Below are 72,089 nucleotides of genomic sequence, written 5' to 3' on the forward strand. Positions count from 1 at the left end.
TCCATGTTAACAGACTAGACAGGTCACACAGGGTGCCTGAGACATGCTTCTCATTAGTCTAGCCTTTTCCTACCATAACACACACGGTTCTCAGCAAAAACATACCTGAAAACGACCGATAGACAGTCATATGGACCTGATACCAACACTTTACTCCAGTTATAATGACTGTGCGTGTAAGAGAACACACACAACAGGTCTGGGGCAGCTTCTTTCCTGTACACTCTCTTTCTTTCGTTTTCACTTCCGCAGCGGGGTAACGCAGCCGCCACGTAATACGCAGGCATCTAGCGTGTCCAGAAGAGTCCTGCACGGTTCTTATTTTGCCAACACACACCCGCCTGTACCCGCCATACTTAAAACCACTTCCCACCCATTTTCTGATAGTAGCAAAAATTACATTCTGCACCTGAGCCGCCCCGCTATAACTTGATACCACTGCCCGACCCACACCCGAAGGAAAATTAGACAAGAGATAACTCCAAGTTTCTCCTAAACATCGGGCTTGAGTTTTGTTGGGGTATTGTCAACTACTTTAAAATCTCCACTCGCTAGCCTTTTTTTCCAACTCTTCAGGGTCCATTTTCTGACTGTCGGCAGATCGGATGCAGTTTTTAAAAATGAAAGTAAGCTGGCGTGAGGAGTTGGAGTTCTGGGAGGGCGCAAGCACGCATGAATAAGCTCATATGAAATATAAATGCTTATCATCTTGAAATGCAGGCATTTTTTTGGTAGATTTAGCAGCTTATTACAACCTATATTTAATTATTGTAGGGGGGCAACCTCTAGTGGCCATAGTAATTATGACAGGAACAAAGGAGTAAGTCAGGTGATGTAGTATAAGGGGCAACAAAGTCAAGGTAGGAGGGAGCTCGGGGTGGACGGATGGTTCAATCATGTTGACTTTTTTTAACTTAAAGTGGAAACAGACAATTATTCGCTTTAAACCAGGGCGCAGAAGGCCTTTTGCTTTGATATAATAGTGAGTGCATTAACATGGAAAACTGGCTTTAACTATCTTTGGCTGTGGTGACTGGATGCTGTTAGGAAAATTAGCTCGATTAGCTCAGTTAGCCCTTATTTATTACTTATAATAAATACGGGGTAACTTATAATACTTATTATACATACTATAGAAACATTACAGAAGCCCAGGTAGATTCAGAGTCATGCACACATGTTTTTTGTCAAACCACTGCATCCCATAATTCACTGACACTGTGCATTTCACTCAGACATGTTGCCCCAGACCTGTTGTGATGTGTTCTCTCCGGGCTTGTACAGCAATTCTCAACCTTTACCAACAAAGACATTTACTATGCAGTGCTTGTAAACATCTGATTAACATTGCCTGGCCCCCCACACAAACAATATTACAGACATATTTGCATACACAAACACATCACGTGAATAAGAAATAATCCCTTACAGCAGAGGCTGAGTGCAAAGAGCAACGATTGCATTAGGTTATAGAGTGTGGAAGCTGACAGCTGAAAGAGCACCTTAATACACACATGACCAGATATCCAGCAGAGAGGGGTGTACATCTGCAGCTGCGAGTGACACACACATTAATACACATGCATTCTCTGTTTTTTCACATTGTCACGTGTCGCGCAGTGCAGTCCATATATCCGCTGTCAGTGAAGCACACACTTTTACCAGCACATAATAACATAGATAATGACAGCAGAGTAAGGGGGCCTTTTTGTTCCTTGTTGAGGGAATCGGAAGTTGTTATTATTAAATTCTAATTTCAGACCAGTCGGTTTCCGTCAGCAACGTTACCCTTCGTCTCGAAAGGGGTTATTGATTCGGGTCCTAATCTACAAATAAATATATTGTCTGAGTTTATTTTTTTCCATGCTGTCAGCAATGTTAAAAGGACACAGCTCATCTGGCTGATGGATGGGAGCAAATGTAGCCCAGGGCCTAAGGGTGGACTGCAAGAGAAATGTACCTTATAACACACATAAACACACACACATATAAACATCCCCTCCAGATGGGTCCCCCCTTTGTGAGTGGTGTGTGTGTGTGTGTGTGTGTGTGTGTGCGTGCGTGCATGCGTGCGTGCGTGCGTGCGTGTGTGTGGGTTGGGGTTATCACAATATGAATCTTAACAGTTTAGGGTGACGCTGTATTTAAGCTTTCCATATTGCTTCAGCCTTATTTTGCGTTATAATTGTCAGTGCATTCATGCAAAAGTCAAGTAAAGGATAAGTTTACTCAAAAATGAAAAATTCAATAATTATCAACTTATCGCCATGGTGATTGAAAGTCAGGTGAAGTTTCCTAGTCCGCGGAAAAAATATGTGGAGCTCCACAGCAAAACAGGCTTTGTCGCCTTTTCCTAAACAACTTCCTAAACAACAGATGAGGACTTCTTTTAAAACATAAAAAACAACTGAATAAATAGGTCCATACAGCTAATCCAAACTAATTCAAGTCTTTGAAAGTCCCAGGATTTATTTACACCCTTTTTAAGGCAAAATCTGCACTTCAGCCACTAAGATAAATTGTTAGCACACAGCCCACCTGATATGAGCTTGACCACACGTTGAGGATTTAAATAATGTCTATTCAAATCCATCTGGGATCTCTCGGCTTCTGGAGAATCGGATGAGGCTGGATGCATGAAGTCATTTTATCGAATTTTTTTCCGGCTGTTTTTTGCATTTAAAAAGAAGTCCCCATCAAGTTCAGTTGTTTAGGAGAATGCTTCAAGGTTGTGTTGCTGCAAAGCATTGTGGACTGCAAAACAACCTGATGGTGAGTAGGAAGTATGGTAGCATATAAGGTCATGGCTTTGGATTATTACTGCCATGAAATAGCCCAATGTATAATACAGACATAGAATACAACACAATAGTTACTTTATAATGTAAATGCAGCCTTTTACGATATCAAACAATTAATTCATCTTGCAGTTCGAGGTTGAGGGATGCTGTTGCCGCATTGCAGTCCAGATACATTTTAATCCTTCTTCGACCCTGTGAAGCCCTTTGAAACTTTTTGTTTTAAAAAGTGCCTTGTAAATAGAGTTTGCTGTCCCTATTATTATCATATTACATGTAAATACAAGCTTTAAAGTGAGGCGGATGAAGAGGAGCTAGTGGAGGTGGACAGTGCTATAAATGAATGCCATAAAGCACAATCACTGAATTTGTCACCCCCTTTATCTGCAAAGCTTTTAGTGTTGCTATTGCAACCACGGAGGACACTGGTGCAGCTCTGTTGCCTTGCCAGAGAAAGTTTCGAGTTTGCAGGGTTTTTGATGTCAGCCATTTTATCCGCTGTAGTGAGAGCTCATAGTTCTAAGGACCGCAGTGTAAGTAACTAGTTCGTTTGGGTGTGCAGAGCTGCATGACCACAGAATTAGGCCAGTGGACTTGTTTGGTTTAAGAATGCATAGATGATTTAGACTAAACTGAATCTGAATTCAATTATTATGAAAGAAAAATATGGTGGACATATGTAAGAGTTATTGCTCAAAATGAAAGAAAAAAAACAACAACTCATATTTGTCTGAAAGCGTGTATGTATTAGATGACAAAGACGGTTTCCTGTGACCATGTTGAGCCCTCTCACAGCCCCCTCCTCCACCCACCAGACAGCCACGCACGACAGAGAGGTCAAAGCTGAGCAGAAGTCCCTGTGGGAGCTCTCTTGCCCTTCAACCTTTAGGTGCTCATCCCTGATGCTCATTCCCCAGAGGTGTCACATGAAGACAAACCAAGTGGTGCTGTATGCAAAGGCGAGAAAGGGAAGTGTGGGAAGGGAGGGACGAAGGAACTTGAGAAGGTGAAAGAGGACGGGAAGTGCTTTGAATGAGTGTGGCAAAGTGGAGGCTCAAGGGAGAAGAAAGGGGAGAGTGACGAAGGAGGAGAGTGTGGCTAGAATCAGGATATAAGGGGTTAACAGGCAGGACAGACGGGAGGGAGAACTGCTTGAAGAAGGAATACAATGAAGATGAGGCTGCATTAGCAGCACCTCTCAGGGCAATTACTCTGCTGCTACCCCTCTCTTCTATCTCCCCTCTCCTTCCCCTCTCTCTGTGTCCTCTCCTCTCACTTGCCTCTTCTCTCCCTCTCTCTCACTTTCTGTATCTCAGCTCTAACTATCCATGTGCTGTCAGCAGCAACAGATCCCTAAATGATACCAGTCTGCACTGGCAGGTTTTATCTTCCCGTGCTACAATAGGAAAGAAGGATCTGAGGAAAGATAAGATAGGGCCAACCAACAGTGACAATAGCAAACACGAAATGGCGAGGCACCCGTCTGACACAGTGCTTCACTGCCATCTAGTGGCGGGTGACTCGGCAGGAGCTCCATCAGAGGATGCTGATCATTAGTTACAGGCAGTTGCTCTACAGCGATGTGATCAAAAGGCACGTCCTGAAGTATGTTGCGCACTTGCAGGCTGCTGGAGTTGTAGTACATTTGCGTGTGTTTCCAGGCTTTGTGTCTTTTTTGGTTTGTGGTTTTTTGTTTTTTTTTGCCATACCTGTTCTGGCTAACTGACTGCTGAGCAAATCATTGTTTCTTACACTGCTCAGTGCCATCCTGAAACCTGCACCAAAGAGATAAAGCAAGTGCATTGGAGCAAGCATTGGTGATATATTTTTTATGATTAAAAACAAAATAGAGTTTAAACACACCTCCACAAAGTTTTATCCATATTATGGCATAGGGCTGAACGGCACAGTAGTCTACATTTATTGAACTGACATTATGAATCTCCTACTGAACAAAAACTAATTTAACACATTTAAAAGGGCACTATTTGTTTTTTTAGGAGAAACAAATCGAACTCAGAATTTTGATATTTACCATATTTATGAGGCAATAATACAAACTTTTTCAATAACTGCACAAACAAGCCTCCTTTGATCACAAATGTCTTCCCCCAAACTACATAGTGTACCTTTATATGAATAGTTTGAACTCAGTAAAATTCACTATAAAGTAGCAACGACATGGAATCTGAGCAGAACCACTGAGCCACAGTGACATCCACCAGTTCAGAAATGTAACTGGTCTTTGTGAAATTAACCATATCAGACATGACCAGGCAATATAAACCAGTTACAGTATACTTCACTGATGTGCTAATGTATGTATGTATTATGTATAAGGAGTTATTATTACATTGCTTGCCATAAAGCTAAATATAACAATTTCTTGGGACATAGATTTCAGGGCGCATAGTCCAGCCCCACATTTTCTACAGTCGCAAGCACGTTGCGACATGAAGATATTTTTACAGGTACTGTTGACAGGAGGCGGTGCAAATTACTCACCCTTTGTGATACTGACGCAGGATTCAAGACGTTGAGTCCTGTGGCTGGAAAATTCCCCCCCCCCCCACAGACTGAACACCTACGCGCTGGGCATTTTCAGCCAACGCGACACGTCTACAGCGGTATACTTCCCATCTTGACCGTCCTTTTCCGAGCTCTCTTGGAAGTGTTTTGTATGTTGAAAACTACACAGTTAAACCTCACACAGATGGCAATGGACAACTACACTGACACTCAATGAACCAAACTGGAGATACATGCAGATCCAACCACACATATTAAGCAATGGGCAAAATAATGAAATACGGCATCATCTAAAATGTCAGACAGAATGTTTTGGTGTCGCTGCTGTAGAGTAACCAGTAGCATCTTATGTGAAAAGAAAAAAAAAAAATTCCTGTATTGATTGCATACAAACTGCATAGAAACAACAAAACCAGGCCATGGATACCATGTTGAGTTGAAGTTTGTTAAAAGAACATGTGTGGAATTAAGATGGTAAATACTGCTTACACAGATTCTGCTTGTTAAATATTAATTAGGCGGTGTTTTGATAAATCCCAAACACGGGGCTAATCCCAAAGGGTTGTTTTGCATGCATACGTACGCGTGTGTCCAGCAGTCCAACATGGTATGTGTGTGTGTGTGTGTGTGTGTGTGTGTGTGCGTAGGGGCCAGGGTTAGTAAAGGTGCAAAGAGCTGGAAACCGATACAAATAAAATCACAGGACCACTGCTGAAATAATGGGACATCTGGTCCAGACATCTGGAGCCAGAGGACTTTTAGGAGCTTCCCAGCATCGTCTCACCTTGCGGGTAAATTAGCAAAGTGAGAAAATATGGCAGGGGTAAACGATGCTGACAATCACGAAGAGGGAGGACGGTCGAGACAGGTTACCGGGGGATTCATCATTTGGAGGTCTTTCTTTTTTTGTTTTGTTTGAACAAAGGGTAATGAAGGATGGACAATGTGGGATTGTGTGTGTGAACATGTGTGTGTGTGTGTATGAGAGAGAGGCATTTGATGGAGGTGGTAACCATGTCATTAGTTTCATCGGCAGGAATTGATCAATTGTCTACATTGACCTTAAAAAGGAACATATGCTTCTAAATGAGGATTGTCATGCATGGATGATTTTCAGTAACACACAAGTCCTCGTGGTAAGTAGGTGGTAATTACTAAGTAACACATTTCTTCAAGTAACCTCCCATGTCACCAAAATATTTCCTCAAAATTCATCGAATGTCATGCAGACACGATTTAATGATGAAGTTAAAGGGGCCTTATGTAGTTTTGGAGGAGAAATTCATACTCATGATTTAGACATTCACAACATTAATGAGGTAATAATACATTTTCTTTCAAGCTGTTTTCAGAGGAAAATAAGGTCCAAGAGCAATGTTTGAAGCAGGAAAGGTGGCAGGGTCCGCCACATATAAACAAAGTAAAACAGTATGAAGGTGTGTTGCCCTTTTATGGTCATTTTGTCTATTCGGTTTATTCAGCCACAAAAACAAAGCAAATTTGTTTATTTGATATGTTTAGGCCTTAAAAAACAACTCAAGTCAATGAAGATCTTTCTCCTCTAATTGAAAATTCTTCCCCAAATTACACACACACACAGGCAGGTAATTTCTTAGGACTTCGGCACGGCCACTAAATTGAAATTAGTCGTTGCATCTTAATTTCCAACTAGTTTCTGCCCAACGTCTGCAGATCAGTGAATTCTTGCCAACTTCTATCACTTCAGCGGATTGGTCCAACTTTGAAACACTTCCTTAATGTCACCACAAATTGCTAATTAGCGACACATACGACTTCATAATCAAGAATCGAGTTACTAACTTCCCATTTCAAAGGTTTCAGTCCTTAATTGCTTATTGAGGCATAATAATTATGTCCTCACACTACTCAAGTTAAATGTCACTCGTTTCTATTTCAAGAAAGCAATACATGAGCAAACAATAGGAATATACCTGCGCATATTGACTGTGTGAGCGTACGCCATTGGAACAGTCTGATTGTTGCAAAATGGGAGAATGCAAATGGTTAAAAAACGTTCACTGACCCGCAGAAGTTGGACAGAAACTAGCAGAGACGCACCAGATTTCCTAATGGGCATTTGCTTGAGACAGGCCGTTCAGACATCAGTATGAATCTTTGCTTCACCCATCCACACGGCGTCACTGGCCTGTACCAATATATTTTAACGTGGCTGCTTTTCCTGAAATGTCAAATTTGTCATAGAACAGCTAATGAAACAAGGTTAAATTTGATAAATAGGCCGTGCAGTTGCTGGACTTTGGTCCGTTTCTGTTTTTCTTTGCTTTAAGACGTAGTTGTTCAAGAGGTTGTGGAGTTTAGAGAGTCACGTCAGAGGGAGAGAGAGAGAGAGTGAGAGCGAGATTGTGTCAGATGTGATATTGATGACAAGCCGGTGTGCTTGTCTCTTGTTTCCCCTTGGCTTAATGTAAGGTCACAGTGGAAAGGTGGCACAACAAATGCCACCGAGTCGCTCTGACAGCTTGACCCCTGGGACAGAAAATACCCTTTTAATCAGAAGCCCCTCCCCTCAAGTACCCCATTCCTTCCAAACCTCCTCTACACTTCCCTTCTGCCTCCTCTCTTCTCGTCACGTCCAATTCATCTTCTCTTAACCTTTGCTTTTCTCTATATCATCTCTGGTACCACCAACTGTTTTGCCCTCTTTCTTGTCTTTCCCCTCTTCATCTCACACACACACACACACACATAAACGTACAGAAGCAGACGCTAAGCCTTCTTCCTCCCTGGCAGTTTCCTTGGGCTCTCGATCTAATGTCACAAATAGGTAATAAAGATGCCATCAAAAGGACACCAGAGGATCCACATTCTGCCTCCACTTCGTCCCACTCATAACTCTCCAGAGGACAGAAGGACATACATCACCCAGTGAGCCTGCTGGCACAGAATTATGATGTTTAGCGCGGGTTGTACCTATGCTGATCTAAATGTATCCCAAACACCCGTGTACACGGAGAAAGAAACGGGGGGAAACCACACTGTGCAAAATAAGAGCTGCCTGCATACCATGGAACAAATGCTAGCCGGTAAGTGCAGACCATTAAGTCATCTAAAATTCAAAGAAAAATGTATCTCGGCGTGGGCTCTGCTCAGCATGCTAACCGCCGAGGAGACGAGAGAAAAGATGCAGGAGGAGGACGGGAGGCACATACTGTATTTATTCCCCTCTGTGCCTCCTCCTCCGACCCCTCCTCAGAGAGTCAGATCGGCTCTGCCCATAATGTCTAGTCAGATATGACCTTGAGCGAGTCCATTGTCTCCCAGGATCTTCACTCACACTGTCACATCAGACCACTTCAGCGTTCTCAATAAAAACAACACAACAACAGCATCCCAATGATGTATCACCGCACATCAGCTGCATTAGTAAACAGCTGGGGCAGGTTTGTCATTTTCAATTATTGGAGCCGTACAGTATCGTGGCTTCAAATGTCCTCCCGGTGAGGCCTTTGTGATTCATGCCTATATTGTTCTTGTGTCTCGTCTCGTTTTACTGGAAATGACATAATACAACAACTGTCCCCCCGAAACCTTTAATAATTAAGGGGAATGTCCTCGAGACAGTCCTATGCTAAGTAGATAACAATGCCTGCACACGCATATCTAAATGGCAGCTTACAGGCATTCTGTATCAATTTGTTTTAACAAGAAAGGATACGCATGCCCTGATCTGCCGAACATTGGCACGTAATCCTATTGTGATACACATTAAAAGAAATGTAGGACTTGTGCGTGTGTTCTGACTCGGTATTCAGAAGGTGTAAGGAATGTGTGAGGGATTACTGTGGTGACCTTTTTGCACAGGGATGTGCCGGGTTCAGTATGTTTGTTTTTAACCGTCAAATTTAGTGCCGCGCCTCCAGGAATTATCTCACCTCCGCGACTGTCACAGCACATGGCAGGGTGTGGCTCGGCTCCAGCCAAGAGGCACACACACACTCAGTTTTCATCCGTGCCCTTTATGTTATTTTGGTGACTCACTCGTCGGGAGTCACTAGACTGCACCTTTGTGTTTGGTGAAGCTCAATCAGAGTGTGAAACACTTCACATAGAGGTAATGGTAAGCAGTGGCTGTTTTAATAGCTGTCATTTCCTATGTAGTGGATATTTGTGGCAAGATGTCCTCCTGAGCTTTATGATATTGCATGAGCTTTAATCCTGACTTAGGCCTTGAAATCTTCATGAAGCACAGCACTGTTACCAAGATCTTGTTTTGGATCCCTAGCTTCTTCTGGTTTATGTAATGGCCTGGCTGAATACTCAATCGTGATTGGCTCAAGGTAGGGAATAGATTCCTGATAAATGGACACCTATGGAATTTTGAAGTAGATTCAGAGAAAACCGTTCTGAATGAATGCTTCATAACCTGTATCTAGAGTGAGTAGTGATCAACGTTTCCATTGGGAAAGAGAGCTATGGCTTATGAAAATCTTAAAATTTTGATCACTTGCCAAAGTGACCATGGTTTCATGATCAAAAGTTTAAGATTTTGCTTCGAGGTGTTCATCATCAGGCGTTACTTGACTCGAAGCAAGCAACTGTCCTGCGTTGAGTTTCAACGTCGTCCAAAATTCCCGATGATGGACACCTTGTCAGGCATTATCCCTTACATAGTCACAAGAGACTTTGAGACCATGTGGAAACCATGCGTGAGTTCTAGGGGTAAGGGTAACATGTTGAATCCCTGGCTTGAATATCTGACAGTAAATCTTGCGGCCACCAATTTGGACTTTTCCAGTCACCAAGTGACAGTGGAAAAGAGTAACCACATATCAAAGCCTAAAACACCTGTTCAGAAACCCATGCAGGGAGGGAGTGGACGGTGCAGTAAATGCACCTAAATGCTTTTTACATATCTCTGTAACTCTGACATATCCTTTATACAAATCTCCCAAGGGAATTGATGCATAGTTCACGCAGGTTAGTACACTCTTTCACACGGTATCACGTGGGATCTCTCATTTTGTCCTTCTTTGGATATTTTTACATGAGCACAGAGCAGCCTTTAACCTGCCATCCACTCATGCTGGGTCGAGATCAAAAGCAATAAACCCGTTTCTGCACTGAAGCCAGCAGAAATAGACGAGACGTCCTGTGTGGCAGACGGGACTCGATTTAAGTTCATGCAAAAGTGAACCTCAGAGCTCCTGGATATGAACACTCTGCAAGCTTTCAGTCATTCACCTTCTTCAGATAGTCAAGGCAAAGTAAATTAAAAAGAACATTTAGTGCATTCATCTGTGTGCTGTCCAATACTTTATCTCAATGCTTCTGCTCAGTGTTCTTGTGAAGTGCACTTCACCGCCAGACTATGTTCAGCACTGATGAACTCAAAGGACTGCAGATAGAAGAAATATCATTCTGATGGGAGAATCTGCAGGAATCTTCATTTTAATTAATCAGTAGAGACAAAACTTTTACCAAAGAGTTACAAAAGTCCAAACCATGCATATCATACAGCACTTTAATATTTTGCAGTCGGACACATGTTCAAACTGGAAAAAAGACAACATCAAGTGGAAAAAAGGCAGCATGAAATGCAGTAGATGACGTAGAGTCACATTTTAACTCAATATTCATAAATCTGGCTTTCTCAGCTGAGCACCATGTCGAATAACTTTTTGTGTGAGAGCTGATACAGCTGAGAAATCCCTCATAGTTCAGCTGCTTAAAAATCATCCTCCGTGCATCCCCTCATTTCCACATATAAAATCAGATTTGCTTTTTGTGCTGGAGAATATGTGCACATTTCCATCTACTCCTCACTGTCTGTGCTCATAGTTTCTGGTTTTCAGGGACATATCTCAAACAAGTGCCATCGTTTTGTCTATATATGAAATATGAAAGACACACAAGTGTTTTTTATGTACAGTGACTCTTTTCAGTGCTGCAGTTGTTCGATTCTGAAGGTCTAACGTTTTCCTTAACCTCTGACATGGTCTCTGTTTGTGGCAAGCCGATTGTGCTAAAAACATCAAGGATCCAATGCATTTTAAATCGTTTTTTTGCTATTCGTGGTGTTTTATGGATAGATATAGATGTTAAATCAGTGGGATTTCTATTGTGTGTGGGGCAAGTAACCCATACAGTACATGTGGCTCAAGGCTTTTACAGCTGAACTGGCGATTCGATTCCATCTGTAATTTTTAAAGTCAAAAACAGACAACATCCACCCCCCCACCCCCCAACATTTCCAAGTGTCATTATTGTTGGCACCAGCCATGTGCAGGCAACGGGATCATTTCAGTTTTTTCTCAGAGTGGCAACTACCACAGCAAAAGGGATGTTTTTTTTTATTCATTCAGGCTTTAATGGAGACGTCAAAGCAGATAGAAATGGTGCCAGGCTGCCAGCCTGACTCGCCACTCAACCTTCATTTTCTCAGGAAATTTCATGCCCTTTGGCAGAATAAGTCTGACGTCTGAAGAAGAGCATTTGTGGATGTGCTAATACATTTCACTTAGGGGAGCTACAGTGTGCAGAATTTTTGCGAGGTTTTCATAGTGAAAGTGGGGTTTATAGCGAAACAATCTAAATGCTGATATTGTCATTTTTCATCAGCTTTTGAAGCGTGCAATTAACTTTTACTTTATAATGATATAATGATAAAAAATTGTCTATGTCCATTTAAAATACATAATTTGCCTTTCGTCCAAAATATATGCCTCCATGATATTGGGTTGGATCTCCCTCTACCTTAAGAACTGTCTAAGGTGTTGGAAACATTCCTCAGAGATTCTGGTCTATGTTGGCATCATCAAGGTACAATGTACAGGGTGAGGTACAAGGTATATTTATTTTGCTTTTTCTTTTTTTTTTGTAAAAGGTAGTGTTTCTTAAACAAAAGTCCTTGTAGGCTACATTCACAGGAAAATAAAAACCCAAACAGTCTATTTTATAAAATGTAGTGCTGATGATGTCACAGCCTGGAGAATGAAGCTGCTCTGTAGTCTGGTAATATTGCAGAGGATACTTCTGTGGAGTCCACAGCGCCGATTTGTCGGCTGCATATTCATGCTGGAAAACTCTCGTTCCATCACATCCTAGAGGTGCTGTACTGGATTTGTATCTTGTGACACTGGAGTTCATTGAAGTCATTGTCACGTTGGTGGAAGCAACTTGAGAAGTCCTTTTTGACATGCTAATACTCGCTAAGCATTAGCATTAGCATCAAAATAGCTATTTTTAAAACATTAAGAAGGCTCGATACAACATGAAACTTTGCTCGTAGTATCACCATGGTCTCTACACATGAACATGAGCATTGAAAACACTTTTTGTGTACATAGAATTTACTAAAACGAGAGTTTTTGGACAACTTTTGTCAGCAGATGTTTCCTCGGCGCTGTCCTGCCAGCCAGAAGTATCGATCTACGAATGCGAGGTAACATGGAGGTGAGTTAAGGCGCTAAAGCTCCTAAAGCTAAGTTCCATATAAATGCACGGATAATTCGTTGTTTTGTCGTTAGCGAAAAACAATATTGACCTTGAAGTTGAAAAAGGAGCCTCATATAAGAAACAATACTTAAATCAAAAGCCGGAAAAGTCACATGAGATATCGCTTGGATAGTTGTTGCCGGAAGACAGTGCCAGTCCACCTTAACTGTCCTCCATGTTACGTTGCATTCAGAGATCGATACTTCTCCGCTGCCATGACGGTGGCTAGCAGAACAAGCTACTGCTTAGGTGAGTTGTTCAAAAACTTTCTTTTTAGCAAACTCTTTGTACAAAAACAATGTTCTCAATGCTTGTGTACCTGAGTATAGACCCTGGTGATACTACAGCAAAGTTTCATGTTGTGCCGAGCCTTCTTAGTGTTTTAAAAACAGCCATTTTGATGTTAGCGCTAATTTGCTCCAAGCACTTCCATTGAAAATAAGTTTGACCCGAAAACGAAAATACAGTAAATCTTAAAAGTGCCTCTTTCGTCGTAATTATGCTTTTACACGAAGGTTTGACTCATGTACATTCACAAAAAAAGCTTAAGTTGCATTTTGGCGAGAGTTTCACTTTAAGGGGCAAAAAAATGTCTCCTACGCTGTTACACCAGCTGCCTGTATCATTGACTCAAGGCAGAATGGATCCTTGGATTCATGTTGGTATCCAACCATCCACACTGCCATGTGGCAAGCCGGCTACATTTCTCCAATCTGTCACACTGTCCAGTTTTTGGTGAATCTGTGCCAAGTCTAGCTGGCAGCAATGGAACCTGATGTTTTTCTTTTGCTGCTGCAGCCTGCTTCAAGGTTTGAAGTGTTTTTCTTTTGCATAGCATTGTTTGCATACATGGGTGTTTGAATTACTGTTGCTTTCTTGTCAGCCTGAACCAGTCGGGCCATTCTCCTCTGACCTCACTCATTAACACGGCATAATGCTCACTTGATGTTGTTTTTCACACCATTCTCAACTCTGGAGACTGTTGTGCATGAAAATCCCAGGAGATTATCAATTGCTGAGATGCTCGAGACGCCGTCTGGCACCAACAATTATTCTATAGTTTAATATCACATTGCAGCCCGATTCTCATGTTCACTCTGAACAAAAAAACAAAACCATGTTGTCCCATGAAATACCCCAAAAAGCAAGAAAGTTCATGACATGTTATTTACTGCAACACGATCATCAATCAGCACGGATCTTGTAACATCTCTCTATAAAAGCAGGAATCTCTGTCTGTCTGTTCCTCAAATATCTCTGCGGATCAGGATCAGACTGACCTGAAACTTACAACATGGCTGCTGCGTGGTTTAAGGGTGGGATTTGTTTGGACTGCAATGATACTGTTAATAACTTATTTCATAAATGCTTTACCAATTCCGCTAGCATTGTCAAACGTAGCCACCGTAGCCACGTGCGCACCAGAGCCAGTCACTGCAGAGCTCAAGCCCACGACACACCTTAAGAAACAAGCAGATTTATACCTGCAGCGGCTCAAGCTGGACCGGGATTTTGCCGGCGGTAAAAACGGGCTTTTGTCATGAAAGTGATACAGACAGCAACAGAGATGGCGAGTTTTGAGAGTTGAGAGATTTGTGACATATAGCGTGTTTGGAGTGTATAGTTAGTATGTTATATAGTGTTAAGTGTAGTGTGTTTAGTGTCTAGTGTAGTCATTTTTTTGTGTTGTGAGTCAAAACAATGAGGAGACTGCTGAATGTGGAGCAGGCAGTGCAGCACTTCATTGAGCTGGAGGAGCCTGAGGCATTGCCTGCATTTAAATGTAAATAGTTAATATAACTTTGTAAATTTCAAAAACTTATGCACAAATTTAGCAAACAACAATTTATATTTGCATTATAACTAATGCAGTTGGTTCATTAAACATATTTGTGGTTTTCACAGTAAAAAAATCTAACTATTTCCTACTCTGATTTTATGTTATTTTGTGATTTTAGGTCCATAGTGTTAATATAATATGTCAAAATGAAAAAATAACTGTACAGTCACACATGTGAGGTTGTGCTGAAAATAATGACACCAAACAAGGCAAGGTAAATAGTTTTGGTTTTTTTTGGTGGCTTTATTGATAGGTCAGCTGAAGATATGACAGGAAACAAGGAGAGAGAGAGGGGGAGTGACACGCAGCAAAGGGACCCAGGCCGGGAGTCGAACCCAGGTCCGCTGCAGAGCGTCGGCACACTCTACCAACCGAGCTAAACGGCGCCCCAAGGTAAATAGTTTTTAAGGTGAAATATAATGGTATAATCAAAAGTAGTCAAAAACAGCCAATTATATCCCTGACGTCCCACCTTCAAACACAACCTCATTTGGCCATCCATGAAAAAGCTACTTAACCTCCCACTTTTCTATAGGAATACATGCTTCCTACGGGCAATGCACTAGTTCCTTTAAAACATGAATCATTTAAATCAATCATTAATGCTTTTGTTTACAGGTGTCCATCACCGTCCTGTAGATGCCTCCTTCTCCCCCTTGTCTAAGAGATAGTTCCCCCTGACACAGATGGCCAACTATGACCTTGGCCTGCCCTCTTCTTCACTTGATTTGAAGGCTCTCCAAATGCACAACACACATGGGATTTGAAAGCTTTTTGTTTTGTCTTACCCTTTAATAGAAACCTGGCATGAACTGAGGGTTTACAATGGATGGATCGCAAACGAATGTATCCAGACATTGTCTTCTTAACTGTTAAATCCTTCCTTTCCTCTTGTCACAACAGCCACTGGAGCGGCAAACAGTGAACTGAGATAATTATTTTAACACAACAGATTTCTAGACTTCGTCCTATTTCCTTTCGCTGTTCTCCCATTTCCCTCCTATTTTCTGTAGACCTCCTCAGTAATCCTGCTGCAGGATCATGGGGGAAATTAATATAATTACTGCAGCACAAATTAAAATTTGATATGGAAATGCTCACAGAGGCTTATTCACTCAAATCTTCTGAGTGTGTGTGTGTTTTCATTAGTATGCAACTGTTTTTTTTTTTGGTTTTATCTGAGAGGCCATTATTAGGCAATTTTTCTTGTCTCCTGTGGTAAACTACTGTGCAGGTGATTTTTTGGGGGGGTAAAAAAGGTAATATACCTGAACGTTGCAATATATTATGATTTTTACTTCTCAAACTACTTGTGGTTCTTCACGGTGGGTGTTCTCACATCCCTCCCCAGTATAGAAACGGCGGGGGGGGGGAGTTATCCCTGAGCAAAGCTGGATTTACTCTGACGTTGATGAGCTAAAACTAGACTTAAGTTTTGAGTTACCGTAGCATAAGAACTGGCTATATGATTATTTTTCCATTTTTCAGTACTTTAGACCCTCCTGGAAACTCCATTTTATACATTAATTGATGTACTCAAAAACCTCAAATCGGGGGCCCTGAAATAGTCACACTGTTAGCAGGCAGAGACAAGAACCTGCGGTGGGCAAATCGATAGAAACTTCATTACTGGGAAGCCTGGCCAGTAATCTCCTTGGCTGCAGCTGTGAGGGGCACACATTCTACCACAGCACCTGTTCTCAATGACATATCCAGCCTGCACCTGCAGAGGCATAAAAGGCACACTCACACCACAAACGTTCAGCACCTTTCGTCCTATCTCTCCGTCTCTTTCTCTGTCCGTCTGCCTATCAAACGCGGGCTCACAAGGTTTTCATATTATTTTACACTCTCTCCCCGCTTCTGTCTTGCCCTTCCAGATGAGCTTCCTCACATGTGTGCCAGGACGCAGCTTTGGCGGCTGACGAGTGCAAAAAAGGGAGAAAACTGATGGGAGAAAGCAGCAGAGGAGAGGAGCAGCGGGCGAGGTGTGAGAATGGGGGGGTTGGAGAACAGCTGAGTATTTTTTCAGTTAATAGAAGTAGCCTTTTGGAGTTCAGGGATTGTGTAGTATAATATTATGTTAGGACGGCTCCATTTTACACAGAAATTGGTTTCATGATGGCGGGCCACAGAGACATTTTTAAGCACTTTTCCCTTTGTACCTTTCACTCGTTGAGAAAATTGGCTCTCCGGAGAAAAAAATGACAAACTGTGTACTTATCAGGTATAAGTACTGCTACAAGTTTTTCAGCCCTGGACTCAACGCTCACATTTGTACTTGTCCACTCCTGCTGCAGAACAGAGGCCAAAGAAAACAAAACTGTAGATTTTCTTGCAACATGGTAGTTTGGTCCCAACTAGAAACAGTAAAGAAAAGCTTTATGTCCTCAGGACCAGTAATAGAGAACTGATACTGCACTATACTGTACTTTATATGTGTGGCTGACGCGTTACTTATGTGTTCTCTTTTATGTCAGTGTAACCAGCAGGTGGCAGCGACAGAGCAAGAACACTCACTGTGGTCACACTTCACTGATAAAAGCACACCAGTGGACAACACAAAGAAAACATGATTATACCTCTACAGAGATGTAAAAAAAAGAGTTGTCATGGTTTTGCAAAAGGCAGAACAAATCAAAATTACACCTTTCTCTACCGTGCTTAGTGATGACCACTCTGTCTCCTTAAGACTGAGGGATGCAGCTGCAGTGTGACTGATGCACACTGAAGTGCACTGGGCTGGAAAATGTTGTTCCGAGACAGCAACAAAGACAAAGGATGAACTATTTACTGTCTTTTACCCTCTCATATGGGCCCATCTTGGTGCTAAAAGTCAATACTGGGACTTTGTCAGGAGAGAATATCTATATGCAAATAGTGGCCATTATGCATCCCGGTATTGCACAGTAAGGCAGAACCATGATGACTGTCTCCCAAGGCCCACTCTCAACCCTGACTGACATAATGCATGAGGACTGAATGAGATTTCCACCCAACTCACTGAGGGGTGCGCGGTGTGGTCCTCCATGAAGCTAAAAGCTGTGTTAAATTTGCAGCAATAATAGTTTTGTGATAAAAACAGCAAATGCAGGTTTGATTCATTTGAGGCGATGACACAAGTATTTCTGACTGCAGTGTACTGATATGCCAAAAGCCAGTTCTGCAGACATAATACACAGCTGTGACTCATATTTCTGGAACTGTTATACTACAGAACCAACGATTCCAGCTGGCGCCATAACTAAGATAAATGTATTAGCTTCTGGTTTAAGCATTCCCAGAATTAAAGTCTAATGAGAGTGCAATGCTTTTTTGATCATTTGGCTTATTCATACTAAGTGAATGTCATATTCAATATATTGAACACCAGACTTATTAATTTTGAATAATATGTCAGCTTCCTGTTATTCTAAAGCATTTACACAGTTTAACTGATAGGCCGATGTGGAGACTGACCAGGGCAGGTTTAAACAATGTGAACAATTTGTTCTGATGGGTTTTTTTTTTTTTATTATCTTGTGTGGCCTGTCGTCCTCCAGGTCACCACGATGGAGTTGAGGCTGTGTGGCTTGGGCACCACTTTTTGAAATGATGTTTTTCTGTTCTGTATCTGCAACATCTTTTGCATTATCGTCCTGGGAGAGGGATCTTTCCTCTGTGGCTCTATCTGAGGCTTCCTCCATCTTTTTTGCAAAGGCTGCAATGTATTCTGTTGCAGAGATATCTACCAAAGTTAGCTTCCCCCCAGTCACTCCCCCCAGTAGTCCAGCTAACTGCATGGCCAACTGAGCTAACAAGCTACAGTCAAGGATATAAGCGACCCTTATTTGTTGGGAGTATGAATTCTTACACACTGCACATTTAAATGAAAATGGAATGAGAAACTACTTTTAAACCAATTGACATAATCCCAGTGAAAGGCACTGTGATTGACTCTAAAGTACACAGATTACAAACTAAAGTTTTGAAGCCACTGTATCGCACATGATAGTTTTGTGTGGTCGTACCCATCGTACTTAACAGCCATCGAGATGTCACAGCTATCAAGATAGCTTAGCAGCACTTTCATTAAAAGAAAGGACCAAGGTTAACAGGACAGCTGTTGGAAAATCTGGTCAGAGATTACCCAGCCTCATCTCACACAGACCCAGAGCAGCAAATGATGTAATTAAGACCAAAGTAATGCTGCCTCTTGGCCTTATTCAACCTTTGTAGTACTTTTTAGTCTTTACGCACACTGCTTAGTTGATTTTACAAGTTGTAGAGCTCTGCATTGCAAGAGAAGTTGCGGAGGATATATTTACAAAAGTTATTTCAAAACCAATTAGATTTTTTAGAGTTGTTTCTAAGGTTTTTCTTTGTAAGTTAAATGGAGAATGACAGGAAATGAAAATAAAGAACTCGGTATGCCATGCAGCAAAGGTCACTGGCTGGACCAGAATACCGAATTGTAACATGGTATGAACCTATTTCTGTTCCGGCAACATGATTCATGTATCTGTAATACAATGGCATTTATGATTGAACTATTTTGAATTTTACACTAATTTTGGAACAAATAGCATTACCTTTACCAAAATGTTTCTTGTCCCAGATCCTCATCCTATTTCTTATGACATTGAGAAGAGCTGAGAGATGACGGGGGACGGGGGGCGGGAGGGGGGACAAACGGACACAGAGGTCACAGTATCAGGTTAACAGATACGTAGCATCACTGGCCTTTGTGTTACAGCTCCTTGTAATGCAACCACTCCACAGTAAGTAATGTAAAGCTGACATAGACTGCAACATACAACATGTTTGTTGTCTCCAACATGCTTTCTTTTGTGATACCGGAGTCTGTGTTTGACACATTCAATGAGTCTAAATAAATGTCACAATTGCAACCTACGGGGAAGTGTTTGAAGTCGTGTGGATTTACAGGATTGACAGATCTGCCAGTAGTTGGTTGATTGGTCTGTTGGTTGTCAGCACGATAACACAGCAACTACCGAAGAGATTTCCATCTAAATTGGATGGAGGACGGGTCTCAGGCCAGAAAAGGCATTATTAACTTGTGGTGTGAGCTGGATAAAGGGACGGATTCCAGGATTTTCTTCTCTCTGTTTCTGTGTGGGAGAACAATTGGATACGATTTGGTGTCCCCCACTGTGCAACACCACTGTCGTAAATACAAATCCCAGGTCTATAAAGATTTGGCAACCATGATGTCTAACCCTAACCCTAACCCATAAATGAAATCCCCCCTTTTTCATTCATGTTCTCCATGAAAAGGGGATTTTCATGAAGAACATGATAGACTTAGTCTGTAAAAAAAAATAGAACAAAAACTCCATCACCATCTCAAATTATGCGGTTTTCAATATGCAGTATCTTAACAGAGGTCTTCAATCAGCTGCTTTTTGCTTTTTAAACACATTTTTCTCGTGAAACTATATATTCAGTAAAGTTTCTGTTGTGTCATCTGAGGTGACTGACTCTGGACTGACTCCTCAATCATGATCAACAGCTGAACACCTCCGACTCTCCGCACCTCAAGGCAGCTCTCAAATGACTCTCATTTCCCTGATCTGCTGCTTTCCCACGCTCCAGAGCCTCTCCGTCCACTGTGCCTACAGTCTGTGTTTACAGAAATATTTCTGAGCTCCTAGCACGGACCGAAAAAACTCTCGATGCTGGATACAAGATGGATTTGTAGCCGATCCATGTAAATATAGTGTCAGTCAAATATTCTGCATATTGTGCAAAGCGCCTCATAGAGCTTGCAGAGATTTGGTTTCTTTCTATAATCTCATCAAGTAATAAGAGGAAATAAAAAGGAGTTTGGGCCACAGTATTGTCCATCTACCAGACCATAATGATGAGGAATGACAGCAAAGACCTATCGCAGTATGAGGCAAAATGTGTGTGTGTGTGTGGCTGTCTCAATCTGCCCATTTCCAGAGAACTTCAATCACTCTATTTCTCTGAGCAGTATGCTTCCAATCCCAGCAAACAGCTGGCCTGGCATTTAGAACACATGAGGATTAGGGGGTTGATTTAGTTAAAGGCTCAATCCAGAGTCAGACCATAGCACCACTTATGATGCCAAGATCACCTCTCTGCTGGCTTTGTTTATGATATTAATAAGCTTTTTCATTGATTTCAGACATATGTAGAAAAATAAACATAAAATTAATGTCACAGTTTGTTGTAAAGTTTGCATTGATTCTAGATTTAGGAATAATGTCTTTGTTAATCTATCTATCTATCTATCTATCTATCTATCTATCTATCTATTAATATTCAAAGGTTAGGGGTTGGAAGAAACATTATGCGTCATTATTCTATCATTATACGCTTTCTTTAATTCAATCTGTACAGTTTTTTTTTTTATCACAGTGTTTTTTAACTAATGCTGGATTAATGTAATCTCTCGGCTGTGGTTATTTTACATCTTGCTTAGTCTCCCATGTCATCATAAGCTCAGTTGGTAATCATTATGCTTTCATTCACTTGCCACGGGAATACAAGGAATGCAGCTTGCTCTGACAACATGGGTGTGTTTGTGTGTGTGTGTGTGTGTGTGTGTGTGTGTGTGTGTGTGTGTGTGTGTGTACACACGTGTTTTGAAAGTAAAGGTGTGTGTTAATGTGCCGTGACAGAATGCACTGAAGAAGAATCTGCTGAAGTCGTTTTCCCGGTGGCCACCAGACCTCATTGGTTAGCACTAGGGGCTGATTTGCATACGGTGGGAGTGTCTTAAGCCAGCACTGGGATGAATGACTTGTTCAAGTCAGATAGCAATAAGGCATAGCACTCAGCAGAGATCTGCACTGCTCAACGCTCAAAATGCCTAGGTTACTTAAGCTGCCACTCTTCCTGCTGTAAGTGGACAGTGCTGGACTAGGACATAAACATGTTCAACAGCAGACACATCAGCCTTAGCAAAAGAGGAGGAATATGGGTAAGTTTGATCATAGTTCTTTTTTTACAGACTGAATTCACTTTAACACAACTGCAAGTAACCTGTTATGATACTGTGTATACTATTTTTCACTATTAAGACAGAGACATGACTAGGCCCCTTTTCCTCTTCACCACTGTTTGTGTTTTTTTTTTGTTTTTTTTTAAAAACCCTTAAACTCTTACCCAATCTAATATCAAGGATAAATAGTTATCACAAAGGGAGTAAAGTGTAATTTAATACAGTACACATCAAATCAGTGTTGCACGTTTCCCTAGAGCTAATAAAACCAAATATTAATGTTCACACTGAATAATAATACATTTTGCAAATCTCATCCATAATGCAAGTCTATTTAACTTTATTATCTTCAATTATCTTGTGTTGCAGGGATTGTGCATCCTCCTGCTTTACTCCAGCCCTCTTTCCTGTTTTGCAAACTTCAGCCAAGCAAAGGAGCTCATCTATAAGATAAAGGAGGGATTACCCAGGGGAACCTTCATAGGGGCCATTGGAGTGGACTTAAATTTGGATTTCACTGTTGAGCCCCCCTTTTTATTCAATCTCCTGCAAAAGAAGGTCAGTGAACAGTATGTGAACCTAAATAATACCACGGGGGAGCTTTACACATCTGCTACAGAGATTGACAGGGAGACTCTCTGTCCTGATAACTCGAACGGGCAGGGATGTGTCCTCTCACTGGATGTGTTTGTTCTGCCTCAGCAATACTTTCAGCTCGTCAAAGTAAAGATCTATATTGAGGACGTGAATGACAACAGGCCCAAGTTCCCCGTGGATGAGATCACTATGTCTGTCCCAGAACACACTCCCATCAATGCTCGGTATGCGGTGGAGCAGTCTGCAGTTGATCCCGACCTGGGTCTTCACGGAGTCCAGACCTATTGGCTTGTTAATGACTTTGGCGTGTTCACATTGGATGTGGAGGAGAATGAGGGGGGTGAGCGGACACCCTTTCTCATTGTGACAGATGCTTTAGACAGGGAAACCCAGGCTGAATACATTACAGATATCATTGCAGAGGATGGAGGGACCCCTCCTCTACTCGGTGCAGCTACTTTAAAAATTGTCATCACAGATGTCAATGATAACTGCCCCAAATTCACAGAGTCACAAATTAATGTCACTCTGCATGGGAATACCACCAAAGGGGCCCATTTGGCACGTCTACATGCTTTTGACCCTGACCTTGGTGCTAATGCTCAGATCAGCTATGCTTACAGTGAACGTGTGCCAAGGGACACCAGGAGCTTGTTCCATTTGGACAAAATCACAGGGGTGATCAAGCTAGCAGGGAAAATAGACACTGGCACGGCCACGTTTTACAAACTCACTATTCTGGCCAATGGGCCTGGTTGTATTCCTGCTGTTGCCACGGTTACTGTCCATATTATCAAAGTTGTTACAGGACCCCCTGCTATCATACCCCGCTACATTGCACCAGAAAAGGATGGTGTGGTGACAGTAAAGGAGTCTGAGCCAACATTTTCTCCAATAGCTTTTTTTACTGTCAAAAATATTGATATGAACCAAAGGGTTGACTGCCATTTGGAAGGGACTGGTCCCTTCAGGCTTGGCCCCTATCAACTGTTAAAGAACGAATACCTGCTGGAGACTACAGAGCCCTTGGACTATGAGAAGACACAGGAGTATGAGCTAATTGTGGTCGCTAAGAATTCACAAGATCTCATCATCAAGACCTTCCTGAAGGTGCAGGTTTTGGATGAGAATGATAACGCACCCGTGTTTGAACAATCTTTGGTGAAAATATCTGTGGAAGAGAACAATCCACCAAACACCTTTTTGACCCAGCTCCAAGCCACAGACCAGGACAGCGAAAGCCGAGGAGAGGTCATCTACCTCCTTGGAGGTGATGCCCCAGGGATCTTTTTGGTAGATCGTGTCACAGGTGTCCTGACTGTGGCCACAACGCTGGACCGTGAGGAGAAAGAGACGTACCGGTTCATCGTCAGAGCTGTGGACCAGGGGACACCCAGGAGAGAATCGATAGCCACTGTGGTGGTGACTGTGCAAGACCGCAATGACAATAGTCCACGCTTCATCAATAAGGACTTCACGTTCTTTGTGCCAGAGAACTTCCCTGGATACGGGGAGATTGGGGTCCTCTCTGTGACAGATGCTGATGCAGGGGAAAATGGTTGGGTGGCGCTTTCCATCCTAAACGGCAGTGACATCTTCATGATAGACACAGGACGAGGGACACTGAGGGCCAAGACATCACTCGACCGTGAGCAGCAAGGGACATACCAACTGTGGATCGAGGCCATCGATGGTGGTGAGCCTGCGCTTTCCTGCATTACTATGGTGACCGTGCTATTGTTGGATGTAAATGACAACCCGCCTATTGTCCTCTTTCCTCAATCCAATCAGTCTTACATGCTAGTACTGCCCAATACTCTACCAGGAACATCAATCACGGAAGTCTATGCTGTGGATAAAGACACAGGAATGAATGCTGTGATCGCATATAGTATCGTTAAGAGGAAAGGTGGCGAACCAGGGTCATTTGCCATTGACCCAGAAACAGGAAATATCACGTTAAAGAGGGAGCTCAGCAACCGCGGCCTCTACAGCCTTCTGGTGAAGGTCAGTGATCACGGTCAGCCTGAACCGCTGTACTCAACAGTCATGGTCAACTTTTTTGTCAATGAAACAGTAAGCAATGAGAGCTACATACAGAGTCTGCTGACCAGAGAGGCTGACATTGAAGTAGAGGAGAGGCCCTGGTACATTGGCCAGATGAGAGAGGGGCCTGAGAGGTATGAGCTGTTCCCCTGTCAGCCCGTCCTCATTGTGCTTTCAGTTACATGTCTTGGGCTGTTCTTCATGGTTGTTTCACTGACATCTTACATATGCTGTAAGAGATTTAAAAAGCACCGAAAAAAAAGCTCAGAAGTGGAGATGCCATTAAAAAGGAAGAATGACTCAACACAGGTTGTGAACAGAAAACTCAGGCAGATCTCAAACATCTGATATTCAGTTGTCCACACATCCAAAACCAGCACTGTTTACATGAATGTTTACAAAACCCACTGTAAGAATTGAAGTTCTTACATGAAGTTGCTCTGTGTGCAATGTAATGATTGTTATTACCGCAATACATTGTGAATCAAAACGGGCACACGGTACCATTCTCTACTCGGCTCTGAACCTCTTTGAACTATGACACTAATTCAGATGTGAAGCGTCACAAAACCAAAGCATGGGATAAATTAGTATGGGCCTCAAGGTAATTACAGCCTCATTACAAAGTCATAAGAGCAAGATCCTGTGTATATATTGTACAAAATGTTTTACAACTTTATAGAAAACTTTTTCATTGCATGAAGAGGACAAAAGACAGTTCAAGGCACAACAAATGTTTCTTTTTTCATTACAGTTTGAGAAAGTTTGCATCTCAATACACAACCCTGCACAATCAAATGTATTTATTTATCAAAAAAATATTTAGCTATATTCATAAAGTGACCATGAATGTTAAAAAAAAATCATTGATACAGAAAAGGATAATCAAAATGTACTATTTTATTTAAGGTATTGTAATCCTGCTATGTTTTGGAGAGCTCGCATCAGATTCTATAGTTGTGTTGTATACTGTATATGCTTACACACTATGCACAAATACCCTTTCAAAGCATTCAGAATGATGAATATGATAATCCAGTGCGGAAAGTGAAAGCACTTGATTAACCAAAAGAATATCTAAACTCTTAAATCTTAGGCCCCGAAAAAGCCAGCACTGTAACGGGACCTTGAATGGAATATTTTTCTTAACAGAATCCTGTATGATGTCTTAGAGCCACGGTTAGAAACCAGATGTCCTACTTCCAGGCTCACAGTAGTAACAGTTTGTGTCCAAACCTCTTTGTCATGAAACTTCTTCAGTCTTTACACAATCGTGCAATTCTCAACGTGTCTGTGAAAACATGCTAAGTGTTTGTGAAAGAAAATCAAATGAACTATTAAAGATGCTTTATTTTTATAATACATTGGAGTTTCTTCTGTATTGATGTCACATAGAAACTGTATATAGTACATATTTTCAAATGTGTGCCTTTAAGAACTTCTTGAGGAAGGTTTAGAGGCACAACTTTCACTGTTGATTGGCAGTTTGTTAAATGTGTTTTACAATTAAACAACAGCTAAGTAGAATTTTTTTTTTCAAGTTTTCATATCAATTCCATTTAAAAGCGCTTTAAGAAAACAGGCCTATATTTTGGATTGCAACAAACTGAGAAACAAACAAAATAAACCATAATTAACGTCATGGTCAAATCCTTGCTGATTAGGTAACATCAAGGAAATCAATGAGAACCTGTTCAGCAGATTATGAATAATCAAGTACAATATTTGTCACACCGAGCCCAGTTTAGATCACGTCCTCTCCAGACGAGATTGAATCTGCTGTACAAGTTACCTAGTGCACTGTACTTCAGGTCACCCTGAAACAGTTGCGGATCAAAAGCCTGGGCGCCTGTGTTGTTGTTGTCATCACCTGCATAGGTCAGAGCTGGTGTGGTAACACCCGCAGTCACACTTGTACTTGTTGCTACAGCTGCTCCCTTGAGGATCAAATCCATTTACTCCAAGCAATGTTTCTTGAAGGGTATTTGGAATCAATCTAATGTGGGTACAAGCACCAATTTATCATGCAAGAAATCCAACCAGGTGATTTTGCTGCTTTCTGTTCGTCCTGATGAACCCGTAGTGTCTTTTGCTTTGCATAGCTGATATTCCTTTGCCTTATGCCTTTGTGTGTTTGGTGTTATGCTTGTGTATAGAAAGGTTTTAGGACTCTTTGTGTTCCTGCTAACTAGGCATACTCCCAAGTGAGGAACTCTATTGTGTGATGTCATTTTAAAACCTGTTTCGGGTTTGGCTCTCACACAACAGGAAAAAATTAACAAACCTGTGCCGGGGAATGTTTTCACAGATGTACACACTTCGCGAGTTATAATCAGCATTTCAGGACGGAAGCACGTCATGTAAGCGCCGCACATCAGGCTGGAAACAGCTCAGTGTAATCCTCAGTAATCACCTCTGGCCCGACTGTACACCCAACAAATAGGCTGAAAGATGATAATCATACACACACTGTGTATTCAGACAGTGATTTCATCACAATATAGGTGCTGTAATAACACCAAGAACAGAAATTGCATGAAGTGACAGTCAGGCATGCAACATGGTTATCATCTTGAACAGGTAGCATCGTAAGTTTTATCCAAGATCAACCCATATTTGTGGGTATTCTTTATATCCCTTCACTATGCAGGAAAGTATCCAGAAAACTTTAGATAAAATATTTCTTTGCTGTCGGAACACGCTCAAATGCTGCACCCTTAGCAAGCCAGGTGCTATGTCATGATCAAACCTCCCATTTACCGAGTAGAATCAATACTGAATCGATACCTTGGTGATTCATTCCATACCTGGCTATAATAAATAAGTCTGCTGCTCAGAGAATGGTTGTTTGCAGCCAAGTGATACAAAATTTGGTTTCTGCACAACTTTACATTTATGTTTGTTTTAACGCTGAGCAAACAATTACAGCATATGATTAATTGCAGTAATAACAATCGCAGGTCTTATTTCACTGTATCACCTTTCTCTCTCACCCACTCCGACTGTTTCAATTAGTCATTCTCCCTCAGCGCTTTGAGACAGGAAACACAACAGTCATACAAGCCCTTCAGGCCTATTGTGACTTAAGCCAAGCTGTTATGATGATAGAGTATGCTCCTGTTTGAGATAACAAACAATAGCATTGGTTAATAAAGGGGAAAGTTTGATCAAGACATCACATTTCTTTTACTCTAGCATTACAGTCATAATCCTAATTCAGTAATGGAATTATATGTTTTGGATATGTTTTTTTAGTTTAGTTTTTCATATGTTTTGATTGTCATGGGGTGGGCAAAATAACAGAGATACCCTCTCTTCCTATGCATCTTCTATTTTTACGCATTATTTTGTTGTATGGTGGCCCATAGCATCATCAGTATCTTCATGCTGAAAAACTACCCATGAATCAACACTTTTTAACATGACTAAGAGTCTGCAGCCAGATAGCAACTCCCTGACACTACAGCTAGCTGAAATAAATATTAGCGCCAGCATGTTAACCTGCTAACATGACAATGTAATGCAATGTGCTAATTCTGAGCAGGGATGTTGACCATGTTTAGCATTTTGGTTTAGCATTGTGGCATCATAACATTTGCTGACTATAACTGAAGCTGATGGGAATGGAAATTATTTGTCTTAAGTGTAGGGTTATAATTGCGCTTATGCACACTATTCCAACTCATACTGTGCAACTTGTAGATTTATCACTTTATAAAGTGTGTACAGGCCTACAGAACAGTAGTGGTGACAAAGTCATATGTCCGTGATGTATCTTGTTTAGAGTTTACAGTAGCATTAGCTTTCTACTTCTGGCAATTGCATTCACGCTTCAGATTTCATAAAAGATGTGTTCACTTGTGAATATTAATCTTGTTGAACAAAACATGTATCAAGGCTTTGGTTTGCCACAGAGCTTTTCTGCAAAAATCCAAAATCCTATGGAGAAGTCCCACTAGCAAGGGGACTAGGGCAATGCTAACTTAAGCATTAAACACATTATCCCTGCAGCACTATACTCAAGAATGTACACTCAAAATCTCAAATGTTAACCTCATGGTGACATTAAATAACAATTCAGGAGATCGTCAGAGTCATGTATTTATAACGTCTGAGAACCATGAATGTCTTTTCCAAAGTTTGTGCCAATCCCTTAACGTTTAAATGTTTCACTTTCAAATTGAACTTCACATTATTACCAAAGTCTTTTCATCTTCATCTTGAATGCTGTGTAGCACATTTTATGGCAAGCCATCCCTTAGTTGTCATATTTCAGTCTGGTCCAAAGTAGTCAACTGACCGACATAAGTTTTGTTTGCAGCTAGCATTTAAATGACCACAACTCAACAAACTCTATCCACAGCTTGGGGTGGTATATGCAGTCAAATCCAGATTTGTCTGTTGAAATACAAATCTGCTGCTTGTGTCAGCAGCCCTGGCAATTTTGTTCTGCAGTCAGTAAGTCCAGATCCTCCAGTACAGTATCAAATAGCAATTTTATCTATACATTCCCCCCGGCTAACATGATCCTTTGAATGACCCTTAAATCCAAGGTTAATAGTTTTTAACCTTCAGTAGTGTCATTTAGATATCTCTGTCTCATTACAGCAATCCTGCTCTGAGTTTTACATGGCTGGAAACAGCTGGAAAGAGGGTCACCCTAGACATACCAGACAGCTTTTCCACATGACTGATCACCTCCCGATGCAGTATTCCTCCTGATATCTTCAGACCGGGGCAGATTGGACAGTGTACGGGTGACTTGGATTAATTCAGGTTCTTGAACTCATTGTGACCCCAGGGATTAGTGGTCTATACTTCATATTATATGCAGGTTATTAAAAAGACATCATTCTAAAGCAGACACACAAGATAAACATAAGGAGCCAATGCAAACTCTCTCTCTTTCTCTCTCTCTCTCTCTCTCTCTCTCTTTCTCTCTCTCTCTTTCTCCCTCCAGGAAGGTCTATCTGAAATTACATTAAATTCTTAATGGTGTAGACAGCAAGTAATTACCATCAGTCACAGCCCGATCCCATTTCCAGATTGGCTTTATTGTAATGCCCCTGCCTTGAAATCAAACAAATAAAGACACAATGAGAGGCCCAGGTTGGGTTACACTGGTGTGCTGAATAGGAGAGGCTACATTTCCCAAGTTATGACATCAAATACACCCCCTACACACACACACACACACACTTTGTTCGCCATACTCAATAATGCATCTCCATATTCTCCTGCTGAAAATCACTGCCTTTGATCTGAAACATCTTTCATTTCCTTTGATGCAACAAAATATAATCCAGTCGCACTCTTTTGATCCTGCCGTGGATTACGTTACTAATTTGCTTTATTCCTCTGTCCCTATTTTTCTCTCCATTTCATCCAGTTTCATCTCAGCAAAACACATGGGGGCTTCTGGGGAATTAACTGCGGCAATGTATTTCCCAACAACAATTTATTACCGCCTGGTCCTACCACGGAATATATCCACCCATCCCAACCCTGAGGCAGTTCATTTGGATGATGTTGTTTCAACAGTTTATCGGCTCCCGTTAAAAGAATCAGCATTCCTGATATTGATGATGTATCTGTTGAAAGGGTTCACAATGAACTATGTCAGCTGTGGAGATCAGATATTTTTCAGACAGAATTCCCAGTGTCGCAAAAAGAAACTTTCACTATGTAACACACTGAAACAAAAATGTTTTGCTGATCATGTGCGTGCAGCGCACATTTACTAAAATAACAGCTTAAGAAAACACTTCTAGGTGTTGGACTCAGGTTTGCTAACTGCTTATTTGTTTGTTATGTAGTGAAATGCTGCCTGGAATGTAGTGTCACCAGTCTTTGTGAAGGCAGACTTCATCATAAGCTGATTCCTAGTAAATGGCCAATTCATTCAAAGGCCATCATTACACATCTTCAGAGAGCCTTTTCTGACAGAAACAGTAACCATGACCCAGTCATTTACAGCACAATATAACACTGTTCAAAGGATTTCTTTCAGTCTCTTGTGGGCCAGTGACATGCTATTGCTGAGTGTTGGTAATGGGCATTTTTTCTTGTTTTTGAATGCTAGCTTTTCAATGAACCAAGTTGATCATGTAGTATATAGATCAGTCATATCAAAAGCATTGACATATATCCAAACCCACAGGTACCATTTTAGATTTATACATGATTCACCAATGAATGATTCGAGGAAAGGTTTTAGCAGAAGAACTGTGAGAACATTTACTTGGGTAGTTCCTAACCAGTTATAACGAGTGGAACTAGGCACTCCTCAGATTAAGAGGAATGTCTGTAGTTGTATGACTGATTCGTCCATGTTCAATATTTGACCAGTGCAAGAAGAAAAGAAAGAAAGAAAGACAAGAGATTCCGACAAAGTGTTTATTTATGGGCCAAATTTTCCTGATGTTCGTTTACCCTTGTCACTGCTGGAAAATATTTTCTAACTGATATACCAGTATAACACAAAACAACATTAATGTGGACATGTGCAAGACTTAAATACATACCTGTTGAACACTTGTTTTGAACATTGTTGGAAACCTACTTGTCGCCACCTTATGTGCGCATTATCTTTGGCCTACAATTAGTCACAGTTGAAATGCCAATTAATTGACCTTGGTGTAGTGTTTAACGTGATAATATGTATTTAAAGCTTTGCTCTGTAAGATTTTTCCTTTGTCAAAATTCCAAGCAAGATTTCATGACTAAATACAAAACAACATAATCTGATAAGCAAGTCTAACTGTGTGAAGTGATGTTGCGCGTACGTTGTTGGTGTTGTAGGAGTTCAGCAATAGGTGAGTTGTTTTTTTTTTAAATTAACTGTGACACAATGTTATACATTAACATAAGTTGATATGGCGGAAGCTTTGAGCAGATAAGTAGGATATCGTTTAACAGTTTAGGGCACACTTAGACAATCAAATAAAGACCTTTCCTTTTTATCTGTGGAGTTGTGTTGAATCAGCTTGGCATATTTGATACATGCTGCAGCCTAATTCCTCAAGTGTATCGAGACAAAGTTAACATCAAGCACAAGCACGTAACATTTTTGGGTTGGCAGTGCTGCTCTCTTAGTAATTGCTGCTCAAATTGAACAAGCTTATTTCAGTCGAACATTATGGCTCATCGGTGGCTTACCTATTTATGTAAGCGACTTGATTGGGCATAATTGTGCCTCTCATATTAGCTTCAACTAAACTTTAGCATGCCTTTTTTTCACAAAATTGGAAGTTAGCTCCTTTGGGGAGAGCAGTATACAGGGACCTCAAAGGCAGTGGCGGTTCTTGACCAGTTTTAATAGGGGGGCCAGGTTGGGGCCGGCTTTTTTGTTAGGGAGCACATAAAACCCGGAAAAAAGGATAAATCCCTCATTCAGACAAAGCAGTGTTTACAATTTCAGCAATTTTGATTGGGTAGTAAACTGCTGAGACACTTTATTTCTGCCTTTCCCTTCAGAACAAAATCATTGCAAGAAATCGGTCATTGTATTATTAATGCAGACTCCCTGTCAGGGGGGCCACAGGGGGGTCCAGACTCAGAGTTACGGGGGCACTGGCCCCTGTTGCCCCCCCAAGAACCGCCCCTGCTCAAAGGGGCTAACTTCCAGTTTTGTGTTTGAAGGAATTCATCTCTTCTTTTGGAATTGTATCATTCCATGAAAAGTCCATATTTAAATCCTGCATTTAAAGTGTACTTTTTTTTTTCATTCACAGTTGGACAGGTTTTTTTTTACATTGTTGGTAACACAATTGCATCTTCTGCATAAAGTGATTATTTATTTTTTTCTAATGAGCTTATTTTATTTAGCTTTTTCCTTACGTGTTTAGCTACAGTGCTTGCAGCTAGTAATAAGAGATGATCTCTCTTTTTCTTTGTATATAAATCAATCCCCTTTAGTACTTTAAATGTGTTGTTTAAACATTGTTCTTCTAATAGACAATAAGGATTTTAAAACAATGTGTGAATTCCTCAGATAAAATGAATGCATGCACAGTGTTACTAAATTAGCAGTAAGGCTACTTAACTTAAGGGCATGTCCTTCCACACTCTCACCACCAGTAAATCCTAAACATCAGCATGTGCAAACACTCACAAAAGCTGATGTGGCTTAAAAGAATGCCTTTGACACTTATAAATGTCAGAATCTTTTCTAAAAATTGTCAATAAAAATCAGCTTCCTCACTCTTCAAAGTCAGAAGGCCGACCCATCTGTACAGCTAACGTCACCCTCTATGGTTTGACCTCAGACTGAAAAAGAGGAATTCCCAGTGCAACCCCTCAATTTGTTTGACAACATTCTATGTGAATTACATTACAAAGTTTACACGTTCCTAGCTCTTTAAGTTGACTGAAATGTAGCCCTTGGAGCAACGATGTTCGCTCACATCAACTGTTGAGCTGGCTTGCTTCCAAAATGGTGTTCTTTATGCAGGCCTGTGGATGCTTGTGTTTAATTGGAGCGGAAAATATATTTCTAAAAGTGAACTAACTAACTAATGAGTAGAGAATTTTAATGAAATAATATGCTCTGGCTGGTTGACTACAAGGAACATCAGTATTTCTGTTTTTCAAAGAGAGCCTGGCTTTACAGACCACTGACTCGCCCTCCAATGACTCTTTACTCAGCCGACTCTGTTTCCCCACTGGCTCTCTCTGGACTGATACAGAACAGAGCTACATGGACCCTCAAAGAATCGACAGCAGAACTGGTAAAGGGGAAACTAATGATGATTTTCATTTAAAAGTTCAAAGCCATGTTATATTGATATGCCAACGGTTAACAAACTGTACTTTTTGTCTGTTTTCTTTCTCTTTTGGTTTGCTCAGCTTAATTTGCTCCCAAAGGTCTGACATCCTGATGCTCTCTGTTTTGTTTTGTTTTTTCAATTTATTTTTTAATTCACCAGTTCTTCCTGGGTCATTTCAGATATATAAGACTAGCTGGTGCTGATCTGCAATATTTGTAAATGTGAGGCCACAGATCCTCAGATGCCCTATCTCAGAAGGCAGAGAGGCACAACTGACCTACATCTCATGCGTCATATTTTAATGTAATTTGGCTAACTTTGTGTGCTATACACCCCAGGTGTTCAGAACGACCAGATAACAGAATACACGTGGCTGCATTGGGGTCAGGAACTTCTGTGGAATTACATGTGGGCTATCATTGTGACTCTATTCCCTGTCTACTTTTTATCTAGTATGTTCTCGTATTTACCCAGTGATTCCTTATGTAGGTTTGTGTGTTCATGGAATTTGTTAGTATGCGCAGGTTGTCTGGTGTCTTGGCTTTCGAAATCTTAAGGTCACTCATCAGCATCAGGGTCCTGAGACATTGGTAGCAGGCTGGACCTTCCATCCCCAAGTGTCAGTATTGGATGATTTTGGAATGAGACTCAACAATCAACTATCTTTAAAAATAGACCAGTGGAAACACACACCAACATGATTTTTACAAGTTTTTTTTTGTTTCTTTCCAATTTGAAAAAGTGTGTTTTATGGTGAGTTAACAGGACAATAAAGATTGGTTTCAGATAAAAAAAACTTGAATTCCAAAGGTGTGCGATTGTGTTGTAAGATTGTGTAAGATTATTTTCTTTATTACTCTGAAAAGGCTAAGAGAGCTTGTGAAGCGTAGGGAACTCGCTGCTTACAAACACGTCATAGGTGTAACTACAGGGCAATACATCTGACTATCACCTCTTGAGTACTAACAGAGTACCTACAGAGCACTTATTCAGTGGTTATAAGTAGTTATATCTCTACAACACAATCAATCTTGGACATAACATCAAAACTGTACTTTCTTCAGATTCGGTCGATGATTTTAGTTCATTTCTTCTAATTTCGTTTTAAACTTAAATCATTATGTAGGCTAAATATGACTTATTGCACCTTCAAGAGACTTAATATAATACAAATGATCCTGCAGAAAATGTACTTGCTATTCCTGTATTACAATTTTTTCATTTCCTGGAAGTCATGCTTTCAAGCTCAGTGTGTATTATAGGAGACTATGATGTCATTACGCTTTCACTGGAAAAGGTTCAAGTGTTGAATGTGTTGCCCAAGTAAAGTGTTCCGTCTTGCCCCCCTGGAAAAGAATTAGAGAAGGCTTCACACGGCGGTGCCCTATATGGTCTGACCGTCTGGCTGTCTGGCCGAGCTGTAGCATCAGACTGAGTTAATGAAGTGCCAGATGAGCACTCCTTGTTAATATCAGCCACTCATGCATTTCAGGAAGCCATTCCTTCTGTCAAGAGGAACTAAGTCTGCTCACCTAATTTGGTGAAGAAACTGCGCAACAGTTCTTCAGAAGGAATAAAAAAAAAAAAAAAACGTGTACCATCATTTCTCTCATTTGCCCCCTTAGATTGATGCTGATCACTGATCTGCTACATCATAATTGAAAAGGCATGCCGTGTCTAGAGGTGGGAAGGGCACGGGCAGAATTAGGCATACACACCCCACACCAACACATACACACCCTGCCACGGAACTAATTTGACATACGTAATAGTAATTTTCTAGCGTTTCAGTCAGTACAAAGGCAATAAGGGTTGTTGGTAAGACCGAAAATTAAACCGAGAGAAGAGTGCGAATGCAGACTACACTACAGATTGAATGGCAATAATAGGGAGATGGAAAAAGAAAAAAGAGAGACGACATTAATCCCTGTGCACTCTGCTTGTCGACAGCCGAAGGCAATGAAACTGAGGAGAAAAAAATAAAAATAAAGGCAGAGACGGAAAGACAGGTATAGAGGCAAGGAAGTGCAGCAGGAAGGTTGATTAAAGGACAGAGAAAGACAGACATGAACAGGTGGGCTGAGAGATAAGTGCTTGTGACGTGGCTCGTTTGGTCTCAGGTTTTCCTATTAGCGAGGCCAGTGCTCATCTGCCATATGGCCCAAGTTCAGCCGACTCTATGTTCATCCAGGGACTCTAAAGTGTTGTACAGAAGGGTCTTTTCATCTTTGTTTCTCATTTAAACGCCATTTATTGCTTTAAGTCAAACAGAAGCCTTGCTTATGTTTTTGGCCTTTTTTTCTTTTCTTTTTGGAGTGGTTCCTTGTCAAATCCCTGTGGCCAAACTATTCCTCTCTGCACAGCTACAAGCCCTTTGATTCGGTGGTTTATCTGCATGTATGCGAAAAAAAAAAATTGGGGCAATTACTTTTTGGAATCCTAGAGCTGGCAACTGAAATCTGGATGCAGCAATCTGATTTTTTACAACCACAAACATTAGTTAAAAGCAGTAGCAACACTGTATAATCCATGTCACGAGCTTTGTTTGCCAAACCATCCACCCCGACCTCCTCCCTAACCCTTTTTGTGCAGTATATGTTAAGCTGACTTGACGCTTGGTTACTGAGAGAGAACATACATTATTCTCAAGGCCACAGTTGTTTGTCTGGGCATCATAAACGTAAGTTGTTTCGAGTATTTAATAAAGCTACCGACGCTGTTGTTTCTTTATGTTCCAGATACAACTGCCTCTCATTAAACTGGCAAAATACAACTTTTTTCCTCTACTTATCATTATAGAGTAAATACTCATTGAACAGTGTAATGGTTGTAGAAAAATGACACCATCTGTGTATCGATTGGTTACCTATAAACCATGCTTTCCCTACAGTGTTCAGCCTTCCCACTGGGATGAGGGATTTCCCCCCCAAAAATGAAGGTTGCATTACGGCACAGTAAGTAAGTAAGTTGGCAATCTCGCCACCAAAAAGGTGTTGTCTTCCCAGGTCGCTGTACCCAGGTAATGTCTGAAAAACTGGAGTAACTGTGGAAACTCTGCACTGCAACAGGGATGAAAGAACCAAGAGGAACCGAGGTATAACTGCTTTTACATTATATTCACATGCTATGGTGGCCTGTGCAATGATGACAGCAAATCTGTCAGTGCGATCCTGGACACAGGTAGGTTAAAAATCAGTGCAAATGCTGTGGAAATGTGTGTTTGGCTTCACAAGGCGTCACAGCAACTAGCATGGCCAAGAAAAAGTTGTTTAATGCTTGTACAACATTATGCCACTAAGCAAGTACTCGTGTAATTCATGTTTCTCTTTCTCTCTGACTGACCCTATTTACTGCCTGTAATACATAAACCATAAGTGCTGGCATATGCTCATACATTCATTCCTTATGATGTTTTCACAATGTACAAATGCATCGGAGCAAGCTAGATGTAGAGGTTATGCCCTCATTTGGATTTTTTTTTTTTTTTTTGGATACTGATTAACTAGCCCGATTACATGCAGCCTGACGTCCTGACTTTAAACAAAATTTCATTTATTGGGTCATTATGTTTCACTGAGGTTACATATCTAATCAACTGCATGGTTTCATTTTCAGTTTAATTACAGGCCGCCATGTTAAAAAATTAGGTGCCGGTTTGTTAGATACTGATTATACTGCACATGAGTGCACATCAGGTAGCGACAGAAAAAAAGCCATTCACTGTAGAAGTAGAAACAAGCACCGACTGCAGATAATATACACTTTTAACTCCTAAAGTTGGAACAAAGAGAGGCAATCAGCATTTCAACGTGTCATCCTGGTGCTCTTCATCCGGCGCTGTTATTTTAAAGTGCAAACTATCACCTCATTTTTCACTGGCAGCTAAGGGCAAGTAAGTGAATACGTGAGTGGCATTGCACTCATTTTCACCTTGTATCTCCGCGTTGGCAATTTTACACATCTGTAGTTAGCACAGAGTGTGAAGTAACACTCGAGCGGACGAGAGCATAAACACATGCAAGAGGTCTGAAGGACATCGAACAGCTTTAATCTTTGCTGTTGCTTTCACAATTGGACGCTCTGCCGGATTGGATTAGATAGCTGAAAAGAAATGCATGTCAATAGCTCATAACGACATTCAGGCAGCAGTATCTAGGCAAGTAGTCATGCATTTTTAATTTATGGATATTGTTTTGGAAAACTGAACTAAATTCTTATAGGCCCACTGTGTTTTAGATAAGAAAATATCAGATTCAACTGTTGCTGCACTGAAAGTGTCTTTTTAGTAGCTGAAAAATTAGAAAAATATGAGTTCTTTTTTAATAAGGACGCTTTGGACGCTGCCAAAAAAATACTTACCGTTGGATTCCATTGTCATCTAACGTATGCGATTGTTAAGTCTGAATAAGTGCTTAACTTTTTCATTGTAAACATCGTAATCCCCCTATATTTGTCCTCCTCTCACCCTATGCCCTCTAGAGAAGTCTTTGCCCTTCACTACATGCTTCCCAATCATACTGTAAAATCCATATATCCAGACATATGAAGAAATAAATAACCTTCTGTGATATGTAAGCCTCTTAGGGGAAGAGAAGCCTTATGGTCTTCATCATCTCTGTTGATCATGGGTGCGTGGCTACAATGCAAATCTGCTTTGTCCACAGGTTAATCCTGGGATTTCAGGGATTTTTGGTACTTCACTGGACACATTTAGCTGCGATGAGCACAGACGACGCATTGGACCCTAATTTGGTGATTGCACACGGCAGAGCCCTTATGCTGGTGAGGAGATATTTTTCTTCTCCAGCACGGAGGGTTTTTTTTTTCATGTGTTCGACCATCAAGTGTTTAGGCAACACAGGAATCAGGGGCCTGCATCACCCACATGCTGTGCTGTTGTGTTCTGTTCTTTTTTCCATTTCTCAAGCCAGGTCTCTCACAAAATGACTCCATAACAAGATAAAAGTCACCTGAATGCATGTTATGCTTTGTCAGCTTTATGATGGTCTACACTTAGTAACCAGAACATTTCTTGCAAGGTTGCTGAAGTACCTGTTTCTCATATTTTGACCACTTTATTAACATAAACAGAGGCAAAAGTATTCAGAGCTAGAGTGGCACTCAGTAGAGAGTAAATCTCCAATAAGGCTGAACAGTCCCTTTGAATCAATCAAAACTTTTTCATTATCAGGAATAAATATATATATAAACCCAGTGGTGGTAAAGTTACTTCCAAAATGTAATATATTTTCATATTACTAGCATTATTATATTACTTGCATTTGAAAGTAAGTACGTAAGTTTCTTTACAATATTACCTTCTGTGTAGAGTAATAAGTTACTCATTACTTTTTAGTTACTTTCACCAAAATCCTCAATTAACTGTAGTTCCATATAGATTGATTGATTGATTGATTGATTGATTGATTGATTGATTGATGATTTATGGTTGTATTTCTTTTAAATTAAACTTTTTAATATTTTCACTTGTATTCTTTTAATCTACTACAAGTATATGCATTTTAATTTACATTGCATAGTTTTAAAGGTTGTCTTCCGTTTATGATTTTTCCTCAGTCACTGAGACACCAATCTCTAGTGACTCATAACTTTATATATTTCAGTCCATTTTTTTCTTAGTAAGGGCTTTTTTCATTACCACCCAGAGTCTCATTTATGAGTATTGTAAAACATGGAGGTGTATTATTTATTGTTTTACTTAACCCGTTTTGCCCCACTGGCAACAATTGTTGCCGAAGTGTATCACTGTCATTTTCTACTCATAATAAAAAATCTCAAAGGTACTTATGCAACTTTTTCCACTTATATGCTAGTAGACAACTTAGACAAAAGTTTTGTTTTATAAAAAATTGTTTCCAAGTGCTTCCTATCACATGACATCATCTGCTTCCTGCTACTTCTGACTGAAGACATGGTTGATGCAAATCTTCCTGGAAAGAGGCAATTTTCATAAATTTCTTATGATTTTCCCCCCAAACATGTTTATAATTATTTAATCATTAAAGTCTCTAGAGTAACCCTCCCCCAAAAAATTTTACCTGGGATGAATATTTTTTTGTTCATGGGCTTATTTCTGTGAGTGGCAACAAAAGTTGCCAGTGGGCACATAGCTTGTCGCTAACTAAAGGAAAACACTGTCTGTAGGATTGCTCATAATTAACTTATTTCAAATTGAAGAATGATGTACAATGGCTCATTTTAGTCCTCTTGGAATACTCTTCCTAGCTAAATAAATTCACAGGTATTCAAGGCATGTGTCTATAGGATTTTTAGGCGGTCGCCACCCCCTCGTGGCCCAATTGTTGAAAAACGCGTGCTAAAGTGCCCTTTTGGGAGCCAAAACGCACGCTAAAGTGCCCTCTTGGGAGCCAAAACGAGCACTAAAGTGACCTCTTGGGAGTCAAAACGCATGCTAAAGTGCCCTCTTGCTAGGCAGAACACACTAAACTGCCACCTTGGCTGGTTAAAACATGATAAACTGCCCTCTTGGGTGGCAAGAATGCGGGCAAAAGTGCCCTCTTGGGAGCCAAAACGCACACTAAAGTGTCCTCTTGGGAGCCAAAACAAGCACTAAAGTGACCTCTTGGGAGCCAAAACGCATGCTAAAGTGTCCTCTTGCTTGGCAAAACACAATAAACTGCCCCCTTGGCTGGTTAAAACATGATAAACTGCCCTCTTGGGTGGCAAGAATGGGGGCAAAAGTGCCCTCTTGGGAGCCAAAACGCACGCTAAAGTGCCCTCTTCAGTGGCGAGAACGCGCTGTATTTTCGCCCCTGCCCTTTGAAAAGTCTGTGCACGCCACTGCTGAGATGTATATCTGATAGAAAGGTTATTTTAAATAAAGAAACTAGTTCAAATTGTTTTGTTTTGAATTTTATACAGGGGGAACCAAGGTTTGAACCATGATCATTAGCTACCTTCCTGGGATGGTAATATCCATTGGTATCCATGTACAGTTTTATATATATTTTTTTTGTTTTACACCCCCCACCCCCCTCCATCTTTTTGTTATTATTCATTGTGACTATATTATTATTTTGTTATTACTATATTATTAGTATTATTATTATTACTATTTCTATGTTATTATTACGTGACATTTGACCTAGTGACAAGCTGTGTGCCCACTGGCAACAATTGTTGCCAGTTATAAAAATGCTATTTTCTTCAAAACTAAGTACAAAATGGAAAAAAATAAATACATAACATGATTCAGAGGGACTCAACTGATAGAATGATATGCCTTACAAATCTGGAAAAAATCTGGGCACAAATGGGTTAACTGTTAAGTATTCTGAGATGATGTGACAATAACAACCATGAAAATCCCTCTGCAAACACAACTGACTTAACAAATTTTAAAAAATGTTTAATCATTGAATCACCTCTCAAACCACCTGTAGTGTCTCATCTTAAATGAACTGTGAATCTGTGGAAATGTGTTTATACCTTAACAATAGGACTATATCATTAGAGATTTGTTTTTACCGGGATTTTGCTGACAAGCTTTTGAAACGCCGGCGACTCAACTATAGAAAGAGGCAGCACATCCTCCACGACATACTCAGCCACCAGCCTTCTCACTTCTCCTGGGTCAAGCATCTTCACTTCTGGTCTGGAGAAATATAGCTTTCGTTGTTTGGATTTGCTCGTGACGTCATCTTCCACCTGTTGGCTAGCAAGAGGTCGTTCAGCCGCTAGCTTAAGGTTGCTGTGCACTCTCTCCAGGTGTTTCTTGAGGTTAATTGTACTATTTTTAGCCGTAGACAGTTCCCCTGGCCTCCCACCAGCACATAAAGTGCACCCTACCGTGAGATTCGTATCCATTTCTGTGACAAATTCAAAATAGTGCAAGTATAACCACTTAGAAAACGTTGAATTATCAGTTGTTGTTGTTGTTGTTGTTGCCATTCCGCCATCTCCAAACCAAACCGTCTTCTTCTTCTTCTGTTGATTTAAAACCGTCTTCTTCTCCTCTTTATTTACGGCTGTTGCGCTTGGGTTGATTTTTCAAAACCTCCGCCTGTGCGACAGCTCGAATTGTAATGCGTTACCGGACTCAGTAACTGTAAGAAAATTACATAAATATAGTTAGTAACGCGTTATGTTACTCCGTTACTGCCTAAACGTGATACACAATCTGATGAGGATCCAAATAAAAATCCAGATCTAATGGTTTATAAATTACCCCCAACACTGTATAAACCGTTAGATCTGGATTTTTATTAGGATCCTCATCAGATTGTACTCACTTATAAATGCCCACCACCTAAATAGACCTGTTTTTTTCATCAAGATCCTGTATTATTCCCTCCATCATGCTGGTTATGTATTCATCCACGTCTGTTTGTTGGTTGGTTGGTTGGTTTGTCAGCAAGATTGCATAAAAATTGCTAAACCTATTTCCATTATACTTCCCCACCGGGGATCGATCAGAGCCAGCACCTTGTTATCGGAAGGTTACTGATTCGATTCCCCTGGTATACATGTCGAAGCGTCCTTGGACAAGATACTGAACAAACTGCTCCTGATGTGCTGGTCGGAACCTTGCATGGCAGCCACCGCCATCAGTGTATGAATGTATGTATTAATTGCTGTATGTCGCTGCTAAATGCCCCAAATGTGAATGTAAAACAAAATGTAAAAATTGGTTAGTTGTCTGGTATGAGTGGGTACAATTTGATGGGAATAAATGAGACATGTGGGCCTTGGCGGAGGAATGCACTCTATCGAGTTTCGTTCAAGCTCCCTGGGAAATCAATGAAAATGTTTAAACTTGTTTAAAAGAAATTCTGGATCTGCCCCTTTATCCATGGTTTATTTATCCACAAAAGTTAGTGGGGTCTTTTTTGGGCCTAGACCCATCCTTCATCCTAGTTTTGTGGAAATCCATTCAGGATTTTTTTTGTAATCCTCCACAAGCGAAAACATAACTTCCTTTGATATTAATATATTAGAAATATTATGACTGAAACACCCTAAAGCCCAAAGCTATGGACCAAAAAAGTAGAGCTGAATCAACACCTCTATAACACAGTCTCAACAACAATAAATATTTATCATTGTTATAGTGCATGACAGCATCTGTCTAGTCACTTAGAGTATCACATTTGACCAGAAGGTCATCTGACCAGGGCTCATTCTCAAAGTATTTAAATCCAAGGCTTTCGCAGTTCAGCCTTCAGGCTCTGGGGTAGACCGTTTGAAAGTGTCTGAAATCTTATTTGTAATGACAAGCCTTTATTGATGTCTTTGTGTTTCTTCATTGATTAAAGTAAGTCAGTGTCATTTATTTTGCTTTATTGACCCGTGAGGCACTGTTGACTCCATAAACGTACTACATAAATAAAACTTTGCCACAACACAAATAAAGCCAGATTGATTATTCTCCTTAGATTTATTAAAGAATTCTGAGGTCAAGGCACATTGTAAATTAAATAAGACGGTGCACGAAATTGCTAACCCGGCAGAAAGCTTGTAGAAATTGGGCTTACTGTTTTTCTGAGAGTTGGTTTGGATCCCTTTTCCAGCCTAAAACCTGACTCTTTAGTATTGGTTCTGTAAAAGCTCTTATTGCAAAAGCATCCTTTAAATCCACGCTTGAAAATGTGTTTTCTAATATCACAGATGAAGTGCAGGCCAGGGACCATTTCTAAGAAAGGAGTGAACAAGGCAAACAGTGCCCCTGCCCTCTGGGTCAAAAGCAGGTCTGTGCTTCAGAGTTCACTACTTCCACAACATGCAGTAATCGACTAATTAAGAGAGTCATGGAACCAGAGACTAGAGGCATAACACGAGACCAACTGGCCTCACAGACTGGAGTGTCCTCTATCTTTTTCTGCCGCACAGTAAATACAGGATATTTTTCAAATACCTCTTTAATTACAGCCCAATGTCAAGGGCAACAGAGTTACACTGCGGTAAAACATTAATCCATATTGAGCTCTTGTTTAAATATATACCATCAAGTTGAGTTGGTCCAGAGCAAGTTTTCTTTAGTGTGCAGCCAGACTTTCCTTCTCTTTTCTTTCTGTTGCAATTGCTGCAGACTAAATCGTAGAGTTATGTTGAATAGTTATGATTGTGCTCACGTTTGCCCGTGATCTTGCTCTTTCTTTCTACTGATTACAATCCCAGGAGTGGGATAAAATGTCGATACAGCAGTATATCGCGATGCATCCACTTGAGATACAATTAGCTGGCACGAAATATCAATATTCTAATGAAAACAAGCGGCACATTGGAATGATACCACTCTGGAACATGAGCAAGTTGCAATCTGAGTGTGGTAAGGCACAAAGAAATATTTTTTCCATGGTTTAATCTCAGTTAGTGTCAAATTCTGGGAAACTGAAATCACAATGCTGTGAATAAGCACATAATTCCTGCACTTTTTTGGTGAAATTTTGTATTCTTCAGTTAGGCAGATATCACTAGATAGATATCATTAGATGATTGTCCCGCAAATGTATCAGTTAATGCAGAATCATTATTGTTACCATGAGCAACGTGTCATGAATTGAGTTACTCTGTGATTCCCACCCCTAGAACACACCCACCTAACTTTGTCATTTGCAGGTGTGACTTAGGCTCATAAATCTTTTCTCATAAATAGCCACTCTTGGAGATCCTTCTGGTGACCATGCTTTGATGCAAATCAAAGAGCTCATCTGGATAGATTTTTTTTAAATGCAATCAAAGTTCTTACCTTGTGAAAAGTTTGTCATACTGCAACGACAAACAGAAAAATGGAAAATAGAATTGAAAACCTTCCCTTATCACAGCACTTACAAATTAACAATGAAATACCTTTTTTGGGGAGAAAAGACAGATAACACGTTCAGATCCCTGACTCCAAACACATTGCCCTGCAGCACCAGCCAGAACTGATGCAGAAAACATTCTCCGTCGACCTCTGACACCACACTGTGAAAACCAGCTCTCTGCACAAGGAAAAGAATGCTGCTCCACATTCTCAGATGCTTTTGATCACTGTCGAACAACAGTCGGTCATATCTGGTCTGATGTTAGCACTCCATTTAACAGGAGCAGCCAGACACTCAGGTCGGCAGCTCCACTCTTTAAAGACTATTCATGTCTTTTTTTTTGAGGAATTGCAGTAAGGACTTTGGACAGCTTCTTTAGGCCACAGTGTGACCCCGCAAAACACTAAAGAAGCGCTTGTATGGAAAGTTAGACACAGGTAGCATTGCTTCGGTTGCTTGCACACGAGGATGCAGTTTTATTTTGTTAGAACTGACTTCACAGCCCACTATTGATAAAGATTAAACTTTAAAACCTTGATGATTACAGTTTTGTGTTGAGGTTCAGTGACTTATGCAAGATGACATAATGAAAATATGGCACTACAGGTCTTGTTTTTGAGTGGCAATAAAAAAAGGCTCAGTAGTTCTTCTTTTTCATGTGGTGTGTAGCCATTAAGTGCAACTGGACAGGGTCCATAAAAGTGAGTGAGAGGTGCTTAAGTCCATGTTTGCTCTGCAGCATAGACCTATATGTGGTAATAGTAAAGATCAATACCCAGCTGCTGATTCATCATTCACCCTTAGTCCATACTCTCTGTGGTCAAGCTAACTGGCCCCATTTGACCATTATTTTGTCATGTGTTATGAGTAACACAAGAGGTGCTCGGCAACGAATGCTGGCAGGATGTTTGAGGAATGACCCATGGAGGTCATGGTCTGCTGCACACTGAAAACAACCATTACCACTGACAAGCAGCACCTATCTCGCTCATTAAGTGTTGAACCTCCCAACTGCAGTTCAAGTCATAACAGAAGTTTGAGACTTGGCCAAATATTTCCCCTTTTTTTGTGCAGGGGAAGTTCTTTTGCATTAGTGCATCAGTGGGAGCATTAATTTCATCAACCAAAGCCATGACGAGAAAATGTTCTTTAACAACCCGTGAAGACAAGATAAAAGTAGAAGACATACATGTTTTGTTTTTGCTCACAAGCCGACGGGACTAGCGGACTCTCAAAAGACGTATATGGTGCCAGCCAATCCGTCAAAATAAGAACAATGCATCCCTATCACTCGCCCTTTTTAGATAGAAAGACGGCACATTTGCTCCAGGTTTGCTCCTGTCTTTCTAAAACGGAGGCGTAATATTCATCTTTTTCCAAAAGCCGCCATTGGGGTAGGCGTAAACATGTGACGTGAACCACGAAGTTGGGCAGTGAACAGTGACAACAAATTTGTCTTCAAAATAAGAGCTTTACATCGCACCCCATTGGAGTTTAGAACTGGGACCTTAGCGGGGGCTTTTAAGCGGTTGTTCCTAGCTTGCTGCTACAACAACGAGCGGACAACGGAGACAGCTACAGAGACCGAGGAGACCCTAGCATCTCCTGGATCTCAGCGGTTGTCCAGTTGCTCATCTTAATGTCCGCAGATGAAGTGATGGACTGACTGCTGTGATCAGCTGTTTCTTGGTTTTAAAACTCCACAGCTGTGGGTCGCACAACAGTGCAGGTCATTGACACCTCCGCCCATCTCACGCAGGGGCCGGCACAATAACGCCTCGGATTTAGATAGCAGGCAAGGCAGAAATAAGTGTACCCTCTGAGGCAGAAAATCGGTGGACCAAAACAGACCCCCAATTTGCAGCCCTCTATCTAAAACTGCGGACCTAGCCGCCAAAAGGACGGGCAAATTGGCGAGTTGCTGCCCTGTCTAAAAACGGCTATTGATCGATGTGGGGATTGATGTGAGGTGTGCAGAGTTCCAGGTGTCACAATCCGGCAGCGAGCTATAGACAACAGCTTGATGGCTTCGGCACAACAAGGGTTTGGTCAGGAATAGAATTGTTTTATGGTAACACATGATTTATAATTCAGCAGAATGGGAAACATGAGGGACGCCCTGTGGCAAGCAGACATCTAACCTAACATCTAATTTGCCATGGTAAGTTAATGCTTGCAAACTTTACATCCTGATGTTACCTGAGCTCATAAAAAATTGCCAATGTTAAGTCAATGTTACTTCACAGTCCCCTATTTTTTTGTCAACTTGTGGTAAATTTGCTATCAATGTCAGCTTAGCCTGGCAAGAATCCAAGGTTAACTTTGGCTAGGCTAATGTGTTAGCTAACGTCAGTTTGCTAGCTTCACAGCTACCCTAACAGGTTGAGTGAAACATGCTGGGCTTAACATTTAAACGTTACATTTTTCAGGAGCAGTAAACCCTTTGGTTGGACACGTGAAGTGTTTTATCATAAATGAATCACCGGAATAAATGTTAGCTAAGAATGTTTTTTCTGCTAAGCTCCCTGTAAGTTAATATGTAACATTTCTTTGTGTTGCAACCTTATCGTATGTTGGCTTAGGTTCAATTTGCTGTTTCTCTCTTGGCCCAACGCTGTGCTTACGGTCTCATTATGTTTAGGCACAAAAATCACTTGGTTAAGGTTAGGAAAACATCACCGTTGGCTTGAAAATAGCCAACGTGTTTAGTTCATCACAATAATGGCTAGAGAAAGTCCACCGAAAACGACTTAAAGGCCCACAGAGTCAAACTGTGGCCGCCCGCTTGGTCGCCATATTTTCTTGTAGTAATGCCAATAACACAAGTTTATTTGATATTTTGATAAGCTAGCTCCAGGGCTCTGGTATTGCACGCGCTCACTCACTGACATGACTAACTGAATGGCGCTGTCGTTAATGTTATTGTTCACAACTGTGCTTTTCCTGTCTTGTCAAGTCAAAATTAATGCTGTGTTAAGGGCGTGTTACTAACCTAATCCTGATAAAACTGTCTGGCATCTTTAACAATAAATCTGCAAACATGGAGCAGCTGATTATGCCAAGGCTTATTAGCTTAGCTGAATTAATTTAAAGAGAGCAAACATTTTGACTAAAAGCGTAATGATGTTAATGTATGACAAAATCATTATGAGTTGTTGCTGACAAAGACGAGACTACGGTTAAGGGTAAAAATTATGAAAATGGGACTAAAGCTAATAAGCATTTTCATCTAAAAATTGCTGCCAGAATTACCACTGATCAGTGAGGTTGACCATTATGATTTGTTGCAAGAAGTCATAATGTTATCTGTATTGTGGCAAATGATGTGGTGGTGTCTATATTCTATACGTTTATACAGTATATATTATTGACCCTGGAGTTGGCTTTAGAAAAGCAACTAGAATTTCAGATGGCAACTCTTACTCATCGTTCGGCACCAATAATGGAAATGAAATGGGCATTCCCCAGTGAAAAGCATGACATTTTGGCACGGCATCTACTACCTGCCTAGAACAACAACAACAACAACAGGTGTCATAGGAAACTCAAACCAAAAATCCTGTTTTCGAGGATAAAACACAAACTCTATCATGCCTTAAGCCAAGTTACGCATTAAAATACTGCCACACTCTGTGTCCAGCTACACAAATTCTATGCAAAGGCTCAAAGTGTCACGAAGCCTGTTAAAATTTCACCCATATGACTGAGCGCTACGCTTTGCAAAACAAATTGGATTTGCTTAGAGATCCCAACAAAGCATACGCGTGACTGCCCTTGTTTTGCATGTTAGTGGTATAGCAATCTACCAGATGGTGGTTTGACTTTAAATTCTTTGATTCTCATGCAAACAACTACCCAAAATCCTTCCACAAGTGAGAGTAAGACAATGACCCATCACTGTGCAAACAGACCGTTCTAGAGATTTGAGCCACTTCAATATCCTGTGTTGACAATTTCTTGAGATTTGAATCTTTTTAAGAGTAGGTAAAGCTGCCATTTCCCCCGTTTGTGTGTTCTCTGTAAAAGGCAGCCAAGCACTGGAGTAAAGAGAGTTCTTGTTTTAAATTGGACTTTTTGAGGAGGAATAGTCCCATATTATTAGAGAGCCAAAATGCACATACACAGACACCTACATCAACGATCACATTCTCTTTGCTTTATATAGACAGTCTTTTAAACAAAAAACAAATACACTTTCTGTGCTTTAATTCATTCAAGATGTACAGTGTTTACATTAAACCACAAAATACCTTTAATTTAACTGGCTTATATGACTGTTTGATGGGTGGGGTTGCTACATCCAATACAGAAGCCCTTTCTTACAAATTTAAAGAACTTAATTTCACTCCTACAGCACCACATCTCTGTTTCACCAGGTACTAAACATCCCAGCAAAGAAATTCGCTCTCTAGCCACTCAAGTTCATGTAACCTCCTCTCAGATCTCCTTTTTGCCCGATCTACAGGAAGCAGAGAAAGGACCGGGTTGTTGTGGCCGGTGTAGAAATTATGTAAGAAAGGAGGCATTTAACAGGATCACAGGGTTCATATGTCGCTGCTACAAAGGTGCCGTGGTGGGGAGATGGAGGGTGAGGGGTCAGGTAGGCAGAAAGATAATGGCCAACAGATGTGAATGGGGACACGAGGAGAGGCGAGCAGGTGGGAAATGAAGGGGTAGAGCGAAGGGGATGTAAATATGGGAAAGAAGGTTGTTCCCTCTTTGAGGAGATAAAAGCATTCCTCCTGTTGCTGAAGGTTATCAGGTTGCAGGTTGAGAGAGGCCTGGAAAAGGCATTGTAGAAATGAACAAGCTTGTTTCCAATGCCCTACAGTACTTTTTAACCAAGCTAGCGATGTGGCTCTGGGGATGGTCAGTGTGTACCACTTTTGTCCAGACTGAGATATGTCAACTACTATTAAATGGAATGCCATAACATTTTTGCACAAATATTCATGGTCCCCAGAGGAGGAAGCCTACAGACTTTGGTGATGCTTTGACTTTTCTTCTAGCACTAAAAATCAGTAGCACATTTGTGGCTTGAAGTCCAAACGGTCAACTATTGGATGGATTACTGTTACATTTCAATCCCCTTTCAAAATGAATTGTAATGTCACCCCCACTGACATTTCTTCTAACCATATCATCAGGTCAAATAAAAGATACATGTAAATGGCACAACAACCGTAGATATAAAAGATTAATGGTATGGATCAGGTTCTTAGATATATCAAATTTCATCTGTAAATATAATCTATAATCAAATTTTATCTACAAAAGTTCTCTGATGACTCTGCTATCATCGGCCTCATCAGGGACAGGGACAATGGGGCCCACAGAGATCTTATTAAGGACTATGTGGACTGGTGCCAGCTGAACCACCTCCAGCTCAACACCGGGAAGACCAAGGAGCTGGTGGTGGACATTGAGATGGTGACATCTTACAAGTACCTGGGAGTTCACATGAACAATAAACTGGACTAGACTGATCACACTGCAGCCACATATAAGAAAGGTCAGAGCAGACTCAATCTGCTGAGGAAGCTCAGGTCCTTTGGAGTGCAGGGGGCACTCCTGCCTTCTTTCTATGACTCTGTAGTGGCATCAGCCATTTTCTATGGAGTAGTCTGCTGGAGCAGCAGCATCTCGGCAGCAGACGGGAGGAGACTTGATAAACTTATCTAGAAGGCCAGCTCCATCCTGGGATGCCCTCTTGACTCAGTGCAGGTGGTGGGACAGAGCAGGATGATGGACAAGCTGTCATCGCTGCTGATGCAGGAGTCCCACCCCCTGCAGGTCACTCTCACAGCACTGGGCAGCTCCTTCAGCAACAGACTGATACAACCTAAGTGTGTGAAGGAGAGGTACCGAAGGTCCTTCCTTCCTGCTGCTGTCAGACTCTACAACCAGCACTGCTGGTAATTTAATAAACACCCATATTTATTATGTGTATTTCTGAATAAAAATTCTCTGCTGTTAATTTTGTACTTAATCATGTTTATTCGTCTATTCTATTTCTTACCTTTTAAAGTATATTGTCTATTTTTGCTTTTGGTTTTGTCTTTTGTAATATTCTATCGTTTGGCTGCTGGGACAAACAAATTTCCCCATTTGCAGGACATTCAAGGATTTCTGATTCTGATTCTGATTCAGTTATCGAAGGGGGGGACATACAACATTTCTGGCATTTTTTGGCTATTAAGGGCCTCGCCATCTTAGTTTTATTTGGAACAAGAAGTGACCATATTTGGATAAGAGGGTGGAACTGAGGAAAATATCCTGAACGGATCTGATGAATAACCTGAGGGCTTGCCATGTAGCGACTGTTCAGTTCCAAGGTAGCCACACCCTAAAGCATAACCTGGTTTATCATCTGTTTTTACCTTTAATGGGACCATAATTTCCAAAATTAATATCATGCTGTATTGAAGAAAACTTGAAATTAGCGACTGAGACCTTAAACTCATCAGGAAACTGTTCACTGAAGTGATAAGTAAAGCATGAAGTAGTGTCATTTTCTCATAACATAAAATTAAACTTTGTTTTGCAACCAGTGGAGTTGCCCCCTGCTGACCATTTGAATAAATGGAGATTTAAGGCACTTCCACAGCGGCTTCACTTTCAACAGGTCTGATTTTCACACGTCTGATTTTAACACAGATACCTACAGGCATTCTTACAGGATTGTCAGAGGAACATTCTTGTCCGATTTGAACCCACAACCTTTCTTGTTGTCAGGCAACTGTGCTAACAACTGAGCAACAGCGGCACCTGCTCATAATCCAACATAAATGTAAATACAATCAAACTGAAGCTAACTGTACAAGCCTAAACATTAAAAAGTGAGTTTCCACCCGTGATACATTTATCTCCGAGAGTAAATCCTTTCTTGTAAAATCCAATCATAATCTGAGATTGTTTGTAGAATACTGGATAATTGAGATCATATCCGACCACAGTCTGCCGCAGAGAAACGTGCACAGTATTTGAGGCTTTCAGATTTACTCTGATCACAACATCAACAAAATTGAATCAACTGTGCAGTTACGTAAACATGAAAAACACGATGTAATCCAATCTGTCCTGCCATCTTTCATAGTTTTTTTACTTTCTTTGTAAAGAGGCAAAAACGGGAAGTCAAACTAACATTACACAAACACTGCATTGCTCATTCAGTGTTTATTATGGCTTCATTAATACCACAGCCCACATAGTGAGTAGTCAGTCACATCTTGACTGGTTCGGACAGCATTGTCACAAAAACAATTTACAGTGTGCTTATTATTCATTTGAAAAATGCCTCAAAACGTGTCCCGCCTCACCCCGTTCCTTAATGAGTTCCTCTCCTTTATACAACAGCTGCATGAGGGTTTTCTATTTGATAAAAATCGGTTTACACTTGTCAAGTAATAACAGTGACAAAAAACTGACCCCTTAATCCACAGCATCAATATTTGCACACATACATTTGCTGAGTCTAATGACTGAAGGGACCACAGGGCTTCTGCATAATATTTGTCTTGCCTGACATTTCACGGGGCCAAGAGAATAATATTCAATATGGAATGGGCTTAATTCCTTTACCAAAATATCACAGTTTATCTGATTGAAAATCAATCCTTTATGATTATCTGGCCAGTGTGTCACGATCAGTCCCCGGGAACACTTTCAAGAGCTTCACTTTCAGTTCCTCCACAACAGATAGGTTTCCATATTACCAGCCGTTAATTATTCATCTGTGCTCGCTTGGTGTCTCGGTTGGAAAATAAAGCAAATCCTTTGGACCAGCAATACAGAATAGTGCAGCAGCCTCTCTCCTGAACCCTGATGCACTGTCCATTTGTCTCCTTCTGTTGGTGGGAGTGAAATTGGAGCCAAGGTGGACATTATTTCTTGATGTTTAAAACTTGTCTCTCGCACTGCACAGGTCCATAAACAGCCGGCTCAGTGGTGTGTGTGCAGTGCGTGAAGAGCTAGGTACAGTCCCTTTTGTAATGTGCAAAATGATATCTCTGCAATGTAACCGTCTCTATTACAGGGGGAAGAGATTGTCTTACCCTTTGGATTCGCTTCACAGAGCACAACAAACGAGCCCGAGCCTCTTGCTATGGACTCGTAATGTCACAAGAGGAGACATGGCAGGCGCGAAGACTAGAATTAGCGACTACGGCAACTGAATTGAGAGCCTTCTCTTTCTGCTATTGATTTATTTATGCATCATTTGAATTTGATTATTAGAAATAAAACACATTAAAACAACAGATCCACTACATTATAATTGTTTATTTTAACGCATCCATTTAACAAATCTTCACAACATATACAGTAGATGTGTCCTTAACAAAGTCAACAGGTGCCCATGTCAGTTTTTCTTTTGTTTTTGCATTGTGTCCAAGCCCTTTGAAAAGTTCTGTATGTCTTGACATTGTGGACGCTTAAAAATTCAGGAAGCACTCTGGATTGTTGCAGAAAGTCACATCATCTCTGCCGTGGAGGGAGGGGGGACAAGCACGCTGATGGATGGAGAAAAAGAAAATGATTAACACATTTATAAAAATGAACATGTTTGAATTTGGATGGCAGTTGAGCATTTTATAAGATCAGAACTGCACAATGCATCGTACCATCTGAAGCACTGAGAGTTGACATTATTATCTAAAAATTATATACAAAAATTGGAGCATGAGGGTTGGTCTTAGCTGTGGCTGGCAACAGTTTCTATTATTATACTTGGGAATAATGCATGAGGCAAGGTTACTGAAATGCTAACAAATTACTCTTGTGTCGTCTATACATCAGGTCCATTATAATGTATAATTCAAGACTACCCCACAGTGAAAGGTCCCATGTTAGGAATAAAATATCCTTTTTTTTTTTGAAAGGACTTGTTCAAACAATGTTTTAATTATTAATGGGGGAAAAAAAACTATTTCACATTATTTACCTGTAAAACCAGACACATCAATCTCGCGCCCTGGGTGGCTGATAATACTGCTGTGTAGGTCTTGTGCGTCTAGGTTGTCCATCTCCCCCACGGCGAAACTCTAATGAACTGTCGTAGTAACCATCATCTTCCTCCTGCCAATGCACATTTGACATGGTTGTGATGTTACTGTGGGAAATCAGATTATAAGTCACATTCACATTTCATCAATTTCATCAACCCACTTGAATACAGTTAAGTAGATTCCACTTATTACAGAATTAAAAGTCCAGTGTGTAAGCTTTAGGGGGATCTGTTTTTTTGTTACGTTAGAATGAGCTTTTCATATCTACGGAGACGGTCCGTGTACTCTTCCACAGGGTGCGTCATGTTGCACGAACATGTTTGTACAGGAGCGCAGAACTGACAAACTACACACTGGCTCTGGAGGGGGTCTTTCTGTGTTTTTTTTTGTGTCTTAAGCAGTCTTGGTTAAGGTAACAAGACTACTTTGGGGATACCAAAAATTACGATAAAGCCCCTTTGAGAATTGTTTTGATGTTGATTATATGTCTAGACAACGTGTAGCCAATTGTACATGTACCTTTGAATGTTTTGACTGTACTGTCATTTTGTAGTTTCTTTACAGCCCACAATTAGTAACTCTGCAGCCTAATAATAGGAATGACGGACACGATATAACATTTACGGCTCTTTATTTTGCTAACAATCTGACAGCTTACTGGGCAGAGCCATACAGTATAAGCCACAGCTGTCTCAATGAAAATGGTACAACACAGGCTCTTTAAGCCTAGTATGATGTTTAAAAATGCAACCAATCAACCAGTAAACTATGAATGCATAATGGCAACATTTCCGCAGAGTTAATGCTGTCCTCGCTGCCATCTCGCTACACTGAATTAGTCAGCTACGCATGCGCACTGACACAACTGCAGGTCTAACTTCTGCTGGCATGCAGCCAGAAACTATGCAAATGCTTTACGGATTTTTTTTTTTTTTTTTTTGTGGTGACAAAAGTAAAGGAATAGACCGCAATCTTTCCAAGTTATTGGACTACTATTATGAAAATGGATAATAACGGATTACTAGGATTTGCAGAACTAAGACTTTATGCTACTTGTTAAAACAAAAAGTAATCTGAGTACCCTTACGGACTACTCTTTAACAAGTTATTCCCAACACTGGTTTTATAAGCGATTACCATGGGGGGATTAAGATGAGGGGTGTTCAGTAGGTTGCAATCTGCAACCTCACCGTTACATGCCACTAAATCCTACACTCTGGACCTTTGACTAACACAGTTATCTTAATGATGATGCAGTATTAATTATGTTATTGATGTGTTTTATTTCTCCTTACCATCACATCGGCAGGAACAGGTTTGATGTTATGCAGCAGGACCTCTTCACAGTTGCCATAATCACTAAATACAACCACAGCCGTGGTGCCTGATGGATGCACAGCATCTATTCTGGCGTGGTAGAACTGCACATGCACACAAACACAAACACACACACACAGAAACAAAAAGAAATCTAATTATTTTAAATCAAACACTCGCAGGTGAAACCAAAGACACATTTTTATCAATTAATTAACACGCTGTCAACACTAAGTCAGAGAAAATTAGTCACATTGCACTAATTATTCTCTGATGTCATTTAGCATGTTAGGTGTCAAACAGTCTCTCAGACAGGCAAAAAAAACATTTGACAAATTGGATTATCCTGCATTGTTTGAAATTAGTCACTCTTACATTCAGTTATTTTAAAGTTTTTATAAATTAAGTTGTCCAGTTACTGTAGACAGTTTGCACATCACATTATCAGCTCATTTGTGTATGTATGAAATCTGTTTATATTTCCCTATACTTCCTCTTATTTGACATCCAGTACGTTGAAAGCAAACACATTTATAAACATTGTTATCAGCTATTGCTATGTTAGCAATCCCAGGTAGACATACCTTGCTGTCTTCCCAGTACAGTGCCAGGCACTGGTCTCCAGGTTTCCAAGCCTGCTCCACATTATGACTTTTCTCTGGCCCTCGAGGTCCTTGACCTTTGCCTTGTCCTGACCTTTTTTTAGATCCTGGGTTATTTGGAGCATTTTTCTTGGAGAGCTGCTGCTCTCTGTTGGGGGGGAATGATGAGTTTGCTGGCTTGATTGGCCCAGTTCTTTTGTGCTCCATATCTCCATTTTGGAAAGTTGAAGGATCCCCTGTCATGATTCGACAATCCCGTGGTAACCCTGCTTCTTGGGACGTCCCTGAGCTTCCTCCCCTCGAGTTGAAGTTTGGTGGCCCGCCATCCCTTTGTCGGTCAAAGTGGTTTGAGTTGGGCCTGTCAGTCTTCCCCATCCTCCTGCTGTTGTTGTGCTCTTCAATTCTGTCTTGACGTTTATTATTTCCTCTTCCATCCAGCTCCTCGCCTGCAGAATTGGTCAGTTTAGTAGTGGGTGGAGTGTCTTTTACCCCTCTTCTATTAGACACTCCAGCCATGTTTCCACCACCATCTCCATTTCTGTATCGTTGTTGGTGGTGAGATCCACTAAACTCCATCTGCTGCTGAAGTTCTTTGGAACGTGTATAAGTAGTCGGGAAAGATGAAGGAAAAATCGTCTCGTCTCGTGTCTCTCTCCTGTCGCTCTGCGATCTGTTCGATGTGCCCCGTGACCATCTCTCCTGGCCTTTCCACTGTTGGGCCTGAGCTGATGCTTGGGAGGTTGTACAGTTGGAGATAGGCTCCTGGCCTGGTTTGGGAAAATCAGTGTCCCTATGAAAGCGAGGTGGTCTGTCATTCCTTTGTTGCCTATGCTCATTATGCGAGGAGAACTTGGTCTGAGAAGTCTCTTTGGAGTAGTAGTCCGAGTTTGAGAAGTTTGCTTTACCCTCATGGTGTCTCTGAGGTGCCTGGCTCTTTGGATCTGAGGAAACAAACCAAACCAATATTTAGAATCATGAAATGTATTCTTTCCTAAAAAAGAAAAAAAAAAATCAAGCAAAAAAGATTAAGCATGGCGGTTATTGACCTGAGAGAGGGACTAAGGCATTTGAGTATGAAATCCAGACCAGTTCACCCACCATCAATGGAGAAAACTCCCATCTTGGATTCCAGAAAGTCAAACAGAGTGCTTGGTCCAGATGGCCGTCCCCCTGCTCCCTCCTCCTCATCATCATTTCTAGACCGGCCTCTTCCCCTTCCTCTGGCTGAAAGAAATTCAGAAATAAGATTATACAGACCCAACTAAAAACAGTTTGATCAAAGAAACAGGGTGTTTGATTGTGTACACCTTCTAGCCCTGGGTGTTTGAAGTAGGTTGTGACAATGTTTTGTTTGTCTCGGTATGTGCACACATTTGTGTTCACTTAAAACCTGAACCCAACTCAATCAGGTCTTTTTACTTTTGCACAATGTAAGCAGCATTAGAGGAACACATATACTTTAAATAACATTAATTTGAAGTAATGCTCTGTGGCTTGCTCAGACGATACATGTGTGCAGCAACAACAGAAGTTTGCTTACAGTGGCTGTACCACATGATGAGAAAAAAGCTCACACTCAGACAAATACGAAACAATGACTGCAGCAAAAGTAGAACATCCATCTAAAGCCACTGTGCCTGGGAAAATAGTCGGCAGCAAAGTGTGTATGCAATTTGTGTTAAATGGACTAAAACAAGCAAAACCACCACTGTGGACCTTTAACTAGGCTGTAGGTGATTTCCAATGCATTTAAAAAGGACCTCCAGATCACTACCTCTGTTTCACTCTTGCTCTGTCGGAACACCAAGTGTTTCAGGCTCAGTGTGTGTGTGTGTGTGTGTGTGTGTGTGTGTGTGTGTTCATACCTCTGGGTGGGGGCTTGTTTGATTCAGCAACAGGTGGAGGGCCAGGTCTGCTGCCAGACGATCCTGTCAGTAGACTGTTTAGTGCCACTTCAAGGTTGTTGTTATTGTCCATTAGAGCCTGCCGAGCAGCCTCCCTGTTGAAGCCCATCTCCATGATGTCTCTCAGGGCACGTTCATCCACCTTCAAACAAGACAATGACAGAAAGAACACGGCCCAAAAATGTTATAAAATGTGCAAGAAGGGGAGGAGAGTGCTTTGGTGACATTAGACATAGACGTAAGGTTCGCTGTGATGGAGAAAGATGAATTTGAGGGACACTGGAAGGAAAAAAAAAAATCCACACCGAACCTCCCTTCCTTAATGTGGTTTAGACATGGATATCACTTTGAGATTTCTTTCAGCCAGCCAAACAAAATCATATCATGTTCCGTTTGATTTTAGTGTTCAGCCCAAAGCTGGCTGAGTTCTGCCAAGACACTGGCGAGTCACATCACTCAGCTATACAAATGGACCGCAACTTGATTGGGAAAACCTGATCAAGCCGCTGACTCATTTAGATATCCTCAATATTATGGTCAATGCCTCATCAAGTGTATGAGCCGTGAAAATAAGGAACAACTTCCAACCTTTCAGTTGCTTTGTTACAAAATCATCACTTTAGCACAGATGGTATTCATATCTATCTTATATTTAACTGACTTAAAACAGTTCAACAGGTTTGGGCCGAGTTTGTCTTCTCACCAGCTCTCTATAATTTCCATCTTGTCTGCTGTCAGGTCTTTCGACCCTGTCTTCCCGTCTCCTCTGTTGGTATGAGTCTCGGCTCCGGTAGGAGGAAGCAGTGCTGGATAAATTGCTGCCTGCATTTCCTCCACCTCCAAATGTACGGGGACCCTAACAAGTGAAAGAACATAAAGATCAATACAGCTGCAGGGCTAGACTAAACAAAAAAGCCAACACATGAAACAGAAGTTTGTAGCTGATCATGTAACCATGTAATTATGATTTTTAATTTGAAGGGTTACTCGAATGTCAGGGGCAATCGAGGTTAAGATCAATGTCAATAAGGTGCATGTATTTTTAAATGGAGGACCAACAATTTGAGGAAATGCAATTGATAGTGGATATAATCTGTTTACAAGATGATATTAACAAGGTCCTGAAACTCAAATTATAGGTTGACCAGAATATTTCTACGACAAAGTATAATAGATTTGCACCATTATACACTTGAATTGTGAGACACCCCTAACAAAACGGAGTTAGAAAATGATGCAGTATCTCTGTAAAGAAATGAAGTACCCCTTAGTTACAACAACTATTTATTCAATATCATTTAACACACATACCCATATTGGGCGTTTACATACCTCTTTGGTCTTTGCCACCTCAGCAATAGCTGCTGTCCGCTGCTTTTCAAACTCAGCATTCTCCTCAGAACTTTTGAACACGTTGAGAGTCTGCAGCGTCTTCCTCTGGTCTAGGTCTCTGCTGTCTACTTCATCCATCCTTGCACACCTCTGCAGGGAGCAAATAGAGTAAGAACATGTTCTCCAGGAAACCTGTCAATCATGTATAGGTCCTTAAGAAGGAGAATCGATGAGCTTGTCAGTGTCCACATTTCGTGGAATTACATGAGAACTACATTGTTCCAATCCTAAAGCTGCCTCCCAGCTGTGAACTGTGCCATTTCAAACCTATATAACTAAAGTAAAAAGTAACAACTCAGTCAGAGAAGTCATCATTTGACTGGAGAGAAACATAAGGAGTAACATAGTAACATAGTAAGATGGATTATGAAGCAAGTGGTTACTTGTCTGAAGAGGAGTAAATTGGGCAGGCAATAAAAAACTGATAAAGACCTGTTTGACAGTTAGAGCAATAAAGGGTGAACTAGGAGTAAAATGCGGTGGAGGACTTAATAGACTTTATTAGCATTCATGATGTAAAATGCGGTAAGAGGTTAGTTCACTCAAATTACAAATAAAAGACATTAGGGCCTATTTTTGTGGGCCAAGTGCAAAATCACGCCCATCTCTGATGATTTTGTCAACAAGAGCAAATAAAATATTTGCAGCGAATAAACAGCAATAAGAGAATAACGCTTGCAACGTAGATAAATAAAATCGATTAAACACTCCCTAGCCAGTAGCTGCATTCAGACTGGCATTAAAAAATTACAGCTTAATGTGGATAAAGAAGGAGCGCCACTAAATCACTTCTGTTTATGAATTAATATGATTGATCCCAGCAGTATCTGTTGTTCACAGCTGCTTTAGACGGTATGAAGAGCTTGTCGCTCGATTTTAGTCCCTGCAGCCACCTTAAGGCAGCAGGACATGCATGTTGTTAAATGTAAGAATTTGCCAAGCCAGAGCTGAGTATCAGACCGTCCACCGTATTTACCTACATTAAATGCATAACAACACATCGGACGGGTCTGTTATGATTTGGTATTCTGATGTATATGCCGGAGATATCAGATGACCTGAAATCATGATTGAAATTTTTTTTCAATTATTTGTTTAAGTCTTGATTGTACTAATTAGGTGTTAAAAAGGAGACACCAGCTGCCTTTGGCTGCAGATTTTGGGTGCATGGTGTTCACATCATGCAGATCTGCCCCATCGGACAATGGTATGATTGGCTGGAGAATGTGTTTCTTTATTTGTTGAGCTTTTGTCATGCATCATCGTGACTGGCACTCTCATCTAAGAATATAGAGACTGTAGATATAGAGACCATGTGAATGGCTGTGAGTGTATTTAATAATCCCCACTGATCCGTGTTTCACCTCACCCAGCCATTTTACATGATGTGCTGCTGCACCTATATGAACAAAAAGAGGCAGTGGCTACTGCTTTGCACTCTTTCTTGCGATTGGTATGATTGTAATTGGGCCCATTATTGTAATTCCTCCTAGGGGTACTAACTTCTGCACATACCTTGGGTTTCATTTGCTCAGGTTTTTAGATCCCTACCAGCAAGATTTCTGCTGTCATTCCATTTCATGGAAGAATAGAATTAAATTTGCGGTGCAAAAAATAAACACAGCAATGTTTCTTTCTAATGAAAATACCCTTATTACTCTGGATAATTCACACACACTTTGTTTTCGACAGCAGACAAATAAAATTGATTGATTGAAAACTGATTGATAAAACCAGACCTATCTGTATGCCTCAATTTCTTTTAAGTTAAGTGTTAATTGATATAATTATGACACAAATTGACTCAAGGCTACAGGGCTACAGAAAGGCAAAAAAAATCTGATGATACTTGAATACTCTTTCGGGGGAATAACTGCTGTGAAGCATAGTGGTAGCAACTTCATACTGTGCAAATGTTTCTGAGTAGCACAGACTGGGAGAAGTGGAACCGACTGGCTGACTGAACCAAAGGAAATGCGGGCAAGGATTTTAAGAGAATCTGTTTCAGAGTGCCAATTACTTTGGAATAGGATCACAACCCGAAGCAAGAACTTCACAAAGCTTGAGCAAATCTGGAATGAAGTGTGGGTGAAAATCCCAAAATCAAAGTGTCAAGCTGATACGGATGTACCCCTCTCTGAAGCCGTGATCCCTGTCAAGGGAGTATTGACTCACGCTCAGTAGTTTAGAAATGAGATATGGCTGTGTGTAACTTTCCTTAAATAGTGGTGCAAAAAAACTAAATCTAGAAAAATTGAAGACGGCTCAATCATTTCTGAAGGCACTGGGTTTTAAGCATCATTATTCTTTTCAAATCTAATACTGTGTATAGTATAGTTTGTAATTGTTTAACAATGTGAAGAATATATATATATATATATATATATATATATACTGTATATATATATATATATACACTGTATATATATATATACACTGTATATATATATATATACACTGTATATATATATATACTGTATATATATATACTGTATATATATATACTGTATATATATATATATATATATATATATATATTTATCTATATCTATATCTATATCTATCTATCTATATCTATATCTATATATCTATATCTATATCTATCTATCTATCTATCTATCTATCTATCTATCTATCTATCTATCTATCTATCTATCTATCTATCTATCTATATATATATATATATCTATATATCTATATATCTATCTATCTATCTATCTATCTATCTATCTATCTATATATATATATATATATATATATATATATATATATACATAAAATCTTTTTTTATTTAAATTTTTAAATGGTGCACTTTAGAGCCCTACTTATCGTTATCTCACTCTTCTCACCTTACTACCAGTTGCTACAGCATGTTATTAGAATTGTTTGCGGTTGTTGTAGGACAACAAGTACAATTAAAAAATTCAGTCATGAATTTTAAAGATTCATGAAGACCCTCGTGATTCATTTGAAAAGATCAGAGGAAACATTACTAAGAAAAGGGACATCAAGGTCCACTCCCGGAGCCAGGCCTTCCTGGCCCCTAGAGTACATCAGAAGGGTCACTGTTATTCAACAGAAACTCTGACCGCCTCTAAAAAAAAATCACTGCTGACGTCTCATTTTCATACAGTTGTATTATTTTTGTTAGTTTGCGTTTTATATTCCTGTTTCTAGTTTGTTTTCTTCATGTGTTTTTCATCAGAACACACTTCATAACTTTCTTTTGGAAAAGTGTTCTATTGTAATTATTGCTATTCTCACCTGACCAAAGGGCACAAAGGGGGGAGGTCCGCCTTCTGCTCCAATGTTACTCCTGCTATGTTTGGCCAGACTCTGCAGGTTTGAATGGTAAAAGGAGATCAGTCTTAAAAACTAGGAAAAATGACAATCATAGCAAGAGAAATGACAGGCTGGGGTTGGCCTTAAACGCAGATTTAAAATGATAACCAACATGAGTTCCATATTTTTTTTTTTAGCAAATGTAGCTGAGCCATCATAACAAAAGCAGCCCTCACCCTTTGTAGTTCCCATTTCTCCACCATGTGATCAACCTCTCCTCCAAGGACAGAGATTTTTGAGTCATCGAGCAGCAAAAGACCATTTTTAACCTGGACCGTACCAAGCAGCTTTACCTTTGTTCCAGGGGGGGTATTAAGACTGAAAAAAAGGACAAAACAATAGGAAAGTTTTATGAGAAGATGCTTCATAAAGAAACTGTTTAACCAACTGTTACATTTTAAACACATTCAAGGGTTTAAGATGTTATAACTGCATATCCCAAGCCACAAAACCTATTGCCTTACCCTTACCACTTTATAAATGACATGGAGCAGTGCCAGGGGATGGGTGGTGAGGCTAGGAGAGACTATTAATAATCCCAGCTGCTCACCCATCCTCATGGTAAATTAAAAGCCCCTCTATCTCATCAGGCCTGATAAGGCCTCTGCCTCTCTCATTAAGAAAGCACAGGGACTTAGAGGGATTTCCAGCTACTGATGCCTGATGCCAAAGCAACAATTAGGGATTTCACTCCAACCCTCTGGGATAGATGCAGTTCTCATGATAGTGGCTGATGCACAAGTGAGCCACTATACTCTATATTCAATCACAAAGACAAAATTCTACAAACACACCATTCACCCTCTGAACAATGCTGCTACTTAGAACTTAATTGTCGTCCCTCTATATTGCTGTCTCACCCTCTGAACAGTTGTGTAATCCTTCTCATCCTTCTTTGCCACTCACTTATGGCCTCACGCACACTAAAGCGGACACTTTCATAAGAAACACTAACCACCGCTGTTGGCAGCCCGGGCGTGTGTGCTGCTCATAAAGAGGGGATTTGTTCTGTTCTCTCCTCTCTTCCCATCAGGAAGTCAAGGCCCACATTCTGGCCACTCCACCTGTACAGACTGGCTAGTCACCATGGCAGCAGTCACCAAGGCCACCGTTGCTGGGATGGAGATGTAATTAAGGCTGGGAATTGCTCGATAGCTGCCACCACGTGGAAATTGCAGATAAAGGGGAAAATTGAGGCATTTGGGAGGGTGAGAGTGTTGACAAGGAGTTGGAGGTGTAAGGTGTGTGCAAAGCCTTACATGTTTGCTTTGATAACATGACAAACTGAGGTGATGACCTTTTGCTTTGCATCTATTAAGCAACTGGAAATACATTGTTTACAATTCTATATTTTTAAACCAACACTATGTTATTTCTTATTTCTTACAGTTAACTTCTTAGATAATTACAGTGCACTAGATTCCATTATTTCCAATAAATATGACACATTCCTCATGCAACATAATGATTATATAGGTACCTGATCTTAGACAGGTGTTTAAACTCCAATCCAACACAGGTGGTATGCCCATCTGTCATCTGTAGCCGCAGCATTCGCGGTGCACCCTGGGACTCCTCACGGTCTTTAGGAGCTGAGACATTCCTCACCTTCTGCACCTGGAGAACACATGGACCGTCCAACTGGCCACGTGCAGGAGATGACACAAAAGAATTAAGGCATAATAGGCAAATCGGCAGCATGCCAGGGAGGATTTTTGGGACAGCGAAGTGCAAGCAAATATTCATCGATGGTTGGTCCAAATCTTTTCTGTTGCATAACAGAAAAACTCTTTTCATGTGGTGTACCGGTGTCAGCACAGGTTTTGAGTATTGAGTATTATTTTATTCAAAACCATTTATCAGATCCATCCTCTCATATGTTTTATATTTATGTGAAGCAAAAGGTCCAAATACAGTATACAAATCTCTACAATATTCTATATGAAGTGTAATACATATTATAGGATAGGATGACATGAGTGTGCATCTTGTTCTAAGCATAAAGGGAGCACTGGTTAAACTCACAGAGAATTACATATTTTAATCCTCCGACACCATGACACCATTTACAAGATCAAATTTTCTCTCCAGTTGCTCAACTCCAGTTTAACAGGTGAAGAATTATTTCTCTTATCCCTTGTTTGTCAGTGTGTTAGGGCCATCTAGTGTTATCCATGAGAACTGCATTTCAGCTAAAAAACACTTCAGCCTTCACTGACTTTCAATGTTAAAACAAGCTGACAGAGGCACATCATTTCCCACGTTTCATAAATATGGCATTGATATGCATATAAGGATTTTAGCACAACTCACCTTCTCAGTTCTTCCACTATTGATATCAGCTGGTAGAAATTTCCTCCCAAGAGGCCTAAGATCACTCTGCAAAGGAGATATTTCTTAATTAAAAATAAATAATGTGCAAGTCACAATGAGATTATGCCTCAAATACACTCACAAAAGGTGCTTGCTTACACTGTGCTATGTAAAAAATAGAGCTAATCTGCAATATCACTCAGTATATATTATATGGTGTCATTTCGATTTGTATGGTGTATTGGGTGCAATCTGTGCAATCTGAAATGAAATTGATAAAACAGTTACTATGACATTTTTAACCCAGTTATTTTCATAAAAATATTTTACTGCAGCTGACAATATCTCTAAATGGCGGTCTTTTATTCCCCCAGTAAACCTGAAAAAGAATTGCTTTTCTGTATTGATGTCTCAATAAATGTCTCTTGAATTATGACACAATTATTTCAAAATGCTGCATCTAAACTTGTAACAGAATTGAGGAAAATGAGATCAGCGTCTTCTTAGCAAAGCAGCAGTTAAAGATTTCACTGATTGATTTTAAGGCACTACAAGCTTAAAGCCAAAGTGACTACATGCTGGTTCAGCCAGTTATGGAGTAATAAGTTGCCTAGCGGTCTGAGATATTTGGACGGCACTTTAGGCCAAGACGCAAAGGTCAAAGCTTCTGCGGTAAAAGAAACTATTGTACTGTCTGGAATTGTCTGCTATTGTGGGTCAGGTAAACAGCAGCACAGTCTTATTTAAAATCCTGATTAAACTCTTGATTTTGTGCCATTGGACTGAACCAGCATGTCAGGCGTGATGTCAGGTGGAGAGATATCACAGCATGTGGATGGTTAGCAGGAGCTTCAGGATGAGCATATTAGCTCAGCTCCATATGTGGTGCAGTGCTTATGTCTTGTTATCTTGTACTTGACTTGAGATATTCATACAGAGCCACTATACTACTTAGACCAACGTCAACGAGTTGGCGCAGGTTACGCTGCAGCTCATGGGGGTTTTTTTAGCCTGCAGAGCAAAGCCTTGTTCAGATCTGCTGCCCCTGCGTGCGCTGTTAATGTTCCTGCATTATGCTGTTAATACAAACTCACTCGTCTTACTCCTTGTATCCATTTCAAACCAACAGCACTCTAGTGCTTTAGCGGACAGAAATACTTTACTTCTTTACAAAGCCTGTACTGTGAAACATTTGCAGGAATGTGTTTTGAGAAAACTATCAACTTGCAAGATTCACATACATGGACTACTTGAACTGTCCCCTCTGTCAGCTTTTCTCAAGTTTCACTCTACTGAAGTGTAATCATATTTATTATTTGGATGTTTAACTCCAGAGTAAGAAAAGTTAGAATGTGTCACAGAAACGTCATGGACTATAGTGCTGCTGTCATTCATGGGCGGAGTTACATGTGACAACTGTTGATGGAATTTGGTATTTCTGGTCAAGTCAGGTATTAAGCCTCATAACAAACTGGTTTAAAAAATTGGAAATCCGCCAAACCCTAACCTGTCCCATCTGACCTGGCTTAGGTCAGGCCCAGCTACAAGCACTAATCTATTATGTAAGGATGCTCCAATCGTAATTTTTGGGGCTGATCACCAATTGCCGGAAGCAGTACTGGCCAGTCTGAACAAAGATCGAGAGAGGACATCTATTAACACGGTATCTAAAGCTATTAGTTGTTCGTTATTAGTGGCACGATAAACACCTTTCAAATGTTGTGGAAATTAATAACTATATGTATATGAATTGAAGAATAGGGTAAGTCTTGAGCCCTGCAGAGATGACAGACCAAACTATCTAGAGCCAATATTAGCAGCTAATGATGCTTAGCCCATGGCCGATAAATCGAAGCACCCTGACCAATACTGGGCAAGATGATCTCAAGGCAAAATTACTGGTGGCTTTGACGAGTGCGATAACAGTCTTTCGGTAGCAAAAAACAAGCACCTCTGATGGACAAACAGTACAGCTGCCCTCAAGGGGATTAGGTTAATTGCGTTAAAGCCATTGCAACTTGTGTCACTTACTAGACCAATTCTAAAACGTTTTGTACCTCTTTGTCATTTGGCCACAAGAATATATAAGTATGTTTATTTTCCTTCATAGACATTAATGCTACACCATCACAGCTGATCTCTGCAGAATTAATACACCTTGGCCCTTATGTTAATTTCTGATAACAAGTTAGCAGGTGAGTAAAGAACAGTTTTTTCAAACAAGAAAATGTAAACAGTTAGGTGGGAATGTTCCAAATAATCTGAAGAGCTGAGGCTGGGTCTGCCAATAGTGGTTCATACAATGACACAAATTAGCATTAGCCTCCATAATATTATTCTCATTACGACTGGGCAATATATCCATATTACGTCAGAACTGTGTTATGACACTACATATCATCTTAGATTGATCACAGTAAAGGGATTACTGATGATAATTAATCAAAAAACGTGTACCAAATTACAGCCTGTAAATATTGCAATTTAATTCTGAGGCCATATCGCCCAGCCCAAGTCTCCACTAGTAGATCCAATAACTGGCAGTTTTAAATCGTTTCCCAATGGATTACCACAGCAGTTCAAAACCGTTTGATGGATGAGTTTCAGTCACAGCTGAATACAATATCTGCACACTGCTGGGTAGACTGGTGTTACACTGGAAGGTGTGTGTAAAACTTGTAAGATTCAAAACTTACATCGAGTGCAATACGTATAATGTCACTGGTTGTTATTTTCTCAGCAGATCCTTTAAGTTCAGCTATGCCTTCTTCACTTAGGTACCTGGAAGATGACAGTAAAGGGGGGGGGGGGGGGGGGATTGGAGAGGGAAGAGGAAAAAGTTAGCAGAGGTTCCAAGTAAGACGTGAGCATATCCTGCAATAAAGTTGATGAAGGTTCTCAGTCATCCAACCAGCAACTGGACTTGTTTCAGTCTCTTGAAGACATTTCACCTCTCATCCGAGAGGCCTCTTCAGTTAGTTAGAACTGAGGACGCCTCTTGGCCAGGGAATCTGTCAGATTAAAACTCTAGATGTGTACACAGTGACGCCAAAAAGTGAGCACTCTTGACTAACAACTATCTAATTCTGTAAAACATATTCTACAGTTAGTTAGAACTAAAGAAGCCTCCTGGATAAAAAGGTGAAACATCTTCAAGTAACTGAAACAAGTCCAGATGCCTCCGATACAGCACCTACATCCTGCAATTAAGAAGCACCTACATACTGCACATAAATCTCAATTAATCTGCTAACACTACAAACACAATTCCGATTATGGATTTAGCTTCTTTGGTCAGAGTATATCATGTGTAAAAAAAAAAATTGTATCAGAAGTAGTAAAAAGTCATCTGTGTAATATCACAATACTAACAACGTGGCAACACTGCTGTACGTGCCATCCCATTGAGAAAAACACAAAACTGGATTAATGTTCATATTGAGATGTTTTGAAGACGAATGTAGGCTACAGTCAGTGAAGTATCCTGCTCAGCTAGATATAACGTTAGTGCGTGCTGTTGGGAAGTTCAGACGTTTAAAACCACTTTTTAAGTTCAGCTTAGGTGCTCTCTGACCGTCCCTGCATGCACACATCGGTAAACTGAAGCGTCAACAGTTTGAGTTATGTTATTAACATGCTAAGTCTGTATTAGCAAGCTAACGGTGTTTATCTCGCTAGCTCTGGGTTAACTTTGCCTTAGTTTTGCTTCAGACGAGCTAATGAACTTGCCACAACCTGAACAATCCACAGGGTTTGTGAGTAATTTGGCAAAATTCGTGTTCTCGGAAAACCCTCATGTAGCTAAAGGTATAGCTAATGATTAGTGTTGTTAGCTAATAGCAACCTGGCACCTCAGTGAGTTAGCTGTAGCTCACTGACGTTAGCTGCCATGCTACCTACCAGCCCTCTTTGGCCAGGGAGTCTGTCAGATCGGTCATTTTCGTCCAAACTGTAGATGTGTAACACAGCGACGCCAAAACGTTTAAAGTGAGCCCACTTGAATAACGACTATCTGATTTTGCAAAACATATTCTCCTCCCAACAATAATAAAGCTCGCTAATGTGAGTATTGAACGACCGTACGTAACATACGTCACCGACTGAGACGCGCTCAACAAGTACGGAGCGCCGAGAGGGTCAAAATACATTTTCGGATTTCGATTTCAGTATGGGTACTTTAATTATACATGGCATCCAGCGACAAAGGACAACTTTTTGTTTTTGTTTTAACTTTTTACATTTTTGAACTGATGGGGAAAATGATTATATAGTCCACTGTAATAATATTATGACGCCAATTACCAATTTCCTCTTGGTGTGCTGCCCTTGTTTGGCTTATTGTGGACAGGCCACTCACATAGCCATACTAGATCTGGCAACCCAACACAATCATCTTGACCACAAAAGAGATGTCAGTAGTTCCCTTTTTTGGGGAGCACAGAAATGTTTGCATGTGTTTCATATATTACCTGATTCTAACTGGAATCCCAAACTAAAACTTGCTGTAATGAAAACAACATGAGCTTCTATCCATCAATGAATGCTGAGAACAAACCTAACAATGCCTGCATCATGAGCATTCCTGTTACATTCAGTCTTCACTATGCACATCACCTTGTCCGACAATAAAGTCTAATAAACTCAAAACATGCTTAACTAATCGTTCATATATTGCTTTTTATTGCACCTACACCCTCTTGCCATAGGGTTAGTGTGTTTAATGACAAACAATAAACCAAAGGTGTTTTTTAAAAAATGTTTTTACTTATAAAAGTTTCTAACGAAGATAACCATTTACTTTATTTTGATTTTTGTAAAGCAAAAAGAAAAATTCAAAAAGACCTTTGTGGAAGTAGAATAACCAGCCATGGTGTAGTGAAACAAACCCCAAGCGATACAATTTTAAATGAAACCACAAGATGGTAGTAGAGGCACACCGAAATGCTGAAAGTCTTCTCCTCCCCCGATGCAAATTTCACAAGATTTAGAGCCCTTTTTTATTTAGAAGCCCCAGCAGTAGATACGGGGCTCCACTGTCAGGGTAACATGTCCCTTATTGAGTATCCATCTGACCTTAGCTCAAGAGAAAGTCGACATTGTGTATTATCAAATGATCGATAATTGTTCTGTACGAAACAGACTGTATATTTCATTGTTTCATTGCATTCATTGTATCCAACCAGTAACTTTTATACTGGCTGGACTTGTGCCCAGTTAAAAAACCTTCCCATCTTTTTTCATTGTACCTTTTTTAGTCAATGTTGTCTCGATACACTGATGAAATAAAAGACAGAATTTAATGAGCAAAAAAAAAACATTCAAGCTAACTTGCATTGGGTTTCGTGAACTGTTTGTTTAAATACCACAAATGTCCTTATCAATACAAGAACATTTCCATCTGATTTATTTGGTCTTTTGGGAAGGTTTATGATTGTATACCCCTGTCGCATTTCTTCAAGCTTTCTGCCAGGGTAGATCTCACATTGTCTGAGAGGATTAGCATGGCATGAGGCGAAAGGCTTGTGTTCGGCAAGATGAAGAGTGTTCACACAATGCTGGCAGCCATGCAGATAGCCTTTCCGGGACTCAAGGAATAAAGGTCTTTAAAGATAAGAAGATTGTGCGAGGGGTGAATTCAAAGAAAGTCAAATCTGATTCCATAGCTTAAGGTTCCGTTTAATAGTGACATTTGACTTCAAGTTTAGCCTTGAAGAAATATACGCACATATAACATTTTGAAATTCCAAATCGGTTTCCAGGAATTTACATGTAAGCCGTGCGTGTGCACGCCTTTATTCATTTATGTCAGTGTCTCAGTCCATTTCATTTTTGCAGATTGTCATAGCAGTGGTTTTGTATAATTACACAGAATCGCTGCTCCACTCGTAAAAGATTGATGCTCTGAATATAATAGTCGAACAAATTACATGAGCTAAGAGGCAGCTGTAATCTGTGACCTGTTGCCTGCTTTTGCTAGTGGCAAGGATGCGTTCTTTGCACACGCTATCAATCAAACCCTCAACGAACTGTTGTTGAGGCTGTAATTGTTAGTCGGCTACACATGTCTAATTATCATCTGACCGCAGTGGTGGGGTTTAAGGAGGGATTGGCATGCTCCCAGCCGTCTGGAAGCACAAAGACAGTGGAAAGGTTAATACTACTTGTGTTTTTTTCTATCCTTTTGCCATCATTGGGTTGCATAAACTTTAGTGGCGTCAGGAAAAAAGTTCCGCATGGTGAAACATTACTGCTGAATAAAAACATTAAGTGTAGAACAGCTCACAGCTTTGCATCCACCAAGAGCAATCATCATGTAATTCACTGTCAATACTCCATATAATTAGTATGTTCTCCTATAGCTTATGGAGCCCGCTAACAAGGCCACACTGTTTCAGTGGTTGGTTTTACATCGAGGGAACTCTCTTTGATTCTGTATGACTTGAGGGAGCAAATCGTATTTCGAGTAGAGCACATGAGAAGAATATCATAAAAGTTTCTGTTTGTTGCATCACATCAGCTCAGCGCTCTTTTTTTTTATCAGACAAAGTATTTGGGATTTTACTGTAGCTCAAGGCATCCTTTTAAATTGGCAAACAAAGCTGAAAACCAAAAGCGTGAAGAGCTCTCAGTGTAGCGACTTGATAGGGGAAAAACAAGGGCAGCATCAACTTGTGTTCCATCCAAGCTCCACATGAAAGCCTGCAGGAGACGTGAAAGGCCTGTTGGCTCCAAGAAGGGCTCAGCATTTTGTAAAATGCACAGTAAATATCTGATGAGTAAGCAATACTAATGAGGACCCACACACACTTTTTACATATTTATGACCTGTCGTGCAATTTCAAATGACAGAACTCATTAGATTTTAATCATATAACCTGTACATAATGGTAGGCCTATTATGAGTAACATGGAATTGAATTATGGTTATCATGTAACCCATATAACACTAAAGTAAAGTTCCCACAACCAAAAATCATTTGAATATTTGTTTTGCAAAATTGCAGGAGTTAGTGGCTTTAAGTATTTCAGTTACATGTAGATTTTCAATGTAATCATATTACACAAATTAACTGTAAAGGGTCACATTGATTGCAATATGTTTCTATCAATTTGAGTCATTGTAAATTAATTAATTAACTCAGTCTGATAGAATTAAATGAATGCAGTCTGATACATAAACCTTTTATGTTTATCTAATTATTACATCAGCCATGTGACTCCTGTCATTTAGTCCATGTCTCAAGCAGGTCCCACGTCATTTGGTCAGAGTCTCAAGTAAGTAAGTAAGTATTATATTATTGGCAAATATAAGTAACTAGTTTAAAAAGTAGGACAATGAAATGTTGTGGTATTATAACTGATAATCAGTGAAATTAACATAATGAAACCAAAAACAAATATTATCTATTTCATAATTTCTGAAGTTAAAATATTCCCTATCATGCAGTGAAATATACTGATAGCCTGACTAATTAAAAAAAGAACTCGACATAAAACATCAAATGAAAAGGACAAGTCAATCAAGTCACACTGTCTCAAGTCAAGTCCTGACTCTTTAACTTCCAAGTCATTTATTTTCTGTCAATTCAAGCTGCAAGTAATCAAAACAGTGAGTCGAGTCCACATCTCCGTCACATCTAAAGTTGAGGTCAACCACAACATAAACGTAATACATGTAGTGTTAAACAGCTAGTGATTAAATTAATGCACACAGACACAACTTGCAAGAAAAACATTGCATGGAATTTGAGCCTTCTCACTTGACTGATGGAATACAATTATATGGACAATGTATGTGTAGTAAAAATACTTGCCTACTTTACAGTCTTACTGGATGTTTTGCTGGAGGCTAAACTATACAAGAGACTCCTAAATACCTATATTACCAATACTGTTGTTCAAAGTAAATGCCCAAATGTTCTTTTTAATTCAGAACTAAACTCACTACTTACTGTAAATCCCTTATAAATAACTAAATATGTAGCAAATGTATGAGTTCTTGTGGAGCCTTTTACCCCGAAAACTCTGTCTAATGATGTCTATATTGACCCATATTATTTACCCATCTCTCCGTCTCCTTACTTCATTATCCTGTATGTAATTTTCATCTTATGTTATGTTCTGTACATATATTTATTTGTATTTTCCCTGTCTGACGTCCTCATGTGGCTTTATTTTCGCTTATTTTTGTTTTGAATGTTCTACTGTTTGGTTTGCCTGACTCTTTCGTAAACTGTCCTCTTTGCAATAAAAGGCGAAAAAAGAAAGAAAAAAAAACAGAACAAAGCAAAACTTTGAAGTAAATGTTTATTTTTTGTCAGCTTTTCATATTAGTAGTTTTCACTCATTAAAATGTGCCATGTGAGTTAATTACAACGTCGTTAAAGCTGTATTCTGTATACT

General features: G+C 40.3%; 2 protein-coding genes across 4 annotated transcripts; one reads left to right on the forward strand and one right to left on the reverse strand.

Moving 5' to 3' along the window:
* The first annotated feature begins 21,452 nt into the window (after positions 1 to 21,452).
* On the forward strand, positions 21,453 to 25,597 carry pcdh20 (protocadherin 20). Of its 2 annotated transcripts, XM_030413661.1 has the most exons (3): positions 21,453 to 21,592; positions 21,983 to 22,171; positions 22,316 to 25,597. In XM_030413661.1, exons 1-3 carry the CDS (start codon positions 21,545 to 21,547, stop codon positions 24,602 to 24,604), a joined length of 2,526 nt encoding a protein of 841 aa, XP_030269521.1. In that variant the 5' UTR covers positions 21,453 to 21,544; the 3' UTR covers positions 24,605 to 25,597. The 2 variants fall into 2 exon arrangements, with proteins under 2 accessions (XP_030269521.1, XP_030269519.1); XM_030413659.1 differs by having other exon boundaries at positions 21,983 to 25,597.
* A 26,474-nt stretch (positions 25,598 to 52,071) lies between these two features.
* On the reverse strand, positions 52,072 to 67,806 carry tdrd3 (tudor domain containing 3). 2 transcript variants are annotated; one of them, XR_003983924.1, is made up of 14 exons: positions 67,587 to 67,806; positions 66,383 to 66,467; positions 63,687 to 63,752; positions 62,854 to 63,014; positions 61,550 to 61,691; positions 61,296 to 61,367; positions 57,972 to 58,121; positions 57,343 to 57,495; positions 56,601 to 56,781; positions 55,834 to 55,959; positions 54,718 to 55,676; positions 54,112 to 54,237; positions 52,753 to 52,920; positions 52,072 to 52,321 (listed from the first exon to the last, which is right to left on the reverse strand). XR_003983924.1 is itself a non-coding variant. In XM_030415387.1 (14 exons), the coding sequence occupies exons 1-13, from the start codon at positions 67,622 to 67,624 to the stop codon at positions 52,770 to 52,772; spliced, it is 2,376 nt and encodes a 791-aa protein (XP_030271247.1). In that variant the 5' UTR covers positions 67,625 to 67,806; the 3' UTR covers positions 52,072 to 52,321; positions 52,753 to 52,769. The 2 variants fall into 2 exon arrangements, 1 of the variants encoding a protein (XP_030271247.1); XM_030415387.1 differs by having other exon boundaries at positions 52,753 to 52,886.
* Positions 67,807 to 72,089: the final 4,283 nt, after the last annotated feature.

This window comes from Sparus aurata, chromosome 4, assembly GCF_900880675.1.
Source record: "Sparus aurata chromosome 4, fSpaAur1.1, whole genome shotgun sequence".
In the NCBI taxonomy this organism is placed as follows: Eukaryota; Metazoa; Chordata; class Actinopteri; order Spariformes; family Sparidae; genus Sparus; species Sparus aurata.

Coding starts and splice junctions, on each gene's coding strand:
- tdrd3 (XM_030415387.1), bottom strand. CDS start 67,624: ATGACCGATCTGACAGACTCCCTGGCCAAAGAGGGCTG. Junction 61,692..62,853: donor AAACACCTGTCTAAGATCAG/GTACCTATATAA, acceptor CCTTTTTTTCAG/TCTTAATACCCCCCCTGGAA. Junction 55,960..56,600: donor AAACAAGCCCCCACCCAGAG/GTATGAACACAC, acceptor AATTTCTTTCAG/CCAGAGGAAGGGGAAGAGGC.
- pcdh20 (XM_030413659.1), top strand. CDS start 21,545: ATGTTCAACAGCAGACACATCAGCCTTAGCAAAAGAGGAGGAATATGG. Junction 21,593..21,982: donor GCAAAAGAGGAGGAATATGG/GTAAGTTTGATC, acceptor CTTGTGTTGCAG/GGATTGTGCATCCTCCTGCT.